General features: G+C 39.0%; 2 protein-coding genes and 2 long non-coding RNA genes across 6 annotated transcripts; 2 read left to right on the forward strand and 2 right to left on the reverse strand.

The window, feature by feature from the left end:
- Positions 1-4,905: 4,905 nt before the first annotated feature.
- LOC135718460 (uncharacterized) lies at positions 4,906-5,787 on the forward strand. The gene is made up of 3 exons (XR_010520819.1): positions 4,906-4,942; positions 5,529-5,588; positions 5,678-5,787. It is a non-coding gene; the product is annotated as an uncharacterized lncRNA (long non-coding RNA).
- Positions 5,788-22,778: 16,991 nt separating this feature from the next.
- On the reverse strand, positions 22,779-26,848 carry LOC135718068 (uncharacterized). The gene is made up of 6 exons (XM_073815951.1): positions 26,805-26,848; positions 26,395-26,575; positions 26,045-26,293; positions 23,690-23,861; positions 23,295-23,443; positions 22,779-23,183 (listed from the first exon to the last, which is right to left on the reverse strand). Exons 2-6 carry the CDS (start codon positions 26,546-26,548, stop codon positions 23,053-23,055), a joined length of 855 nt encoding a protein of 284 aa, XP_073672052.1. The 5' UTR covers positions 26,549-26,575; positions 26,805-26,848; the 3' UTR covers positions 22,779-23,052.
- Positions 26,849-27,005: 157 nt separating this feature from the next.
- LOC141282866 (uncharacterized) lies at positions 27,006-27,750 on the reverse strand. Its single transcript, XR_012337720.1, has 3 exons — positions 27,701-27,750; positions 27,287-27,554; positions 27,006-27,165 (listed from the first exon to the last, which is right to left on the reverse strand). It is a non-coding gene; the product is annotated as an uncharacterized lncRNA (long non-coding RNA).
- A 22,515-nt stretch (positions 27,751-50,265) lies between these two features.
- LOC135718193 (uncharacterized) lies at positions 50,266-58,913 on the forward strand. 3 transcript variants are annotated; one of them, XM_065240472.2, is made up of 2 exons: positions 50,266-50,306; positions 53,549-58,913. In XM_065240472.2, exon 2 carries the CDS (start codon positions 54,585-54,587, stop codon positions 55,566-55,568), a length of 984 nt encoding a protein of 327 aa, XP_065096544.1. In that variant the 5' UTR covers positions 50,266-50,306; positions 53,549-54,584; the 3' UTR covers positions 55,569-58,913. The 3 variants fall into 3 exon arrangements, 2 of the variants coding, with proteins under 2 accessions (XP_065096544.1, XP_065096543.1); XR_010520661.1 differs by lacking the exon at positions 50,266-50,306 and having other exon boundaries at positions 50,314-55,625; positions 55,714-58,913; XM_065240471.1 differs by lacking the exon at positions 50,266-50,306 and adding an exon at positions 50,314-51,529.
- The last annotated feature ends 13,176 nt before the right edge of the window (positions 58,914-72,089 follow it).

Here is a 72,089-nt window from a genome sequence, read left to right on the forward strand (position 1 = left end):
TCGACGTTTAACGTCTCGTGACTCAAGAACGAGCGCCAATGTGAGTGCGCACACCCACGCGAAAAGCGCGAGGCGCAAATGCGTCATTTTCAGAAAAACGCGTGGGACACGTTTTTTTGGTTTGACGCGGCGCGTTAAAAGTTGGCCGACCAATGAGATTGGCGCTTTTGTTCACGTGCCTGGCGCTGCTGAAGTTCCAGTAAAACACGACTTGGTGGCGCTCAAGCACAAAATGGTCTTGCGGAGCGCGTGGAACAGGTTAACACACAAGGAAGCATCGAGGCTGTGGAGGTTTATGAAGATGTCGGAGTTCCTCAGAACATCGACTGAATTTCGAAGGTAACGTGATATATATAAGAACATAACAATACATAGCTGTGTGGGCTATATGATTAGATTAGATTCAACTTTATTGTCATTAGACAAGTACAAGGCAACAAAATGCAGTTTAACGTTAGGTCTAACCAGAAGTGCAAAAGCAGTATAAAAAGTGCAGGATATCAGTATTTGCATAGGTGCAGGATTATGTAAAACGATGGAACAATTTACTGTGGGTGGTATGAACATAATATACAGAAATTTACAAATGGATATGTACATAATAAATTAAACTATACAGAACAGGAGTGAAATTAATATTTAGGTAGTGCATTAATGAATTTGGATTGTAACTTGTCAGTTAAGAGTGCAATGGCATAAGTTATTGTGCAGTGAATAGTTATTCTAATATTCAGTACATAGTACAGGGGTGCAAACGATGCAATTCAAGTAGTCCAGCAGTGCAAATGAACAGGGAGTATGAAATAGACAGTCCAGTAGTGTATTGAACGGACCAGTAGTGCAAATTTACATTATAACTGTGCAAGTAATAAAAATGAATATTGGTGCATTACATTATGATATGTAATGCACTGACATTGAACAGTGATTAACTTCATACCATGCATGTTCCCTGTACACCGTGTGATATCACGTTTTGTTGTTTGCACCATAATACTTTGTGTGTAACTGGAACCTGTTGTACACAAACGTGGACAATTACACTGCTTCATGTTCAAAGAAAAATATTTGGTTATTATATTCATTGCTTCTTCCTAACCCCAAAATAACTGGAAGAAATCTAAAATGCAAGCCAAACCAAAGGTCGGGTTTTAGGAGGTTAATTTGTGTTCTGTGTATAGGTAACCTAGTTTGTTTAGTCAGATGAAATACCATGAATCTAAATTACATTTGTAATCAAATATTGACCTCATGGATATCGTGGCACGGCCCTCAGTGTGAAAGATTGATTCTGATGAAAACTACATTTATCTTTACAGTGTTCACAGCAATATTTCTGCTAAAAATGATGTGAGCAAAAGTGAGGAGGCCCCAGCAAGCACGTATTCAGGATCATCCAGCACCAGCCGTGACAAGGTCCAATCTAAACAAAAGAAAACAGTCCGAGACAAACCTCTGGAGAAGTACCTCTTATTAAAAGATGCTAAAGGGGAAAAATTTAAAGCAGTGCACAGAAGAAAGAGGAGCACAGATGGAGCGCTCTGCCAGTTTTTGGTCACACCTATAGATGTTTATTATATACCATTTTATTTAGTTTTTTTTTTTATGTTTATACATTCAAGAAATACAGTTGAACATGTACATTTCATACATATGTTTATTTGCACTACAGTTCACTTAGACTTCTATCATTGTGACTTTTTTGCTCTACAGCTCTGCCAGTTCTTGTTCACACAAATTAATGTTTATTATATACCATTTTACTTATGTATTTTAAGTGATTATACATTTAAGAAATTCATTTGAAAATGTCTAATTTCTAAATGTTGATTTGCACTACCGTTCGGTTGCACTAAAGTCATTGTGACTTTTCTGGACCAACATTTCTGACTCATGTTTTATTTGATTTTACTGTCATGTCTCTGATTGTTATTGCAAACTGCAGTTCATTCACAAAAATAAATGTTTGATTAAAAAACGAATTGTAAATAACGTGCCATTTTGACACTATGCATATATTTGTACATCAGTATTGTTGACCTCTTATTGTAATAACTACATACCTACTTCTTTAGCCAAATCACAAAATACAATACATTTGGGAGGAAATGTGAGAAAATTGTTAACAAGAGAAAGTGCTTGTAAAAGATTAGTTAAAAATACACACATCGGATCACCCATTACCTTATATTTTGTGAAAGAGCTTTAATTTTGATATAACGTGTTCTATCAAAATAGTTAATTTTATGTGGAGAGTGCTGATAATAGAATCGAATTATTTGATCAAATAGATTTGATTTAACAAATGTATTTAAGTTCACGGAGATATTGTTTGTACAAAGAAAATATATATATATATATATATATATATATATATATTATAAACACACCGTTTTCAAAATGGCAATTATAATGACTATAACAAGAATGCACAGTTTGCTTTTAACTGAGAAGATCATGTTTCACATGATCATACTGTCAAGTAGCTGATGGTGAGTCCTGATGGTGAGTTGAAGTAGTCTTTGTATAGTTGATGCTGTTAGAAATCGAGCTGCTACTAGTAATATCCATGTTTTGTTAAAAGCAAGCATATGACTTGTTATTGACTAGCGTGTGGCTTTCTTCTTCTGTGTGACAAGTGAGTGTCAGAACAGAAGCATAAAGTTTCGCTGCGCCCCCTTGTGTACCGGCATAAATCTGTTTTGTATTAAGCGCCATCTAACGTCCAGGGGTGAATTTGCACCTCACTCGGCTCAGCGCCAGTAAAAATCGTCTGGGTGTGAAAGCAAAAAAATGTCACGTTAAACGCCGACGATAAACGCGCACGAAAAACGTCCCGGTGTGTCAAGACCTTAAGACAGCACGTACAGTATTGTGGTACATAAAAACTGTGTTTTCTAAATACGTTTATTATTAATATAATTTAATTCGTCTATTTAAGAAACTTAGCATAATTCAAAATAACTAAAATTCAATGAACACAATTACCATTTTCATGTGTGAAAATTATGTCTCTGACTCAAGAGAAATGCAACAAATGTTATTTCAGAATATATATTTACAACACTTTGAAAACATGTCTCCAACTGCCCTAGGTCAGAATATTGTGCACGTATCTCTCAATGCTGCATACATCGTTTAAAAGAAGCCGTTCAAATGACATCATGTAACAAATTTAGCTAGCTAGGATGTTGATAAATTGGAAACAAAAATATCAATAGACAGGTCCATAATCTAAAACACAGTCTTTCACATATGAATGCAAAACATGTTGGGTGATACAGACTGACAAACTTGGGTAAACATATCTGCAGATACCTGTCAGCTACTGTACTTCTAATCCAGAGGTGCCCAAAGTTGGCCCACAATAGACCTTTAATTTGGCCCATCATGCCACGTGAGATAAGGAAAAAGAAAACAAAAGTCATTGACGCAGATGTTCGTATTTTTTCATTACAAAATGTAAATTAAAATTAAATGCAAGGGATTAAAGTGAATTTTTTTATGTTTCATGCATTCTTGAAGGTCTATAAAATGCATCACGGAAATTAATGGACTCGGGTACTATAGACTAAACATGAAGAGGTTGGGGCAGTGGCACACAGAGAAAAGGATATTTAAAATGATTGGCAAAACAATTTCTTTTTTCTACAAAAAGCCTTGGAAAATAAAACTGCATAAGTTATGCATAAACAGAGTAATGTTTGCTTATTTATTTTTAAAATTATAAATTAGGGGTTATCAGGGCAACTTTAATTTTAATATAACACAACAACATTTACTTTTGGCCCACAGCCCTCAGTCAGGTTTGGCCCTTGTAAGGAAAATGTTTGGGCACCAATCAATGTTCTAGTCTATCTGAGGAGGTAACTTTTAGCATATGATAATGCATGCTTGTACAAACTCAGTCCACATATTATAATGTTTGTCTTCAATCAATCAATTTAAATAAAAAAGATGGGGACTTTATAATATAATAAGGGTCAATATATCACAGTGAAAAAAGACATACATGCATTTTTACTTTAACATGAACTAATGCTGGGTTAAGGCATATACTAATCATAAACTATTGAAGAGTCATCATTAACTACAACATGACGTGTTTTTCATTGTTAGTTAATGCATTCATTTACAATAAATTAATTAGGCTACATGTCTTAACTCAGTATTAGTTTATATTTACTTATATTTAAGTAAAAATTCATTTAGGTATACGTTAAATGTTTCCAATGATTAGTATGGCAGTTAATCCACTAAACCCAGACATAATTCCTGAGGCATGTTTATACAGAGTTTTGTATTTCATCAAGAAAGTGCTGATTCACAAAGATTTTATATTTAAGAAAATCTGAGCATCATTCAAAATAACTGTTAACATGTTTTTCAACTAAACATGCTTTGTCAACGTAATAAACTTTATAAAAACATTTATTTTTATTTTTTTATTAATTATCAAGTATAAAGAACAATGCATAGTGTAAAAACGCGGATTATAAAAAAAGTATATTAAGTGCGAGCAGAGGATCAAGCAGGAACAACGCCAAAGGACTACATTTCCCAGGATGCACCTCCACCCTTCAGGTGCGACCGCTTTACCTATGGGCTTGATGGGAAGATTCAAAATCGCGAACCGTTACTGCATGGATTATGCTGCGTTCCAGGCAACCTGTAACTCGTAACTCACGACTTCAAAACCACGACTCACGACTCTGAACTGGGAGTACATCGATCTAGTACGAGTTCATGGGTGGGAAGTCACGGGTTTGACTGCCGTTCCAGTGCACTTTCACCGGTAGAAGGTTGTAAAAACACGGGTTACTGGCTGCCTGGAACGCATATGGTCGTGAGTCGTGGTTTTGAAGTCGTAACTCACGAGTTTAAAAACCTGCCTGGAACGCAGCATTACTCTCGGTCTCTTTGTTTGCTCATCGACATTACGGTAAGTTTGATTTAATTCATTTGCCTGCATCACGCTGATCGGTTGCCTATTTGTTCATATTATGTTATTTACTATGATTCGTTTTTGTCTTTATACTAGAACTGTTTGAATTTAAAGCACAAACAGTAAAACTTTAAGGGTATACGTGGTACACAGCGGTAAACATGAGGTTAAAAATACGCGAAGTAACATTCAAACCGGGCTGTTAGAAGAATCAATTCGATGTTTAAATTTTTAAAAACAAAACTTAAAAGAGGCCAAGATGAGACGTTCTTTGCTTAAAACAAACAAAGCAACAGTAACTTGTGTGTTTGAAATGTTAGCAGCTAGCAAGTGTCTCTCTGCTATTTTAAATTATACAGACGATCTTTTGTTGTTAAAAGCTCATTGCTTTAGTTCTGGTAGATGCTACTTATTTTTCAAGACTGTAATAGCTTTATATTGATTTGTAACAAAGCCAGCTTCACTTTAAGAGAACCTAGATGCTAATTGTAAAGAAGCTTGGAGTCATAATATATTTAAACGTTATATGTTTGCTGTTTTTCATCTTTTTAAATATGAAGTCTATTCATGTTTGTGTTTACAGAGGTCATGTACACTGTGGTCAACTTTGTGGACGATGAAGAGGTTTCTGGGTAAAGATGATGTATGTTTATTCATTCAATTTTTAAAATCAAACATGTTAGATAGTAAACAGATGTATGTGATTTTGATTTTTAATTCTGTGCTTGCCAGAGAAATATAACGAAGTAACAGTGGAAGCTAAAACATCAGACTGATCCAGACACTGAAGAAATTGATGTCACTGCAATCTGGCCAAAATGATGTAAGTTTAATAATGAAATTATTAAATTAAAGAGGTTAAATAGTTAATAGATGTGTTATGATGTATGTGATTCTATTTTTTTATTCTGTGTTTAATAGAAAACAATATTGAACTAGCCTACTGTAATGAAGCTGCAGAACAACAAAGAGACTCTGAGGACATCAACACAGAAAATGAAGTAAGAAGATGTATATTATGAAGTTCTTTGATCATATGTTGTTGTATCTTTGTACAGTTTAATGTAAACTTTCTAAAATGTACAACTTTAATTATATGTCATTTGATTTGTCGTGTGTATCTGTATATGTGTACTAGTATTATGCCAAATACTTATATGTACTTTTATATTTCCAAAGGGTTCCAAAGAGATGTCTGTCCAGATGAGGGTGCATCAACTTTACCTTTGCTGACAACAGTTAACTTAACTCAAACCATTTAAGGAAATCGGTTGCCTTAAACCATTAAGTTTTAAAAAACATACATTTGAGTACTGTGAACTTAAGTCTTGTGCAATTATGCACTTATATTTAGGTAGTGTGAACTTAAATATAAGTGCATAACTGCATGTGACTCAATTTTTTTAAGTTCACAGTACTCAAATCTATGTGTTTAAAACTTGAATGGTTTAATGCAACTGGTTTTCTTAAATGTGAGAAATGACAGTGTTACAGTGAGAAATGTTTGATTAATTCCAAGACAGAGCTCTGCTATTGAATCTACACTGCAAAAAATCACTTTCTAACTTAGGATTTTTATCTTGTTTTCAGTAGAAAAACTAAAAATTCTTAAATCAAGATGTATTTTCTTGATGAGCAAAATTACCTTAGAAAATATGTGTAGTTTTTAGACAAAAATATACAATTTAAGTAAATTTGTGCCTAAACAAGCAAAAATATCTTAACAGTGGAGTGAGAAAATTGTGCTTAAAGCTCTACTGTGTACTTTATTGAGTTAATTCTTAACAAAAACCCATGTTTTCTTTCAAAAGTATGTGCTCATTCATGTGTAATTACTTCCCACCCACTAATGAAAGTATTCTCGTAAGTGTAGAATCTGCTATTTAAAATGCATACCGTCGAAGCGCTCTCTGGCTGAATCCATGTTGTGCCTCCATCTTTGAAATACATTCGCCGACGAGGGACATTCCTGAAATTCAAGCTCCGCCTTTCGCGCTTTCACTCTACACTCATGCTGGCCGATAGCTGAAGCCTCCGGAGGTTGCATGTGTAGGCGGTATACGTCATCAAGACAGTCTTATTTCAGAATATTAACAATTATAAAGCTGACAATTATTTTTAGTTAATTGTAAATTGATGTAATATGCGTATGACTTGCGAATGTAATGCTCAGTTGATTTAAATAAACCAGGCTTGATGACGTATCGTATCCAGCCTGTGACCTGCGTAGCTGAATCCTTCGGATTTTACAACAACCGCACACCGTGATGAACCTGCGATCTAATGCTTTGATTTGAAAGCCTGTTGAAGACATATTCTCGAGGACATTAAAACAAATCGCCAAGGAAGCGAAACGGGGATTTTAAACGACAACGCGACAGGAAAAACATCAAGACCAAAGTCACTATTGGAGTTAGTTTTCCAAGAGGGGGCTCAAGGGACACTGAAGTTGCACTTTCTATATTCTCCACAGGTAATTCAGCATATTCGTTTACATCTATACAGTCCATGTTGTAAACTTGAAGTTTTATAGTTCCTTGGCTAACTTTAGCATGATTATGCATAACACTTGTTAGTGTAAACATGCATGTGGTTTAATGTGTCCGAACAGACACACGCCGTCTCTCCGCCCATTTATGTAATCTGAGGTACTGAGATAAATGTTTTTCATCTTTTCTGACCTCTAGCACAAACACACGGTGACAGCGCTATTTTTAGCCTTTCATTGATAAAAGCGTCTGATCTGCGCGTCTTTCGTTTCATTTTACAAGCGTGTGAAAGTTGCGCGATCTTTTTTCACCAATATGAGAGAAAGCTCTTACATATACACGGACATGTAACGTTTACTTAAAACATAAGCATTGTACTCTGACATAATGTCTGACATAATACTCTGATAAAAGCGTCTGATCTGCGCGTCTTTCGTTTCATTTTACAAGCGTGTGAAAGTTGCGTGATCTTTTTTCACCAATATGAGAGAAAGCTCTTACATATACACGGACATGTAACGTTTACTTAAAACATAAGCATTGTACTTTGACATAATATTAATTTGCGTCCATTTAAACCCGTCATGGTTGCTTTTTGTATGTGATTTTAAGCGGACATATCATGACAATCAGACTTTTTTCATGTTAAACATAAATCGGTGTGCTTTGATGGATCACAGGCAAAGGACATTGCAAATTGTTCATTTTTTTCTCATTGCTTTTGCTTTGTAGCTACTGGAAGCCATGTTAACCTTGGCATGACACGGCCGGGCCACCGTACGAGTTAAAACGCGTTCCGAATGGGGGGGGGCTAGAAAGTATTATTCAGTTGCTTGTCATATAGACTTTCACCGCTAGATGGGAGTAGATCTTACACAGTGGAGCTTTAAATAAAGTTTTTATGAAAAAAGAAAACGTACGATTTTTTTCTCACACCATTGGCAGATATTTTTGCTTGTTTTAAGCACAAATTCACTTAAAGTGTGTGTGTGTTTATTTATTTTGTCTAAAACTAGACTTATTTTCTTAGGTCATCAAGAAAAAGCATTTTAATTTAAATAATATTTCTACTAAAAACAAGACAATAATACTATGTAAGAGTCATTTTTTGCAGTGTAGGACTGATTTCTTAAAGCAAGATCAATATAGTTGTTGTTCATTTTATTTAGATATTTACTACATTACAGTGGCAGCTGGTGACTTGATTTTTGTGAGCACTTGATGCGAAGTTTGTCACAACATGTATACAGCCCGTCATTTGTGTGGTTCCCAATTTCAAAATATGTGTTCTGCGTGTCGAGTGCGTGTATGTGCATCACGTGTTTTGACTAAACACGTGATGCACATGGTTTACATGAAGCAACAAACACATTTTAAAAACACAAGCAACACACATGACACTCCGAACACTTATTTTGAATTTGCAACCGCCACTGCTACATTACATTGTACTGCTTTGAATGTAGTTTTCATTGTTGCTTTTATTTTGTTTTATTTTACTCTAATATTGCTTTCTCTGTCTGTATATTTATAAGTTTAAATAGTATTGTTTATGTATGCAACTTCTAATATTTATGTGTAATATTATTTTGTGATTGTGACAATTGTGGATTGTTCAGTTTTTTATTAAATAAACATTTCAAACTCATTACAAGTTTTTTTTTTTTTAAGGGTTTTGGGCATGTATAGTAGGATATAGTGGGGGGGGATTGTAGTCTATCTGCATAGCAGGCAAATAACCAATCAAGTCACTAAACTATGAGGGCTTGGGTTGGGCTAAATACAAAGTGTAACCAATCAAATCATCTCAACTGAAAAGTTTTAAAGTTGTGTCCCAATAGTTGTCAGAGTTTTGGGAGGGGGTTTTAAAAGCAACCAATCAGTGTTGGGATTAAACACCAATGGGGACACTAGAATTGTGCAAAGGTGTGAAATCCCAGTACCTCTGAAGGTGTGAAAATGTCCCCTGACAAAATCTTCAATGGGATTATTTGCCATGGCAACAAATGGCTGCATATACCACAGGAATATCCCCTCAGCAAGATACATCCGAATTGGTATCATTACGGGAGTTTCCTAACTTGGTGGAATTAGAAGTTTACCCTCAGTGGAACTAGTAGATACTTCCGAAAATCAGTGGTGTTTACAGGAGTTTCCTAGTACGGATACACCTCTTTTCATGCAGTGTATGGTGTTGGGCCTATTTATCGCATACCAGGGATCATGGATCAGTTTGCATATGTTAAAATACTTGAAGAGGTCATGTTGCCCTATGCTGAAGAGGAAATGCCCTTGAAATGGTTGTTTCAACAAGACAATGACTCAAAACACACTAGTAAACGGGCAAAGTCTTGGTTCCAAACCAACAAAAATAATGTTATGGAGTGGCCAGCCCAATATCCAGACCTTAATCCAATTGAGAACTTGTGGGGTGATATCAAAAATGCTGTTTCTGAAGCATAACCAAGAAATGTGAATGAATTGTTAAAGAATCATGGAGTGGAATAACAGCTGAGAGGTGCCACAAGTTGGTTGACTCCATGTCACACAGATGTCAAGCAGTTTTAAAAAACTGTGGTCATACAACTAAATATTAGTTTAGTGATTCACAGGATTGCTAAATCCCAGAAAAAAAATGTTTGTACAAAATAGTTTTGAGTTTGTACAGTCAAAGGTAGACACTGCTATTTTTTTGAACACACCCCTTTCAACTAATTGCCCAATTGCACAGCCTTAAGAGCGTGCATATCATGAATGCTGGGTCTTGTTTGTTTTCTGAGAATCTACTGAACCTACTGGTAACTTGTTTGCCACGTAGCAATAAAAAATATACTAAAAACCTTGATTATTCTGGTTAGTCACATTGTACTGCTATTATTTTGAACAAGACTGTATATGTGTAATATATTGCAGTATATTGCAAAATATACAAATTATTGCCGCTTTCAATATATTATACATTAAATATAATATATGTGTTTAAATATTTAAAAATATATGCAATTTTATATTTATAAATATCCACAATATTGTATTTCGATTTATATGCGAAAACGTATTAACAATATATGTACAGATATAGGGTCACATGTATGTTTACTATATGGTAGAATATATTTCAAATATATGTAAAATTATATGTAAAATACATGAAATATATGTAGATATGTGTTCGATATTGTGGAATACATTTAAAATATATGTAAAATTAGATTGGGAAATATGTGAAATATATGTGCATATATGGGAACATGTATTAACAATATATGTACAGATATAGTGACACATGTATGTTTACTATATGGTAAAATATATTTCAAATATATGTATAACTATATGGAAGTATATAAGTAGATATGTGTTCGATATATTGTGGAATAGATTTTAAATATATGTAAAATTAGATGGAAATATATGTACATATTTATTGTAAATGTATGAACAATATGTGTACATATATGAGAACATGCACATACAATGTATGAACATATATGGAGATATATACAGTGTATGTATATGAAACATAAAATATATAAATTCTTAAATATGCAACCTGGAATATACAAACATTTACACAACATATTAACACAGACTGATGGGTAATCTATCAAAAGCCACCTTTATTTTCTTTTAATCAGGCACATATACTAAACCCAATTTGAGGTACAGAGCTACACAGGCCTATTAAAACCACAAAAGGTTTTGCATATGGTCAGTCAAAGGAAATGTTATTGGCTTAACATTGCATTACAGAAATGTGTTGCATTGCATTTACATAAATTACATTTTAAAAGAGTGCCATTAAACAAAAAATATACAAAATATAAATTAAAGCAACTCAAATTACCAATGTCCATTTCAAACTTTCAGCAGTGCCGTTATACAATATAAAGACAATATCTATAAACAAAATGCACAGACAAGAATGAATAAATAAATAATTAACAAACTTTCAAGAAGTTTTGGGAACCGTGAAAAAGCAAAGAAATAAATTGCCAAAAGAACAGTCCGTTATCCTGGTTAGGAGTCTATCTTGGTTCTTCACTGATTTAAACGACTTATAAAACCATGCCTTGGCTCTTCACCTGGTGTCTTAGCTCGCAGATTCTACTGTTGATGGATTTTCTGACATCAGCTTTCTTGACTGTAGGAAACTGTTGTAAGACAGTATCTGTGGAGCAGAACAACAAGGATTACTCTCTTCCTCCTCCTGTTGCCCCTCTTTGTTCACAAAAATCTTTCCTAGCAGAGATGCAATAAAAACTGGAAAGCACCAGCTCTGAAAACTATTTACCTTGTAATGCTTGAAGTTTCCTTGGGTTGGGTAGCCTGCTGACATCAGCCTCCGTCTTCTTCTTCTTGGGATTTACTGGCAGTTGGCAAACAACTTTTAGGTGCATTACAGCCACCTACTGATTAGGAGTGTGGGTCAGGATCATAGGTCAGGACCTATCTATCAGCCTCCTTGTTGCTGGTGTCTGTTATGCATCCTGTCCTCTCTTCGTGCCTGAATCTCAGCTTCCTACTTGAGCATTGCGAGCTACATGCTCTGACGCCTATATATATATAAATAAATACATACATACATACATACATACATACATATATATACTCTTAGAATGAATGTGTTAAAAACCACACATTAGTGTTGATTGTGGGACGACACACTAAATGCGTTGTCCCAGAATTCACTCATCACTGTGTTATTATTGAAACAACACATTTTGTGTTACTTTTAACTGTCACGGTGATCCGTGTCATGTTTTGTGTCTGTTCTATATTGTCATCACCTGGACACTTGTTAACTATCACATCATTCATTCCACCTGTGTGTCATTAGTCTTTGTGTATTTGTACCAGTGTTTGTGTCACACTCATTGCCGGATTATTGTCATTACTACCCTGTCTGTTCCCTGTATTGGATGTTCCTGTGTTACTCCTCGTGTTTTGTTCCAGTTTTATTATTAAATGTTATTTATTTGTCCGAACTCTGCGTTTGTGTCCTCCCTCCACTCCCGCGTCGTGACATTAACACAAAATCAACACAAAATGACACATTGTGTGTTAAAATTACACATAATGTGTTAAAAGCTTAATGCACAAAGATGTGTAAAAAATTTACACATCCTTTCTAAGAGTGTATATACATATAAAGACAAACTATTACATGTAAAAAATATAGTGTAAAAAATATAGTGCCCTTTTTGGTATTGATGGCAATATATTTTGTAATATACATGTATGGTGTATGCATATATTGCAATATATTAAAGCATATAAAGACAAACCATTACATGCAAAAATATAGTGTCCATTTTGGTCTTGATTGCAATATATTTTGTAGCATAATATACATGTATGGTCTATGCATATATTTCAATATATTGGAAAATATAAATATTAAATCCCATATATGGGAATATGTTGCCTAATATATTGCATGATATTTTCCAATATACTGCAATATATTTTTGTTTCGTAAGGGAAGCGGCGCATGATGACGTCACACTTAACTATTTATATTTATTTATACACTGTTTTTATATACAAGAGACTGACTGACATATGATGGTGTGATTTTATATTAAGTTACATGTAGATATTAACCATATTTAGGCCATTAGACATAAACTGTGTAATCATATGGAACCTAAATGAAATATCTGATGTACAATTCAAAACATGTCCTACATAGCATTTTATGAAGACAAACACAATGTAACTTTTGTGTTTTGTGTTTAAGGGTCATTTAAAAGAAAGAGACAATATTGTGGTTCACAAAAGAATTTATTAACACCATGACTTGGATATTTCTTAACAGCATGACTCCTGTATATGACTCTCATATGGTTTGCCACTTCTTTGAATGTTTTTTTATCCTGCTGTCAAAGTGCTTCCGCTCACTGATAAAAAATAAATAAAGCAAAGGTTGAATAGTGTTAGAAACAATGGTTACTTATAATTAATGGCAGTATATCGCATCAATCGTTTAAAAATAATAAATGTATCATTATAATACAATCAACAACAATAACTTTAGCAGATTATTTAACAAACCTCAATTCGTATCGCTTCAAGGTGGTCTGCTGCTCTGATATGACTAAGCTCATATACTAATATACAGCCTCCCCCTACTGGACGCACGAGGAACAACAGGGGCGTAAAACTCTCAGGGGCGTAAAACTGCGTAGATTTACCGGCTCCAGGTCTGCAGCCTCCCCCTACTCGACTTGAGAGGAGATTCGCGATTGCAATGGACACATTTTAGGAGCGTGCACACACTTTGTGCAAGAGCAGATGTTATTCATATGGTGAGTAGCGTGTTGAGATCGTGATTTCGAGTTTTGTGAGAAAGCAAATGAATTCCGCGCACTCGCGTATTATATTACTAGTACTAACGTTAAAATGAATACAGATTCACTGGTGGTCGAATTCATTGTTTCTTGGTGAGAAAACAGCGTAACCTAACTGTTAATAATCTTTCCAGATGCACAATTACGTGTGACGGCGCAGCTCGCGCGGAAGTCAATGAGACAAGGCTTTAACGTTACATACTAGATTATTCATACTAATTTGTATTTAAATAACATTATATATTTAAATAACAATCATGACTTTGGCTCATAAGTTCGCAATCCTAGCCTATTTCTATTTCCATTAAGCCAGGTGACGTAACGTCCGTTAATGTTATCTAACGGCGCTAACGGTAAAGTAAAATCTAAAAGCCTTTGTGTGTGTGTGTACGTTTTCTGAAAAAGAGTTAATTTTATGACTTATCTTTAGGGTCTAATCGATTTAATTTGTGAAAGTGTCTGTTGTTGACTGTTAAAAGAAAACTTTACCTCAGGAAACGATATAGTAGGGTTTGGCCACCGAGAATTAGCCGGCTGCCCTCAGGTTTCGCGGGTTGGAGCGCGAGTATGTAACTCTTGTGACAGGCTTTTATCTGTTCGCGTTTATATACATCGTGTCACCGTGTCATAAACTTGCTAAAAATGTTTAAAATTATGATAATTCTGCATTCTTTGAAGGTAGCTTTACTTTGAAGCTGGAAGTAACAAACGGCTCACCTGGTCACTTAGTAATATAACTGTTTTGTATTTACTTTTTAAAACGTAATGCTTGTATTTCATTTACATTTGTAATCCGTTTATAAGATAAGGACTTAATTGACTGGTTAAGTAAAATTTTACCTCAGGAAACCTGTGAGTACGGTTCGTCCACCAAGAATGGAAGCCGGTTGTGACCGTGATGGACACATACCTCAGCTTATATATGACCGCAGTCAGGTTTCGTGGGGTTTGCCCTATGGGTTGGCCGCGAGCAAGATTTTTTTTTTTTTTTTTAAGAAATCACTGTTCATTTATTTAATGATAAAATGTGTTACCCAGGCAAAAATGTAAAAAAGCGATTAAGAAAATAATGTTCATTATTGAATATTGATCTTTAAAGAAATGCATAATTATACCTTACCATGACATTACAGGACAAAAAATTATTCAGATATTGTTGTGTAGTTTTTAGGGATACCTGTAAAAAGACTGGGAAACACTGTTGACTTTTTTCAATTTATGCCAATATAAAGCAGTTTATTAAATAATTTTTTAACCGCTAAATTTCTGAAGTTAATGGTTAGTATAGGTTAACATAAACACACTGGTTCTTAATGTATGCATATAATAACTTCCCTAGTTAATCAAGTCACCTTATGTGCTTACTGTTTGGTATTGTACTGCATTCAAAGCAATGGTAATGCCATACAATAAAGCTATAGCCAGCTGGTTATGCAGCTTGATTGTTATTTCAACAGTTTAATTTATTATAATGTAAAATTAATTATCTCAGTCATTTGTATTTAAGTGTATGTGTCTTTACAGATTTTATTCTTTTCCCCCTTTCAGAAAAGTGGATGCAAATCTCTCTTTACCAGTAGAGAATTCAACAAGTAGATGGCATTATTCACATCACCTATAAGCTGTTGCAAGATGAAAAGAGGAGCAGGACACAGATCTGTTCAGTGTGGATGACAGCACATGTTTACAGCATCTAGTATTTTGAGAGGTAGGAATTATATTAGCAAAAAGTGAACTCCCCTAACCTCATGTCTTTTACAGCGTTTTGAAACCAGTAGATCAAATATTGAAAAGCAATGCTCTGATCTTACTTGAATATTGAACGTATAGTTCATGTTATGCCATGAAAATGCCCAAAAAGTTATGCTTGTAAAAAACACTTGTGTCCTAAAATAACTAAGGCCTAGTCCTGGATTAATCTAACTGTCCCTAAATATTGTAAAAAACCTCTCTCACATTTGTTTATTATTTTAATATATGAGATTGTAAACATCTTACATGTATCCTCTTCTCTAGTTGAATAAGTTGTCCAGCTCAGGCTTCTCTTTTCCTTCCTCAAAAATCAATGCATTGTTCAGCTTTTTGGTATGTACTTTATGGCCACCACTGATAGAATTTGTAGTCAACCACTTTGCCAATTGAACAAGCTAAACAAGCAAGCGTTGCAACAAAATTCTTAAATGGGAATGCACTGCAGACATTAAGACAAAATTAATAGCTTCTGCTGGTACAAATAAGATGGATATTGTGCAGCATGAAGTGATCTCCATAAAGATTTTGTTTGGTCTGTTTACCTAGCAGACATGCAAACCTTTCCTTCTCCACAACCTACAACTGGTTGGTCAGTATTAATTTAATCACAGTGCTAGCAGTTTACAAAAAAAACTAGCCCAGGTTAATACCCTTTCACCTGTCAGTAACATCTCAAATGTATATCTTTTAGCAGAATATGAACGCGTCACACTGCTGGTGCAGGACGAGAAGCTGTGGTTTAAAAGTGCATTTTTTATCGTTTTGCTAGATAAGACCATTATGCATCGTTTGGGATCGTTTAGAGCCCTTTGAATCTGCGTTGAAACTGCAATTTTTATCTGTATTTAAACTGTAAAGTTATTTAAATTAAGAAAATCCTGGAATGTTTAAAAAAAAAAAAAAAAAACGTAATTTCTTCTCGACTGAACCAAGAAAGACATCAACATTTTGTGGGGTGAGTAAATTATCAGGATTTTTATTTCAAGAAAATTTAAATCCTTTAAATCAGACTGAGGCAGACATAAGTTAGGTGGAAAGATAAAAAAATTAAACCACTGAAAATTTGTCTAGGAGAAAGAGACAGACAATTTTAAAGTACTTGAAGTAGACTTCGGCTGTTAGATATGCCTATGGCCAGGGCCGGATTATCTATAGACTAGATCGGGCAGATCCCTAGGGCACCAGCTAATAGACATTTTGTGACAGTTTTCCAGACAAAACAACCTTTTTTTTTTTTTTTAAAGTACTCACCAAATTTCTTCTAGTTGTTATTTCATGTTAAAAGAGTAGATCGTGCACCCACCACCAATGTGAAGTTGCGGATTTAGGCATGTGTAACGGGTGTTATCAGGTGCCCAGATTAAAAAGGGGAGAAGAGAAATGTGTAAAGGATAAACGTAACGACATGCCGTTGGTGTGCATTATTGAATCCAAACTTTAGCTTTAGCTTTTATGTACTTTAGACAAGTGGCTCTGTTTGCACCTGGTAATTAAGATGCATTTTGGTTGATCGGTTCAGAAGTAGGCAATGCTAACTACATAAGCTGAGTCTAAACCATTTTGAGCTTGTACACTTCAAACCACATTCAGAGCTGGTCTGTCATGACTGCTGGGTGATCGATGGCTATGTGATCTGTGTGTGTGTGTTGTTTACCTGTGGTGCCGGTTCCTCGTGTGTTCACTAACTCCGCCCCCTTGTTTCGGTAATTGTTCACCGGTGGTGTCTCGTTTACCTTTTCCTTTATATTGCACGTAGTCCTGTCCTTCGTTGCGCGCTCATTGTTTTATCACAGTCCTGCTGCCCTGCCTTGTCTTGTCAGTCGCTCTCTGTCTTTTCCTCTTGTTACCCCAGGTTTGGTTTCGGGCGTTCGGGGACTCGTCTTCGCCCGGACCGCTCGCTTGTGGATTACTGGAACTCATTGACTCTGTTTGTCTCTCGGTACAGCTGGTTCGCTTCGTTTCTAGGCGGTACACCAGCTGTCTCTGTTTCTCTCCGGTTTGCATCATCACCCGTGAGTGGAGTACACCTTTTTACCATTGTGGATTACATTTACTCTGACGACTGTTGTTTCTCGGAACCGCTGGTTCGCTTCGTTTTTAGGCTGTGACCAGTGGTTTCCGGGTGGCTCTTCTACATCAGGATTTCACAGTGGATTACCCGTCTGAGAACTTTGATTTACCATCTTCCATCTCCGCCTGTCATCCACCTTCAGGGCGCCGTGTTTCATCCCTCTGTTGCGTGTGGTGACTGTGCTGGTGTTCTCGACGGAGTGCGTGGGTGGCTCTCTCTCTCCCTTCGGATCTGTACTGGATTATCGTGTAGCGCCAACTCACTCTCTCCTACTGTGGGAGTGCTTCATTCCCACAGTAGTGTTATCATCCAGAGTGAGTCAACGGGTGTGTGCCGTGTGTGGATCTACCAGTGACTTTGCTCTCCAGATCTCTCATTCTATTTTTCTAAATAAATATTGTTAACTTGCACTTGACTCCGAAGTTTTTTCCTGACAGCATTGATGTCGAGCCCTGCGACGTGTTTTTAGACTGCTTCAGTATAAGCTAGGTCCAATCTTTAAGACTCCTCCATTGTGTTGCGTATGTCAGTTCTTCCTCGTTTTTTGCCCATTTTCATAATTAATGATATTATGAATTGCAGTGAGGTTGATCTCATTTGTGCCCCCTGAAAAAATGAAATGCCCATCCGTGAATTTGTGTCTGGCGTCGGGTCTGCTCATTAGGTAATACATACAGATGCGCGCGTGCACGTTTCACCAGGCTCACTCCACTATGACGGCTTTCGGCCCCGCCCTGCTTGCTACTAAGGGCGGGGTAGAGTGTGGGTCGCATAATTTTTTTTTTTTAAATTAGGGTCGCTCCTAAAAAAGTTTGTAAACCACTGTTGTGGAGAAAGCGCATTATTTGAAAACCACGCCCACCGGAAGAAAACAATCCAATCTTCTCCATTGACTTTATATTGCATTTCTGGCTTATAACAAAAACACATAACAAGGCCTAAAAGCTAATAGTCTACAGCTAACAAGCTGAAAAACCCAGAAATAAGTTTTTACCACCAAGCCATAAAACTCAGCCTTTAAAGGTCACGTATTATTAGCCCTTTTAGGGTTATATTTTAGGTTATTATGTCCTTAAGAATAAATATTTGCAGTAAAAGTACCCAAAAACAAGGTCTCTATATTTTTTCCAGCTCCTCTTTCATGAGCTCTGTTCAGAACACCTGGTTTTCATGAAGTAATATTCATGAGCCTCTCTGCTGATTGGCCTGTTGTTTTCTGAGTGACGCTCAGCCGTGCCAACCACAGTTAACTAGTATCATGTATGCCGTAGTCACGCTGTGCCTTGGTAATACACACAATATTAATAGAAAAACCGATAAGTAAATGATGGAGACTACTCGGGGAAATATTTTTCGTCCTTACATGTTTGAGCCAGAGTCAGACCCGGAATCGGCGCAGACAGTAGAGAACAGACCACCTCCTCAAACGCGTTTACAACAGGACGTGTCAGAATGGTAATTATTTTTTATATCAACGAATACAGAGACATTTTTTGTACTGATACAATAAGTTGTAAATCTAAATTTGGCTTACATTTTGTTCCAAAAGGTGTACTTGTGGTAACTGTGCACGGATGTCCACAGAACGCGAGAACACATGCTGTAAGGAGCAGGGGCGGATCTACTGGGGTGGCAGTTGCCACCCTAAATAAAAGCATTGCCACCCCATATGCCACCCCAGCGCTTGTATCCTAATACAGGGGTTTTCAAACTTTTTGTGTGTGTGGACCACTATTTGTAATCAAGAATTTTCGCGGACCACCTCATAATACTTATTATAAAATACACAAAGTCCTGAATTAATCTGCACATCAAAATAGGCTTACTAAGCACTAAAACTATAACTGGTCATCACATCAGTACAACAGGTTTCTTAACCTTATATCATAATTAACCTTATATCATAATTATTTATATAAATATTCTTAGTGTTGGGATTGGGAAAGTTCACTTTCTACATGAACTAGTTTAGTTCACAGTTCACAAATTTTAAAATGAACTAGTTCAGTTCATAGTATATATTTGAAAATGTTAAACTAGGTCACAGTTCCAAAAATGAACTAATTTATAGTTATTTTTTCCCATATTATTTTTTTTAAATGATTGCCATTATAGCCCATATAGAACCACCACAGACAGCAATTATTTGATCAGTTTTAACACTGAAGCTAAATGCGTCAGATTTCATCTTCATGTCCAACTTTAAAGCCTTATCCAACCAGGGTTTACATTAGCATTGACTGTCTTTTAATTTTTGTATTTGCTTACACATACCTTGAAAGGCTAGCTGGGTGGGGGTCCCACCCCGGGCGAGAAGCGCTGCGAGGCATTGCGTGTATGAGAACTAGTAGGTATTGCACACCACACGTGCACGTTAAATAGCGTGAGCTTAGTCAAAGTCTATTTCAAGATCCGGAATATGCGTTAGCAGCCTATGTTAATCGTTAACGATTTAGGACAAATATGATGTTATTTAATGTTAAACTATTTGAGTTGCGCGGCAGGAATTCCACCAGCGTCTGTGTTGTTGTGATGACGCATGCAGCGTGACTGGTGAACACCGAGTGGTGGCTGTGTTGCCAGATTGGGTGTTTTTTCCGCTACACATTAATGCCTGTTTACAGTGTGTTTTAGTCGGGTTTTCGCCTGGAAGAATATACAAATCTGGCATCCTATTGAACGACGTTAAACTGAGAGAGCGTGCCGTTAACAGGCACCAGAATGAATGAGTTCACAGTAACGTTTATTAGGCAGCAGTACACGTTCGCCCAAAATATGAACGAGTTTGTATATTAAAATATACATATTCTTATTTTGCCTTTTCACGGACCACCTGCAGTACCCCCACGGACCACTAGTGGTCCGCGGACCACAGTTTGGGAATGGCCGTCCTAATATATCTAATATATACCCGAGAAGGCTCTTTTAACCAGAAAGGCAATGTGGTTTTTCTCTGCGTGTGTTTAGGGGTGGGAGACACATATCTGACGATGATTGGTGTGTGTCTTAGAGGGGGTGGGACAATGATGATGATTGGCTTAATTTCCATCGTTAGCCAACCAGAGGTAGCAGAGTTCATACACAAGCAGCACGAACAGTCAGTTCGAGCAGAAAGTCTTTTACAGTGTAAAAAAAGTCCGCGCAGTCTTGCCAACTTGCCAAACTTTTTAGACCCCTTTAGCGACTTTATTAAAAAAGCGACTAGGACAAATCTAGCGATCTTTTCTGGCGTTGTTGTAGACTTTTGGAAACTACCGTGAAAGGATGCATCGCCCCATCCAAGGCAGTCACACGCAGCCCGGTTCTCGCGCTGCAGTCCATCCCTTCCGAGTCGCACAAACCCGCAACAACAGATTGATGGGAAGTACAACAATCTCAAAACAAAGGTAGCGCACGCAACCACAAAGTATAAAAAGCACAAACGTTACTTTTCCATCATTAAGGTGAAAGGCAAGAATGATTATGGACGTGCAACTTATGTCCATGAAGAAAGAGTTCTTCACGTGACGTCTTTAGAAAGTAATTCTGATCTAATAAAGCATCTCAGATCATCACATGCTGCCAAAACATTAGTAGTTTCTCTTTAGTGTCTAAGTGATTAAGTTGAGCTTCACATCAGCAAATCAGAGTACTGAATACGGTCATATTTTACAGATAAATGTTGCATCAGGATAAAAATACAAAAATTAAACTGTTGATTGCCTGAGGTAGTTGCTTGGTAGTTAAAACAACTGAACTGCAGGTTTGTGTAAGCAGTAAATATCTTTTAAGCAGTTCTTTCTAGAGTTAGCCCGTCATGTCTTATTAGCTACTAGCAATCTTATTAGCAATCAAAATATTCCATACGTGCATATGAAATCGCTTGTTATGATATTGCCTAATGTTTTTGTTTGTCTTCATTAAGGAGACAAAACTATTCAGTGTTGTGTATGTTTAGAAAGCTTGAAAGACAAAACTCAAAGCTGCATTTTCCAGGATACTATGAAAAGAAAGGCTGATATCAATTTTTCTAACCTAAAAGAATAGAAAAATCAAATACTATGGGAGTGGAAGGGACAAATAAAACAGAAAAATATGTTGTGGAAGGGAAAGGAATAGATGAAGTCATGAAAGAAAGAAACATATGGATGGCAAAGAGCTAAAAAGAAGTAAAAAGACATAAATCCATCATCAAGTGAGTGAAAGGATTAAAGAAGAGGGTTATGAAATGTGTGCCTTTCATATATGTTTAACATTAATATAAACTAGGCAAACCTATTTTATTTATATGACAGTCTTTATACCATTTTGTTCAACTTTGCCCATCATGGTTACAGTCAGTGTTTTTAGATATTGGTAAGCGGTATGTATTAACTTAGTATTAAGACAAAGGGTGCTACAGTAGAGATGCTAAAGGTAGCTGCTTGGGTACTTATAGGAACATTTGTTGTTGCGTTTTTTATGTTATAAAAATTTGAGGTCCAGTGTATACACCGAATATAGTATATACAGTATATAATTTCTTGTATCCACGACAACCATGCAAGGACGCTTACTTCATTGCCACCCCTCGTAGTTCTCATGCCACCCCCTTGCCACCCCATAAAAAATTTTCTAGATCCGCCCCTGGTAAGGAGACACCCAAGGTAAAATCGTAAAACTATAAAACAATGCTTTATTCTTGCAAAATGCTTTACTTTCTGCCAACAAATGCTAAAAATGCTCATGTTCATTAGGTTTTAAGAAGAATGAACCAAGTGTTATCACCTCCAAACTGCATGATTGACCATCCTGGTCTTCAGCCTGTATGCTTGGATGTTTATTCATTACAAAATGCATACAATATTTACCGGGCTGATTACGGGCGTTTGCGACTAAGTACACAACGGTAAGTAAATAATAAATGTATACATTTTATGAAGAGTTCGTTATTTAGTGGTGTGTGTGTATATATATATATATATACAGTTGAAACCAGATATTAACATACACTTCAGAAAAGAACACAAAAACTTGTATTTCATTACTGTCATACATTAAATCAGAGTAAACTTTTTCTGTTTTAGATCAATAAATATTAACATATTTTTTGCATTTGTTAAATGTCAGAATTGAGCAAGGGATAATTTTTATGTATTTTTCTTATCACAAGGTTTATATGTACAAGGTTTCCTTATCTAGAAATATATACATTGATAATAGGGTTTTTTTTTGTCTGTAATGCACACTAAATGTTCATTCCCCCTCCACCAACAGGTGTTACAGGTATCTGGCATACAGGAGCTTTGTCAGCTGGTGCTGGGGCTTTTTGGGCCGGAGAGTTAGGGTTGTCATTCCCTCATGTGTTGTCCTGCGAATTCGGCGTGAGTTCCCTGAAACTACAGGCAGCTACGTAGGGTTTAGACCACCTCTCGACTGAAGCGTGACATGTAGCCAGCGATGACTTCATCCTTGGGAGGTCTTTCATACTGAGAGGAAAGTGGTATTTTGTCTATTTAAGTCTGGTATTTTGATCTTCTCTACCTCCATGATGTATGGTCTAGAGTCGTAATAGACATTCTCAAAAAGGACTTCCATCAGCTCCTGTACATAGTCTAAAAAACATTGTTTACCCTTATTAGCAATTGTTTATTGCTTATTGTTTACCCTTATGTTCACTTTGCACTTTTAAGTTTTATATAATAAATAAAGATTGTTATACTTACTGTATGTTTGCCCTGTTTTTACTGGCTTTGCAGTGCATACCCCCTTCTTAGATTTTGGGAACTTGATTTTGTAAAAAGGCTTTCCAGAAGCTAAGACTGCTTGTGTGCGGTGAGCATTCTCATTGAAGTGCATGGCCGCCAAGTATAACCTGAAAACAAAAACCATCAAATATGTTTTATGTTTGAAGTCTACAGCATTGTAGACACAACATGTAACATGTAGTTAGCATTAGTAGTCATGTTAAAAAATTTTTTTTGATGACCTTACAAAATATGCTTTATCTCTTTCACTGCATGAATATTATAGTATTATAGTATTATAAGAATATTATAAGTCTTTTCACATGTATAATATAAAAGTATAATCATTACATGAATATTATAAGATATATTACCTGCACAGCATTCCAAGGTAAGGAAAGACAACGTTCTTTGGGGCAAAACGTAAGATTACACTGTGAAATGCCTCCAAGGAAGAAGTCTGATGATGGGGACTCAACTTCTCGACATCCTTCAGGACCCTTTTGTTCATTAATGTTTTATCCAATTTGTAAAGTGGTTTAGAAGCTAAAATACAAACAATATTACAGAAGTGTTGTAATTACTTTTAGCAAAAGATAGTACAAATATATGTAGTACAGAAATTGATAAGCATTAAAATTTTTATTTTTGCCACAGGTACACATTAACCCTCTGGGGTCTAAGGGGTTTTTAGGGCCCTGGGGAAGTTTTGACATGCACTGACATTTGTGCTTTTTTCAGTTGCTTGAAAACATATTAATGGCAAAAGTCTCATAACACTGTGTTCATCACAAACTGGACTTCAATATCATATAATCAACATGTATGTACATGTTTGTATTTTTGAGAGAAAAATGTTTATGCGTGGTTTTTGAAAAAGCAAAATTTTTAAGTCACTGATATAACACCACAAAACTCATTCTAAACATGTTTTCCCAAGACTTTTCAAAACAGCATCTAGTAGTCTAGAGTTTTTTCTTCAAAATGATGTGAAAATCATATGGCCTACTTATTCACATAAAGCAAGATATTGATTTACAATTTCTAAGACACTTTTGCTTGGGAAAGGCTGTATGCGTAGAGGTGGGAAAGCTCCTGAATAATCAGTGATTGACAGCTGAGAGACAAAAGAGTTGAATAATGAGCCACATAATGAGCATTGTGGGAATGTTCAACAGGAATGTAACCCTCAGTAAAACCATGATAAGGTTTACTTTTCAATACAATGTAAACACACACACGCACACATTATATATATATATTAATATCACAAGTATAAGTTACCCTTTAAAAACCACAGTAGCCTAATCATGGTAAAGGTACTGTTTGGCCATCGTAAAGTGAACACAGGGTTTGTGTTTGGTTGGCCAGCGAGAGGTTTACTTTTGTGCAGTAAAAAGCTCAAAAGAACAACTGCCTATCGTTGTCTGGACTCCTATTTGTGTTTTTGTAATCATTATAGTAAAAACACAACCAGGGACACGCGTGATAAACTTATCAATGTTTGTTTACAGCCGCCGCCATTACCTCACGTGTTGATCATGAATGCAAACGTGTGCACATGCGAGTGATCCTGTGTTTAATAAACTTGCTGTGCGGAGATATGCGCTTAAACGCAACTAAATAAGGATTGTACTGTTTGCAATCGCGTATTTTATAAGAATACCAAAAAGCGCGTCGAGTTTCCTGACTCGCGTGTTTGTATATGTGTGTTCCCGTCGCGTAAACTGTTTGACGGAAGACAAAGAAAACACTCGCGTCTGGAGATACTGACACACATCCGCAAGTAAATAAGGATTTAGATGTCGGACATCGATCCCGTCACACTGACGAAGCACACACACTCGCGTCTGTCTGGAGATTTAGGCGCGAGTAAACAAGTATGTGATGTGTGCAATCGCCTCTTTTATAATGATACCACAAAGCGCTTCAAATATGAGGCATTATGTGTTTGTGTGTGCGTTTGGACGTCGATCGAGTCACACTCGCGTCTGGAGATAACTTTAGTTACAGTCACGAGTAAACAAGTAGATGTCATGTTTCCAGCACTCGGATTAAAACTCAGCACAGCAGTGAATGGCTGCAGAGACGGAATGTGCATTGACTGTGGGGTTGACTTATGAATATGGATGATCTCTGCTCTTCTCTTCAATGGAGCGGGGCGTGGCTCATTATAGATAATGAAGCAACAGAAGAAAGACGGTACATCTCTCTCTTCTAATACAGTTAACAACGAATTACAATATTTGTTTTCGATTTCACTTACATCTTCCAAAAGCAGACATTCCAAGCATTATGTAGACATTTATCTTTTGTTTCTATGACAAATATACGTTAAGTTAGAGTTAATTTTTCTGACGTGTTTCTGAAAGGACTTCACTGAGGGAGAGTGAACAAAACGCGCATCATGTTTATTTTCTTAATTTTGCAAAAAGCACAACATGCTGTTTTTATTGGGAGTGGACAGAAAAAAACTAGACAATTTAACGTTTTAAATGATGTATAAATCATATCTGTATGTCCAAAATCAGCAGAGTTATCTAAGTCTCTTTGGGGAGTGATTGAAAAATAAAGAGTTTGCGGCGTCCGCGCCGCAGCCGACCCCAGAGTGTTAACAATAAAAACAAGCATAGTAGCGTCTAAGTATTCCATGTTTACATTGTAATAAAAATGTATCAACCAAAAATAGATCATAGAAAGATGTAGGATTGTGCATATTATATACACACCTGGCTGCAACCACTTGCTCGGGTCTGTGCTGCTTTTTTCTGGATGTTCACATTTTGGAAAGAGGGGGTCTTCGTGAGTGTGGATGTCTTGCAGGTGGTTGACGAGTGACTTCCACTTTGCCACTTTCTCTTGTCCAGAGGTGGATGATGTTGCAGTCCAGTATACTTGGTTCTTGATACTACACTGCCATTTTCTCACCTCTTGACAGTCTTTCTCTTTTGCAATCTTGTCCAGTTTCTTTGACAAGCCTGTATACCAATGAAAATTTTTTGACAAAGGGCAAATTAGACAATGTTAATTCAAACAGAGTACACAATCACACAATCATTTTTTAGCAAAAAATCCTCACCTTTTTCCAGATGCCAGATATCATAAAACTGTTTGATATTGTTGTCTTTGAGATATTTTTGTATTTGTGGGTGACGGTCGGTGACAATGTAGTCCAACTCGATACCACGTGCTGCCAGCATCGCAAGGCTCCTTTTCAGGCCCTCCAGTTCCATATGGTAGCTACCACCAACTTCGTTACTCTGGTGGTATAGAAAAGACATAGGTGTTTTAAAATATATTTCTATGTTATTCTAGCAATGGTTGCTTGATGTCTATAAACTATAACATGGAACTTAATCATAATCAAGTTTTTCAACATTAAAAAAGTCTATACTGACTATATTTCTGTCAAAATCACTTTGGAACATATCCACGTCATCAAGTAATAGCCACTAGCAATATTTTCATTCTCGTGCACTTCACACTGACCTGCACCAATTGAATATCAATTATCGTTTTTTCCCGAAGGTTCATCACACTGTTGCTTCCGTACTTTGCAGAGTGTCCTGAGGGAAAACACGAAAGAGCAAAAATGAATAAAAAAACAAATGCTATTTTTGAAAAGATATAGCATTAATAACATTTTGAAGATGACAAACAAGAATTTTATACATGGTGAGTCCGCCCTCATATCACCTCCAATTATGGCCTTGTCATGTTGGCTCAGACGCTGCAGAAGTGTCTCCTGGTCCTTCACCCATTTATGGATAATGGTTGGTTCCAGGTACATCCGAGCATGTCTTCTAAAAGTGTTGTATTTAAACAACGCTATATGCATCGCATTGAAAATCTAATGAAAGAAAATGCACAAGTTATTACATACACAGATCCGGAAAAAAGAAAACACACACACACACATATACATGAAAATAGAACTTTTGGAAAATAGAATAAATATATATTGAAAATACCTTTTCAAGCTGAATGAAAGATGCACCACTAAAATATATGGCAGCTGACAACTGCAAGTTCCCTGCAGGGTTGCTTCCAAAGACAGGCTGGCTCTTCCATTTTCTGGAGTACTGGCAGTGCGGGCACAGTTGGTCTATGGCCAAGAAAGTTCCACGTCTTAGTGGGGTGACATCACAAACTCGTTGGCACACAGGACAGGTCTCAAAAAGCTCAAAGAGGCAGCTTCCATAAACAATGTACTTGGTGTCGCTGTATCCATTTGTGGGTCTGTTAGTCGAAAACAAAGCGATGGAAAATTCTATTTTATGTACTTTAGGAAATGTAACAACATTATTTCTAGTTACATTTTATAATAGTAATTTGAGGACTTGTATGTAATGTTAATAAGTTGTTTTTAAAAAAATTACACTTACAACACCTGTGATGATTCTGTGACTATAGTCACAGAATCTTCTGGATTGTATGTGGAGTCATGAGGCTCAGGAATATCAATTGATGTGTCCTCCTCTTCATCCTCCTCAAGGCGTGGTCTCGTTGCTGGTCTTGAACCCAGGACACCACTCACGTTCCCCTTCAATGGTGTTGAGAATAGTGGCATTTCACCTAAAAAGGTGTCTGTCTGTGTGGCTAGTAACACAAATATAAAAATGGACATTGTAATTTAGTAAATTCATGATCATGTGAAATGAAAAGACTTTTGACTGTGTATCAACTGCCAGATGCAATCATGTTATCAGTCCTTTTTGTCTGTACACTTTACAACACAAATAGCTCAGTTACATTGAGATTTTTTTATTTATTTTATAAGACAAGCAATATTTATTAACTTTGCTTCTCACATGTTCTGCTAGTGTTCCAAGTGAAAGCTGTGTGCCAACTGTTTTCCTTAGTGGGGGGTCAGTTTGGGTGCTTGCATGTTTGTGGGTGATGGTCGTGGTGATGGTTGTTTGAGAATCTTGTGAGGTACCCTAAAAATAAAAATAAATCACTTTGATTTTTGAAAACAAAACAAATAAACTATATAAATAAATACATTCATATGTCACAAGGTGACAATCTTTTTAGGGCGGAACCAAAAGTTGAGAAAGTTTGGTTCCGCCCGGATGTTTCCGCCCAGACCGGAAAACGGAAACACCGGACATCCGGCAGCTCCGCGAAGGCTGTAATCAGCCAATTAAGCACAGCTGTGTATAGTTAAAGAGATCGCTGGGTGATTGGACAACTGGAGTACATGGAGGAGTATATAAAGCGCAGTTAAATCACAGTTGAGGGTCGTAGTGTGTGCTGAGGAACGGAGCTGTGCTCATTGATAGACGTGGTGGCTGTCTATATTCTCTCTCTCTCTCGTTGTAGTCTGCGGTGAACCTGCTGGAGTGGAAGGAAAATCCTATGGGTAGAAGGAACCTTGGTCTAAACAGCACCTTTGAAGGAGTAAAGCAGGAAGAAAATCGACCTTGTTGTACAACGTAAACAAAGGCTATCCGCTGTGAGTATAAATTCTGGTGTGGAGCAACTAGCAGAAATTTACCTGTGTAATCGTTGGAAACCTCCAGGAGAAGGAGGGCGGCCCTACCCCTAGAACAGCGTGGTGGGCGAGCCGTTAGAAGCATCAATCCAAGCAGCCACAGCAACGAAACACTATTCAGGTCGTATTTTCCATCGCCCTTATTTCAGCCCAAGTGAAGTGGAGGACGCTGAGCGTTTTCCTTGTTGTGTAGACGTATAGTGTGGTGAGTGAGACTTTGTAATTAATAAACTTTTCACGTTGGAGTGGTGCCGTGTATTTGCTGTGGGTTGCTGTGTGTCTTGTCAGACGAAGCCCCGCATCATCCATTCTTCTACTGGGCAGAAGACGGAGAGGCTAACGACCTCAGAATTTACAGCTATTATACGCAGTGTGCTATTTGGAGTTGTAGTGACGCGGATCAAGAGCTGTCAGCAGAGGTGTGAGTACGATTTGGGGTCATAACCATTGATACTTTCAAGTGCATGAATATTGTTATTGCAGAGAGAGAGGTGAAGGAATTCCATCGTCCTGTGGCCTCTACAAAGGGGCGCCCCTGTCCAGAGTTCGAACGCCTGACGGCAGCGAAGAGAGGGAAGCGCTCGGCCCGGTGAGACGTTGAGATATCCCACCCCTCTGCCACCACCGAGTAGTCCAGAGGGTTCGCCCCCGACGCCAAGTAGGAACTACTTACCCCATCAGACGCCTCGTAAAGTGCTGTAAGTCCGCCACTGCTGCCAGTTGATACCTGTGGAGAGAAAGGAGAACGAGAGTGAACATACGGAGAACAGACTGTGTAAAGTGATACCTACCCAGAGAGCTGTAAACCGCAGAGCCGGTGAGAAATACTCGAAGTCCAAGTAACAGTGTTTTTGTGTCCTAGCGGCCACCTGTGGAGAGAAAGGAGAGCGAGAGTGAACATACGGAGAACAGACTGGTTAAAGTGATACCTACCCAGAGAGCTGTAAACAGCAGAGCCGGTGAGAAATACTCGAAGTCAAAGTAACAGTGTTTTTGTGTCCTAGCGGCCACCTGTGGAGAGAAAGGAGAACGAGAGTGAACATACGGAGAACAGACTCTGTAAAGTGATACCTACCCAGAGAGCTGTAAACAGCAGAGCCGGTGAGAAATACTCGAAGTCCAAGTAACAGTGGTTTTGTGTCCTAGCGGCCACCTGTGGAGAGAAAGGAGAACGAGAGTGAACATACGGAGAACAGACTGTGTAAAGTGATACCTACCCAGAGAGCTGTAAACAGCAGAGCCGGTGAGAAATACTCGAAGTCCAAGTAACAGTGCTTTTGTGTCCTAGCGGCCACCTGTGGAGAGAAAGGAGAACGAGAGTGAACATACGGAGAACAGACTGGTTAAAGTGATACCTACCCAGAGAGCTGTAAACAGCAGAGCCGGTGAGGAGTACTCTAAGTCTAAGTAACAGTGCTTTTGTGTCCTAGCGGCCACCTGTGAAGAGAAAGGGGGACGAGAGTGAAAATTAGGAGAACAGACTGTGTAAAGTGATACCTACCCAGAGAGCTGTAAGCAGCAGAGCCGGTGAGAAATACTCAAAGTCCAAGTAACAGTGCTTTTGTGTCCTAGCGGCCACCTGTGGAGAGAAAGGAGAACGAGAGTGAACATTAGGAGAACAGACTGTGTAAAGTGATACCTACCCAGAGAGCGGTAAACAGCAGAGCCGGTGAGAAATACTCAAAGTCCAAGTAACAGTGCTTTTGTGTCCTAGCGACCACCTGTGGAGAGAAAGGAGGACGAGAGTGAACATTAGGAGAACAGACTGTGTAAAGTGATACCTACCCAGAGAGCTGTAAACAGCAGAGCCGGTGAGAGGTACCCAAAGTTCAAGTTAACAGTGCTTTTGTGTCCCAGCGACCACCTGTGGAGAGAAAGGAGAACGAGAGTGCACGTACGACGGAGAACGTGAAGGCACGCGGGGCGAGGACCCCCTGTCGAACAGAGGAAGGTACGCAGACAGCGGAAAATCTCCTTACCAGTCACACTGATTTTGTTCTGCCTCCAGGAAGGAAGAAGGAGGGCGCCACGGATAGCAGGGACCAGGCCGGAGCCTGACGTTTCCCGTTCTCCCCGGCTTACGGTGGTTTGCACCCCTGTGGCCCTTGCCCCTGTCTGCCCGTGGCTGCAGTCTCCCTGGAGGGAGGACTCAGAGGCCCATTAGTTTTAATTTCCCTTTTCCCATTTCCCCAGTTCTTTTAAGTATTTAAATTCAATAAAGCTTGTTTTATATTTTACTTACCTGCTCTCGTGTTTGTCTGGTCATTGGGTTGGCTTTGGGGACCTCCTCGAGGTGGAAGTCGAGAAGGGGCGTGGCTTTAGTCAAACATAGCCAGCCCCTGGTGGTGACACATACACACACACATAAAACCCTCCCCTACATCTCCCTCCTACAACAAAGTTGATTTACATGATGTACTAAGGCTGTATCTGTCCAACAGTTGAAATACAGTTACCCATGGAAGTACTAAATGTTAGTCAAACACAAACACGGAGACTGAGATGACTGAACCTCACGTGTTTAACTCAAAAACGAAAGACACCAACAGCGACGGTGTTTGTAACTTTCACCATATTATATAAAAAGTTGTTGCTACCATAGACTGTAAAGTTACGAAGCATCACGTTAGCGTTGCATAATCTTTTCTTATATAGAATTTCGTTTTTCTCTGCTACATTATATAATTTAAAATGTGTATAAAGTTTACTTACGGGTTGTGGATTTGAAGTCGGACCCAACAAAGTAGGGACTGCATCAGCTTTGATCAGGAGAGTCTTGCAGAAACCCGCATTGAACTGGGCCAGATTGACGAAGCAGTCACTTGAGAAATGTTTGGAACAGACGGAAATTGTTGAACTGAAGTTTTGCGGAATTTCCGAAAAAATGAACATTAGGCACTGTTCTCGTATATTCACGTTTTTCGGAAGCTTGTGCAATGATTTGTTTTCAAAACATCCCTCGATTGAACAGCGTTTTCTTGACATGGTGCGATATTCCTCCTCGCCTTACTCTACGGTTCGTTCTTCTCTCTGGTGTTTCTTTGACAGAAAGGGGGTGGGGGACTGTGGACAGTGCTCGAGGTGGAGACTGAAGGCGGCGACTGTTACTCGGTGACGTAGCAAATATACGGAAGTACAAACGAGACGTTTTAACTCACAGCTAGTTCAAGCAGGCCATGCACATTTGAACCTTAAATTACTATTTTGAAACTTATATGGTACTTACATAGCCCCTAGACCTCAGTTATCATGAAAAAAGCCACAAAATTTCAGTTTTGACCATATGGGACCTTTAAGGAGACATAAGTGGATCGCTGATTACGTTTCCCTCCAGTGGGCAACTGGGCATAGTTCTAATTAGAGTAGTACTATGACAAGTTGCCTGTATCCAGTTTTGTGTCTTTGAAATGCTCGTTTTTTGGGGTCAACAGCTTATAAAATCTTATTTCTGGGTATTTGGCTTGTTAGCTCTAACCTGGTCCAACCAGACTCTCGTACATTCATTTCATTTGTACAGAGAGTCTGGCCACGCTCCATTGCAAAGCATTACTTCTGTTAAGGAGGGTCCCCTGCTGGCGTTTAAAACTATTGGATCTGCCCAGAGTCACTCAGGATCTACCATAGGCAATCGCTAACGTGTGGTTGTGACGTATATCATGCGCCAAAACAGGCCGGAAACAACAAGTCCGAATGATCAGACCAACAAAACTTAGCAAACATTGTTCTTGCTCCGGCTTTAACTTCTGTATATTCGGCAGTTTTGCAACAACGGACCGAATGGCTTTTCTCACGTCTTTCTTGGCTGCCATTACTGAACTACAACTCTACAACCTCAACGTCATCATTCTTAGCCCCCTCCCCACCTGTTCGCTGATTGGACCTGCAGATCTTTGCAGGAGAAAATCCTGCAAAACATTGTTCTGGTATTTCTTATAAGCCAGAAATTACATGGAGGCAGCCTCACGCAATACAAAGTCAATGGAGATGGTTGGATTGTTTTTCCCCCCGGTAAGCGTCGTTTTCAGATTATGACCTTGCGCTCTGTCTCTTTGATAGTGTCGGTCAGAAAAGTGTAAACTGGTTGTTTTTATTTGTAAGTCACGTTGGTTTTAATGCATCTGATAAATGTATATGCATTTGGATATTTATTCTGTTTACTGACTAATAAATTGCAGTTGCTGATGTAAATTGTTTATTATTCTGTTTAAATACATTTGGTTAGCATGATTAAACGATTATAAACCACGGACCGACCATGGGCAGCTAGCAAACATTACCGGTATAAACCAGCGGACCTCTGCGGCTGCCGCTGGTGGTCCGCTGGAAAACCGATGGGTAAAACTCCGGTGAGCCGCTGGCGTCATCCGCCGGTGGACCGCCGCTGGTCCGCTGGCCTTGTGTTAGCTGGGGCAGCGGTCCGACCGCGGACCTCTGCGGCTGCCGCTGGTGGTCCGCTGGAAAAACGATGGGCAAAACTCCGACGGGCCGCTGGCGGGATTCGCCGGTGGACCGCCAACTTTGCCACCGGTGGTCCGCCGTTGGCCCGCTGGCCTTATGTTTGCTGGGATACCATGCTCATAATCAATTTTTTTAATAAAATAGTGTTAAACAGAACAGTAAAACATTTTAGAATTAATTGCAGAAAGTGTACTTATGAAGAATATATATTTATGGAATAAGAATAAAAAAACAAATAAAATTTTAGTAACATAAAATAGATTGCCTGTTTTCTTTCTGTTGTTAGGTAAGGGTAACAATAAGAACATTTAACAGCATATAGAAATATTCTATGCCCTGAACACACACTGGACTAATTTGGAATAGTATCCTACTCCCAAATTTACACTCCGTAAAATCCAGAATCAGAGTTGATAGCCTGCAGAAAAGGTAATTTTTCTGGCACAGGCACTTACAACTGGATAGCAGATTTGGTGTGCATGCATCCTCTGCTGACGATCATGATCAAAAATCCAAAGCAATGAATTCTTGACGTTCTGAAATGAGAAGTGGCTTGTGGCCCTGGCCAGTAAGCCATTGCATTACACGGGGGACAGTTAAGGGAAGGGTGTCTCCATCAGGGTTATCAACTGCAAGCAAAAGAGCATGTTAACTTAATGAATCAAAAGTGATTGTACAATATAACTGACCAACATTTTCCGTTAAATCACCAAAAACAAAGCAACAGTGTTAAAAGCTTGTATGACAATTATTACTATCTAGCAGAGCGGTGTTTCACGAATTTCAAAAATACTAATGTTCCGACTACACCACCCGGGAAACCCGGGGAATCTTAACTAAGACACACAGGTCCAATAGTCGTGGGTGGGGTGAGAAAGATACAACCAATGAATTATGAAAAATATAATTTCTTTATTATAATAACAATAAGTAGAAAACATATATGACAGTACACAAAACAAAAAAATACAAAATCACATCAATAAGGGGAGCTCGCCTTCAGGAAGTCAAGAGGTCACCCCACACTATATAATAAAAACACCACAAAAATTCTCACAGCAAATAGTGTACATACGTTCCGGTGCAATCCCCCACTTTATAGAAGTGAATAAATACAACACTAAATTAAATGACTAAAAACAACAACAAAAAATAAATAAAACTGGTCGATACGTCACACTGACAACCACTTTTGCATTCCAATAAACGTTATGGGCAAGGCTGAATTCAGATTATACGCCTCCCAGCCCGAACTCCTGAATGGATGCAGTCCAATAAAGGATGAGGTTGTGCCACTAGACGAATCCACACACACACAAACGAAAGAAACGAACTCCAGGCAAAGCAGCACTGAAGTCTCATCCGAAAGGGACTTACATTTATCGAGGGGTTAATGAAACCGTCATGTCAGGTCAATCATCCGAGGTGTATTACCAGATTGCTTGTGCAGCACACTGTAGTTGCTGCGAATACTGCAACACACAGCCATCTGGGAACCAGCTAAAAGCCGATCCGCTCGTTCACAACACGCAAAACCAAGGGTGATAATGAATGACGCGCAGCCGCCCTCCGCTCATTCACAAAGAGCGCTTCCATACAGGGCATGACGTCAATGATGACGTTTCCAGGTGCTACACAACTAGGATTCTTATATCCTACAAAACCGGCTCCCATTGGTTTGTAGATTTGTGTAGCACCAACCAATGAGCAATCACGAAATCATAACATGCTCCGATTGGTCCACAGATTTAACTGAAACAAACCAATAGCTGAGGCTACATGCCACCACACCACATATTGTTCATTGTGATGTCATATGAATTTTAAAACATTTGTCTTTTCTTAAAAGTATCTACACTACATTAGAAACTTGAAATCGCGTTATAAATACCAGCAATTTCAATTTCCTGGAGAAAATCTTGCAAGAAGTTGATGATGGCTGTTTCACGGGTCTCCTGTGTTGTTCCCTTCTCGGATAGTTTAGGCAGAATGATAAAATCTGCATCAGCCTGTGAGATGACAACCAATATGTGACCAGTCACGGAAAGAAGAGACAAAAGTCGGATCTGGGGCATTTTGAGTTATTCACAGATTCTGAAAGTGCAGTTTCTAAGCTTTCCAATGATGTGTAACATGGAAATCTGATTAGATTTGGAGAAGTTGTGGCTATTTGAATATAACACATTCAAGAAAGAGAATGCTGAGAAATTTGAGAAAGAAAAAAGTTAACACTTTCCCTTTTCCCTGGCTGGAGAGACAATAGGGCTAATTTACATCTCCTTTAGGTAAGCCACCCCCTGTAAAGCCGTTTTGAGATACAAATGTTCTAGCATCAAAAATGCAAAAATAAACAGGACTTTTACCTTTGTGGGGATCACAAGTCGAATCCAGTCTGTTTCAGATGTGTGAATCATCCAATGATTTTTCTAAATTAAACTACTCCGTAAGACTTCTTGAAGAGCTCTTGCGGTACTTTGACGTCATCCGACTGCGGCGCCCCATAAAGTCAGTGACGCGGCTGACGTACGATGTTATTTGTTCTGCCCCAGCTTCTTTTATTTTTCTTTTGTTTTGTGCGCCCGAGCTTCATTTACAGTCTGGGGAGACGCACGCTATAAGTTAAAAAAAAACTAAGCAAACATGTCTGAGGAACAGGGCAGCCGCGTCACTACAGTCACGTGACTTCATGCTCGAGCCGGAAGAGAAGACAATGCTGAATAAAGTTATAATTCTTGCTATTTTTGGACCAAACTGTATTTTCGATGCTCCAACACAATCTTACTGACCCACTGATGTTACATGGACTACTTTGATGATGTTTTTATTACCTTTCTGGACATGGAAACCGTACATAGATTTTCAATGGAGTAGACAGAAAGCACTCGGACTAAATCTAAAGTTAGAAAATCTTAAACTGTGTTCCGAAGATGAACGGAGGTCTTCCGAGTTTAGAACGACATAAGGGTAAGTCATTAATGACATTATTTTCAGTTTTGGGCGAACTATCCTTATTCAGTAGTCACGCTGTTCCATTTGGGGGCGGAGGCGAAAACACAAGCTTATCCAGTATGTAAATATACACACAGACAATGACGCCCTCCGCTGCACGCTAGAATTTCCGGAAAAACAAGCCTATTTCAACCGCAAAATGTACGCTTTTAAATATACATAAACTGCTATCTCAAACATGGAAAGGCTCCTTCGTGATCTCAACTAACAGATTCTGCAATAAAACGAAAATCACAAATTTTGGAAAAAAACCTTTGATTCTCTTTTTCTCAAAAACTTGTGCTGCCGACTTGTGTCCCTGGTTTCCTTGACTGGTCACATATGCATTTTCAGGTACTGAGAGCACAATTGTTAAAAATGCATATCTCGTATATTATACATTAAGTAGACAAAAAAGTTTGTTGAGACAAAATTTTGTGGGATTTTCGCCCATTCAAATAAATTGCCATTGTCTACAAAGTGGGTCCGTTGGACCGCTCCCCTTTCGTGGTCACCCGATTGCCCATTAACTTGATGGCTAAGTGTCATTTTACCCTTACCGGCCAGTAAGGACCCCAAGACCCCCACTATTGGGGAAATGGACACCACCAGGGGCACCCTTGAGCCGTGGGCTACTTGGCCGCAGACCACCAAGCCTTTTTTTTGTCCACGGGGGCTTTTTTTGCATTGGGGGTCTTCTCTCCCTGCCCACCAAAGCATTATTTTACCCACTTACCTCTTGTTGTTGTTCATTGAGGCCGTAAAAGCGCTATTATGCCCAGATGCCAATTAAACCTTCTTCATAGTCTTCCTCATCACCCACAGAGCCGCTATAATGCCCACTGACCCATTATTGGTCTTCATCATTCCCACAGACAGACCACCAAGCCCTTTTTTGTCCAGGAGGGCTTTATTTGCATTGAGGGTCTTCCCTCCCTGCCCACCAAAGCATTATTTTACCCACTTACCTCTTATTGCTGTTCATCGGGGCCGTAAAAGCGCTTTTATGCCCAAATGCCAATTAAACCTTCTTCATAGTCTTCCTCATCACCCACAGAGCCACTATAATGCCCACTGACCCTTTAGTAGTCTTCATCATTCCCGCAGAGCAAGCGTTCCACCCTGTTGCCATTTAACCTAACTCGGCGGCCTTTGGAACGGCACGGTGCGTCCGTTACGGCGACGACCACGGGGCCTGTATAAAAATAACATTGATTTAATGGGAAACTGTTCGATCTCCCGTACGCCCTGGGAACGTGCCCCGTGTTCAGGACTTTGTTTTTCATGACGTGCGGAGAATCGTCTCTCATTGCCCCAGGGCACGGGCCTCTGGGTCTTTCCGGGGCCAAGTTTGGCAGGACGCGGCCCTGGATCCGAACGCCTCCGGACGGTCGTTCGATGGCCCGGACGTTACCTTTGCGTTCGTTTTCGGTGCCCGGGAAGCCTCCCGGAGCATCTTGACAAATGAAAATGTGTGAAAATGGCAAACAAGTGTAAATGGCGATCGGGCACAATAGCGCCTTAACGAACACGGCAAGGAAAAGTCCGACGGTCTCGATCTTTCGGTATGTCACGCGGGGAGCGAGGAAGTGTCGGCACGCAACGTTCCGCGGAGGAACGCGATGGTGGCCTGCAAACGCAAGAAAATCCTGCAGGACCTGGCCAAACTGAGGGCCTCCAACCCAGAGGTCCAAATGGCCTCCTCGCTCGATCTGGATGAGCCTGATTCTGAAGGGGAGAAGGAGGTTCCAGCTGAGGAGGAGGTCTGCGAGAACCAGGTCTGCAGGACCAAGGCATTTCGACTGGCCGAGGAGAATGCAGATTTGAGGAATCAGCTGGAAACTCTGGCTAGCACACTGAGGGAGGTGTCTCGGCGCTACAGATGCCTGAAGCGGCAAAGGGGAAAGAAGCCCTCTGACCAGGTAAAGAGGGTGACAAAGCAGCTCCTGCAATCGTTCCAGAGGGAGTTCACGGACAAGGATGCTGTGCCTCCCACTCCACCGACGGAGGACACCTCATCACAGCCGACCTTATCGGCTGTGCTCAGCCCCCAGCTGCACACCTCCCGGCCCATGGTGATCCTCACACCGCTCAAGTTCCGTCCCCGGGCCATTCTGACCTCCCCGGTCAACAGCACCGGCAGCAGCCGCTGTTCGCCCCACACCAAATCGTCCAGCGCAAAGGGTCCTTCTTACAGGCGTCACATAAGAAAAATGTACACACCGCTGGGCATCGCCAAAGCCACGAAGGCTAAGGCAAGGGTCCAAAAGGCCCTAAAGACTCGAGCTAAAAAAAATGCCAAGTAACGGTTGTTCACCGGCAAACGATCAGTGGTTGTACGTTTTTATTGTTGTGTTTTGAAATGTGTTCAGACATGTAAATAGTTAATTGTTCCTGATTTTGCCTAAATGTTTGATGTTTTCATGTTGTGTTTTTAAATTGTTCAGATGTTCAATTGTTCTATGACATTTCGCCTAAATCTTTGATGTTTTCGTGTTGTGTTTTTAAATTGTTCAGATGTTCAATTGTTCTATGACATTTCGCCTAAATCTTTGATGTTTTCGTGTTGTGTTTTTAAATTGTTCAGATGTTCAATTGTTCTATGATGTTTCAGGTTCTGTTTTTTTTATTTGATTCCCTTGTAAAAAGTTTAATTTGACTCCACTTCATGTTCAAATTGCTGTTTGGTTACTTTTTGTTTTAATAAATGATGGCCCGTTCATTTGAACATTCCTCTCATGTGTGATTCCTATCTTTAGATAATTGACTTGGGTTAAAAACTTTAACTCATCTTTAATGACTTAATAATTATTTTAACTTTAACTTAATAATTAACTTTCAATGCTGATTCATATTTATTAACATGGTAAATTGTAGAACAATAAACACTATTCCAAAGATAAAGCATTATTAACACTGTGACCTTTAACCTCTATGATCTAAAGTGATGAAAGCATTATTAATCGGTGTCATATTTGCAGACAGGGCCTGTGAGCACACTGTGACCTTTAAACTCTATGATCTAAATAGATAAAAGCATTACTAATGCATGTCATATGTGCACAATGTGCAGACAGGGCCTGTGAGCACACTGTGACCTTTAATAATGCTTTAATCCCTTTAGATCATAGAGGTTAAAGTGTGTCATATGTGCTTAATGTGCATGCAGGGCCTGTGTTCACACTGTGTGTCATATGTGCTTAATGTGCATGCAGGGCCTGTGAGCACACTGTGACCTTTAATAATGCTTTAATCCCTTTAGGTCATAGAGGTTAAAGTGTGTTGTTGGGAACTTTTTTAGCGAAGACCAGGAGACTTGGATTTCCTCGAGCAGTAGTCTTTATTGCAGAAAGCGTTATTGGAATCAGAGCATAGAGCTCGGGGAGCTGCAGTAACCAAGTCTGACTTTGGGTATACATGCATTACAGTTAAAGCCATTCGAAGGGGGCAGTCCCTTAGATGGAAACAATGTCTTTAGATTACAATTTAAACATGAAAGAGAGGTTACAGTCAGGCAAGAAAGGACAGCTTTAAACACATTCCTGATCATTCCCCTTTGATCAGATAACCATTACGGCAGGATGGGGTCTGTGTAAACGCATCCCAGATCATCCCCCTTTGAGTAGATAACAAATGGTCAATATGGCCTATAAAAACAAAGGCATGCATTCCAGCTAATAGCTTCCATTACCTTGCTGTTTCTTTCATATTTAGGTGAACTTATACATATGATAATAATTAACAAAACAAAAACAATGACTTCAAATTATATTTCAACAGTGTCATATGTGCTTAATGTGCAGACAGGGCCTGTGAGCACACTTTGACCTTTAATAATGCTTTAATCCCTTTAGGTCATAGAGGTTAAAATGTGTCATATGTGCATGCAGGGCCTGTGAGCACACTGTGACCTATAATAATACTTTAATCCCTTTAGGTCATAGAGGTTAACTCTTTCCCCGCCATTGACGAGATATCTCGTCAATTAAGAGAAAACGCTTCCCCGCCAATGACGAGATTTTCTGTCTTTCCGCAATACCGCTATTATCCACCAGGTGGCGCCCTTCCGCAACTTTTTAAACCCGGAAGTATTGCCCTATGGCAAGCGGCTGCATGTCCGTGTCTGTTTTAAAGATCGCTCTGAATGGGATCTCTATGAAAAGTCAGTCACAAAAATGGAATTATCTCTGCTTTTTGCTCAAAATGTGGTGTTTTTGCAGAAACCTACCCACATTCAAAAGCTGATTGCAAAAAAAACACTGAAGGCAGGATGAAACGTTTTTTTTTTTGTTTGAAAGCAGAGGTCTGTTCTTTCATTTGATATATTGTATGTTTATATATTTAAAGAAGAACATTTTCTGGAAGGCATTAAACTTTGGTGAAAATCATGAAAAACGCTGGCGCTGGCTGGCAACTTTTGTAAAAACGCTGGCGGTGAAAGAGTTAAAGTGTGTCATATGTGCTTAATGTGCATGCAGGGCCTGTGACCACACTGTGACCTTTAATAATGCTTTAATCCCTTTAGGTCATAGAGGTTAAAGTGTGTTATATGTGCTTAATGTGCAGACAAGGCCTGAGTGCGCACTGTGACCTTTAACCTCCATGAGCTAAAGTGATAAAAGCATTATTAATGTGTGTCATATGTGCATAATGTGCATACAAAGCCTGTGTACACAGTCTTTGTCATATGTGCATTATGATACTTTATGATTTTACATAAGACATTAGAAAAGTACATTACATATATAAACCCATGTAAAATGCATGGTTTTCTAATGCACTAGAGTCCGGAAAGAGTTAAAAGTTTCTCTGAGCAAGATGTTTGTAAATATACTGCCTCTGGCAGATGTAACAGATTTGTGTTAAAGCACATGTCATTTGAATGCTGCAGTCATGCCACATGTAAGTCTCTTTTAAATCTCTTTCAAATGTAATGTTCTTAGATGATTAATAGTTTGATTTTGCACTAATTATAGTCTTTTTACATCATGTAATGTGCATGTACATGTGCCATCCACAATTAACTATGTGCTTGTGTCTTTTACATGTGCCATTCACATTTAACATTCTCAGATGTTAATGCATGTGTGTTTGCAGTCTTACTTTTGTATTTTACAGCATCGTTGGCAGGCCTGCATCCATGTGAGCTGACTTTTACCTTTGACCTTTGCATTGTACCTATGTGCTTGTGTGTTTTGCAGGTTTTATTCACATTTAACACTCTCAGATGTTAAAGGTGACATAGAATGATTGAACGGGGTATTTATCCTTGTTCTGTGATGTGACATGTAGACAAAAATGTTTTTGTTTGGGTCTGTAATGCCTTAGAAGCTTCCTAAAAACCTCTCTCAGATAGCTCTATTAGGGTGGGGGGATTTTAACAAGTGGTTTTGCACCTATTTGGCTCCCCCTACTGGCTTAACTTGCAATCTCATTACTGATTGGCTGACTTTGCTGCCACTCTAAAAATGTAGCCAATTATTTTAAAGTGAAGGGGCAGGGAGATGCCTGTGATGTCATAAGCATCAGTTTTTCAGATTGGGCTGTTTTCTGGCTGACATTTCTAAAAGAGGAATTTCTATGAGACTGAGATGTTTAGAATGTCTAGAACTTTTTGTATGTTTGTGAATGCCGGTAGACTACCATTATTCAACAAAGACAAGGTAAAAATGGTTTTTCATTCTCTGTCCCCTTTAAAGCATGTGGGTTTGCAGTCTCACACTTGTCTTTTACATCATCTGTTGTCAGTGGTGTCAAAAGTATTCATATTCATTACTCAAGTAGAAGTATAGATACTAGGGTTAAAAAAGACTTTTGTAGAAGTTGAAGTATCAACTCAAGCTTTTTACTCAAGTAAAAGTGAAAAAGTACTGGTTTCAAAACTACTTAAAGTATAAAAGTAATGTAAGGAAAAAATTTCATTACGGAAAAAAGCCTTTTGTGCACTACCCTATCTCCTCTAAAACATGTTTCTAAAGGCCATAATAACTATAGTGTTATATTAAAAATGTTAATGTTAAACAATTTGGGATGCACTAGGGCCAGGGGTAGGCAACATCAGTCCTGGAGTGCCGATGTCCTGCAGATTTTAGCTCCAACCCTTATAAAACCTTGGCTACCTGTAGTTTCATGTGACTTTATAGACCTTTATTAGTTTGTTCAGGTCTGCTTGATTAGACCTGGAGCTAAACACTGCATGACATCGGCACTCCATGTTGCCTACCCCTGCACTAGACTATCTGTTTCAACCACATACGGTACATGCACATTAAAAATGAACGCATTTCAATACAATGCGAACAAATACATTAAAGCAGTGGTTCTCAAACTGGGGGCCGCGAGATTGTGCCAGGGGCCCCAGTTTTATAATATTTTATGAAATACATTACTTTATTATAAATTCTGTGTAATTAAACCTCAGAAAAATAAGGCTACTAAACAAAAGCAATACATTGTATAATTTAATATGTTTTGTTTAATTCAAATTGTAAGTTTTAGAATGTTTATGTCATACATTTTTCTTTGGGGGGTCGTGAAGGAATCCACTGTACACAAGGGAGGCGCGAAAAAAAAAGGTTTGATAACCACTTCATTAAAGAACCACATATGTGTACTACTGAGCATTAACATGTGTTCAATAGAGAGGAAGATATGATGACTAGTTGCCTATAAATATTGTAATGGTGCAAAAAGTCAAACTTCAGAGCAGGGCCGCTGCTGGCAAAACTTCTACAGTGGTGCCCTCTTTAGTTAAAATACAACAAAATCACACACAACTATAATATGTGTGAGAATAGAAATATGCTATTATTGTTTTCATTTAAAATTTTATTTTGACAGCAACACAAACTACAATTATACAAATATGCAATTATATATTATAGCCTATATTCCTGTATCTGTACTTGTGTAGCTAATGGACTTTAGTATACTTTACTTTAGTCAGTATAAATCCAAGCAATTAAGGAGAATTACTAAATGTCTTTCTTGTAAGTAAATTCAAAAAGTCAGGTTTAAGGAAACAGCTGATGTCTATTAACAAAAGCAAAAGTTGGTATGTATGGTTATGTGTTTGATTGATTTAACACTCAAGCATTCAGCTAAGTAGGTTTTGTTAATGCAAATAAAATTTAGGGTAGTTATAAGCATATACAAAACAACAGATGTCTTTAGCATAGATATCTTTGCCATGCTTCAAAACGCAACGCAGCACAATGTCATTTAAGTTGAACAACTGAAGTTATATGATATAAATTGGTATTGTTACACTATTTAAATCACACAGATGAGTTGGTGTCAGCAGACAGCTATATATTTACACAGGCTTGTGAATGTGAACTGACCTGAAAGTGATGCGCGAGTTTTATTTCGTACTTTTCCATTTGAAGACAGAATGCCGCGTTCTGTTACTGTACAAACGGATGGCGGATGATATCAAAGCATCGCGAGAGCAAACTGCTCCGCATGCTTTCTAACCGCTCTCGCGGTTCTTTTATGTTTCTCTGTGCAGCAGCATCGAACAAACTTTTGATCATCTGCAGTCAGCTGGGGGGCGGGGATTGCGTACAAACCAATAGGGTGTCGGAATGGTGTATGTTTATACTTCTCATCCAACCACAATCGCATTTATCTGGATGATGCAATTTATCAAGATAGGTTTTTTTAACGATGACAAGCCGGAATGAAAAAAAGCAAACAAGCCGAAATAATAGAAGTAACGAGGCGATTTTTAAAATGTAAGGAGTAGAAAGTACAGATAATTGCGTGAAAATGTAAGGAGTAGAAGTAAAAAGTCGTCTGAAAAATAATTACTCTAGTAAAGTACAGATACCCAAAATAGCTACTTAAGTAAGGTAACGAAGTATTTGTACTTCGTTACTTGACACCTCTGTCTGTTGTAGGCCTTGCATTCATGTGAGCTGACTTTGACCTCTGGCCTTTGCATTGTACCTATGTGCTTGTGTCTTTTGCATGTGCCATCCACATTTAACACTCTCAGATGTTAAAGCATGCGGGTTTGCAGTCTCACATTTGTCTTTTACGCCATCTGTGGTAGGCCTTGCATCTAGGTGAGCTGAATTTAACCTCTGACCTTTGCATTGTAAGTATATAATTGTGTCTTTTGCATGTGCCATTCACATTTAACACTCTCAGATGTTAAAGCCTGTGGGTTTGTAGTCTCACACTTGTCTTTTACATCGTCTGTGGTAGGCCTTGCTTCCAGGTGAGCTGACTTTGACCTTTGCATTGTACCTATGTGCTTGTGTGTTTTGCAGGTTTTATTCACATTTAACACTCTCAGATGTTAAAGCATGTGGGTTTGCAGTCTCACTTTTGTCTTTTACACCATCTGTTGTAGGCCTTGCATCCATGTGAGCTGACTTTGACCTCTGGCCTTTGCATTGTAACTTTGTGCTTGTGTCTTTTACATGTGCCATCCACAATTAACACTCTCAGATGTTAAAGCATGTGGGTTTGCAGTCTCACATTTGTCTTTTACGCCATCTGTGGTAGGCCTTGCATCCATGTGAGCTGACTTTGACCTCTGGCCTTTGCATTGTACCTATGGGCTTGTGTCTTTTGCATGTGCCATTCACATTTAACACTCTCAGATGTTAAAGCATGTGGGTTTGCAGTCTCACAGTTGTCTTTTACACCATCTGTGGAAGGCCTCGCATCCAGGTGAGCTGACTTTGACCTCTGACCTTTGCATTGTAAGTATATAATTGTGTCTTTTGCATGTGCCATTCACATTTAACACTCTCAGATGTTAAAGCCTGTGGGTTTGTAGTCTCACACTTGTCTTTTACATCGTCTGTGGTAGGCCTGCATCCACGTGAGCTGACTTTGACCTCTGGCCTTTGCATTGTACCTATGTGCTTGTGTCTTTTACACATGCCAGTGTTTCCCACAGGATTTTGAGAGACTTGTGGCGGTGATGACGTCACACTCTAATTAGCATATATGTGACGTCATCACGTGTTTGCGTTTGATCCGGTTTTTTTACCGAGTGTTGGCACCTGAAATATGTTTCACTTCTACTCTTTGATCTGTCACGTTATATTGCATTTTAACACAACTGATTGCTATTATTTACATATTATCAGTTCTGTTGTCAGACATAAAATGAGCAGACTATAGCCCTATTCGGATGGGATTAGTTTTACGATTGTAGATGGCGTAATGTAATTTTACCACAGGACGTCTGTAATATTGATGGTCAATTCGGACGGAATTAGAAATCTCAGTTAAACATTCAGAAGTGGGAGGGGTAACTCGATTGCGCAGCAGGTCACTTCTCTCATCGTCATGTGCACGTTGCTTCTTGATATCAACATGACACAGACGAGAAAAACTCGAAACACTGTGTTTAATTTCAGTTTGGGGAGAACGTCAGTTTCAGGAACAGTTCTGTGCCTCTGAGAAGTGAATTTGACTTTTTAAAGTTTGTGTCGTGTTATTCAGGAACTGACTTGCCAAAGACTTGTTTTTTTCGCCTAGAATACAAGTAAATGCTTAAGCGCTTTTATATTTGAAAGAAACCCGCAAAATAACAGGAAATTACGAAACGTACGTGTATGTTTACAGCTGCATAAATCACCATACATTTACATTGAAGTCTTACTGCTGTTGCTCTTCTCATCAATGTCTTTATGAGCCTCTTTTTATTTAAATGCGAGTTTTATTGTCGCGTATAGCGCAGACAATTGGGTGCAAATTCAGAAATATGAGAGAATACACAGTAACTGTTACACAAAGTTACTACAAAACACGTGCGCAGGCATATCGCATTATAGAGAGGGAGAGAACAGGTGTGTGTGTGTGGGAAACACTAATGCTAACCTTTCGTCAAGTCATCGCCGTCTTCTCTGTCAGTAAAATCTGTGACTGTTGACGTTTACGCGAAAAAGAAAGTATATGGAGGAACGGACATTGAAACACCGCCACCTTTTCACGCTCATGTGAGAGAGAGAGAGAGAGAGAGAGAGAGAGAGAGAGAGAGAGAGAGGGCGCGCGCTGCATGCAACATAGAAAGGGAGGGCGCGCTGGGTGCTTGCAACAATGAATTAAGACGTTTTTAAACAGTAAAATATAAATGTAAATGGGGATCATGACAAATCTATTTGTGGCAGCCAGCGCTGATTCTGTGGCGGTGCGCCACAAATAAATCAACGTATGGGAAACACTGCATGCCATCCACATTTAACACTCTCAGATGTTAATGCATGTGTTTTTGCAGTCTAACTTTTGTATTTTACAGCTTCAGTGGCAGGCCTGCATCCATATGAGCTGACTTTGACCTCTGGCCTTTGCATTGTACCTATGTGCTTGTGAGCTGAATTTGACCTTTTAACTGTGCATTTTTAAGGCAGACGCATCTACACTGTCCTTGTACTGCTTTTACATGCTTAATTGACAATGTCAAGTGATTACCTTTCTCTTTTGTTTTCTTCACCAGACACCTAAATCTGAGTGCCCTTTGTGCAACAAGCACATCGTCAATTTCAAACAGCACCTGCGGGTCACACATAAAATTGAAAATCTTGAGGAGCACCAGTTGTGGCAAAAGTTGGTAAGGGGCAGGGTTGTCCTTGGTGGACAAACCTGCCCCTTGTGCAACCACTTTTACAACCCCAAAACAGAAAAAGTTGGGACACTGTAGAAATTGTCAGTAAAAAAGGAATGGAATAATTTACAAATCTCATAAACTTATATTTTATTCACAGTAGAATATAGATAACATATCAAATGTTGAAAGTAAGATATTTTGAAATGTCATGTCAAATATTGGCTCATTTTGGATTTCATGAGAGCTACACATTCCAAAAAAAGTTGGGACAGGTAGCAAAAAGAGGCCAGAAAATTTAAATGTACATATAAGGAACAGTTGAAAGACCAATTTGCAACTTATTAGGTCATTTGGCAACATGATTGGGTATAAAAAGAGCCTCTCAGAGTGGCAGTGTCTCTCAGAGCTCAAGATGGGCAGAGAATCAACAATTCTCCCAATGCTGCGGCGAAAAATAGTTTTCTGAGTTTCTCAGAGAAAAATTGCAATGAGATTGAAGTTATCATCATCTACAGTGCATAATACCATTCAAAGATTCAGAGAATCTGGAACAATCTCTGTGCGTAAGGGTCAAGGCTGAAAAACCATACTGGATGCCCGTGATCTTCGGGCCCTAAGACAGCACTGCATCACATACAGGAATGCTACTGTAATGGAAATCATAACATGGGCTCAGGAATACTTCCAGAACACATTGTCAGTCAACACAATCCACCGTGTCATTCGCTGTTGCCAGCTAAAACTCTATAGGTCAAAAAATAAGCCATATCTAAACATGATCCAGAAGCACAGGTGTTTTCCCTGGGCAAGGCTCATTTAAAATGGGCTTTTGCAAAGTGGAAAACTGTTCTGTGGTCCAACAAATCAAAATTTGAAGTTCTTTTTGAAAAACTGGGATGCCATTTCATCCGGACTAAAGAGGACAATGACAACTCAAGTTATTATTAGTGCTCAGTTCAGAAGCCTGCATCTCTGATGGTTTGGGGTTACATGAGTGCATGTGGCATGGGCAGCTTACACATCTGGAAAGGCATCATCAATGCTGAAAGGTTTATCCAAGTTCTTGATACATATGATCCCATTCAGACGTCGGCTCTTTCAGGGAAGACCTTGCATTTTCCAACATGACAATGCCAGACCACATACTGCATCAATTACAACATCAAGACTGCGTAGAAGAAGGATCCGGGTACTGAAATGGCCAGCCTGCAGTCCAGATCTTTCACCCATAGAAAACATTTGGTGCATCATAAAGAGGAAGATGCGACAAAGAAGACCTAAGACAGTTGAGCAACTAGAAGTCTATATTAGACACGAATGGGACAACATTCCTATTCCTAATCATTGGTCCTCCTCCAGCTGTTCCTTATATGTACATTTAAATTGTCTGGCCTCTTATTGCTACCTGTCCCAACTTTTTTTGAAATGTGTAGCTCTCATGAAATCCAAAATGAGCCAATATTTGGCATGACATTTCAAAATGTATCACTTTCAACATTTGATATTTACCTATATTCTACTGAGAATAAAATATAAGTTTATGAGATTTGTAAATGATTCCATTCCTTTTTTACTCACAATTTCTACTGTGTCCCAACTTTTTCTGTTTTGGGGTTGTATAAATGTTTTGAAAAACATTAAATAAAACGCCACGAAGATGTGTCTGTAAGTAATTTGTGTTAGACATTTAATTAATTCTTTGTGCTCAATGAAACTGTTACTCAACAAGGTTATTTTTTTTCTTTTTCAGTGCGATGAGAAGAATCAAATTATTTAAAAAAAGAAGAGGGAGGTCACCATGAGGGCCTTGGCGGAGCTGCCGTCCAGCAAACCTGCCATCCCCATGGTGACATTAGTGGAGCTGCAGGAAAGTGCAAGTAGGTCCTAGATTTTTACTGATGTCTTAATGCTGCTCCACAACTCTTCTATCACATGCAATTAAACTGATCTGTATCTCTCTTGCTTTTCCAGTTAAGCAAAATGATGACTTCGCTGCCTCCACCACTCCAGCTCCCCCTCCATGTCCCATCCCTGCCACACCTAATGTCAGCCCCACAGTCACCTCCACACCTGCCACCTTTTCCCTCAGCCCCACAAAAAAAGACCTGCCCAAACTGCAGGGAAAAAATATACTGCGGACTTAAAATGTGTTCATTTTGTAAACATCCACAGCCCCAACATGTCAGACTCCAAAAAAAGCTGGAAAAATTTCAAAGTCAGCAGAAGCAGTGGTTGGAATCCATGAAAAAAAAATTAAGTCTCACGTTCTTGATGATGCTGCCATTCTGGTATGTAGTTTTCCAATCATCTCATTCATCAAAAGTGTTTTATTATTTTGACATACGCAAATAAATTACTTGATATAATAACTGGTACAATATATTGCCTCACACATCCACACTATTAATAAGAATATAATTCAAGTTTACTGTTTTTTCTAAACTATTATGTCTAGGGGGTTAAAACTTTTCACATTTATCTAACAAAAAATTATGTAAAAACAATAGTTTGATTGTTTGTAGATGTTTTCTAGCTTTGATGTAACTTCAGATCAATCTTGCGGACAAATTCTGATGTAAACTCCATTTTGGTGGATATATCCAATTGATCTCTCAACCTCTCTGTTCCAGCTTGAGAAGTTGTATGCCCTTGACATGAAGCCCCTGCTGCTGATTGCACTTCCTCCTAAAATGGTGACTGAAGGAAAATTAGAACATTCCCACATCCGCATATCCTTGAAATATGAATATTAACCGTGCTTTGAATAATCATGATTTTATTATTGCATTATTAATGATTGCATTGCCTTTAATCTTAAAGATTTTAAGAATAGCTTTGAGTATTAACCTTTAGCATATAGTACTAAAGTTAGAATAGTCTAGCAGGCTTAGAGATATGATTCCATTGTATATGGGTTTTGATAGTTGACTTTTAAATGTCATGTGCAAATTTAGCAGGCTTGGAGTTTTTTCGGTATGTATGTATGTATGTGTGTTTTTTAACTTTTGCTTTGCAGAGACACCTGGGGAGAAAAACAGGATGTCGGGGCAGGGTGAAATAACGGTCATAGCTATTTATAACAGGATGAACTTCTAAAACAGAAGTACAACTTTCCATCGAACGGGTCTGGTGAACCTTTAAGAAAGAAGTAAAACTTTCCATCGAACAGGCCCCCACCAAACTGCACATATATATATTTTGGGTCAGAGGGAGAGGGAGAAGAGATCAACCGCTTCTCGGGGGATTTGTTTCTGCATTGGTGTTGTGTAAAGACAGGGACAGTTTTTGACCCAGAGCTCTGTAATATTTCATTTGAGATACTTATTAAAAATAATTTGATTTGAGTTACGTGTCTGATCTCCTCATTAAGAACATGCAGGACGATTAAAGTCCAACAATTGGTGACCCCGACGTGATGAGGAGGACTGGACATCATTGATTTTTCTTCTCGACATTCCACTTGCGCAAAATAGGAAAGGTAAGCAGATACCTGTTATATCAAAATTCTGCTTTATTTAAATGTCGTGAAGAATAATTAATGATACAATGATTATTGTCATTTTTATCTAAATTGTATATCTCAAATGAACTATTAAATGTGTCAATTAAATAAAAAGGGAAGTAACAATAATACGATTAAAATAAAATAAAAGAAAAATAGTAAAATAAAAGAAAAATAAGAATAAAAAAAAAAAACAATACAAGGAATTAATAACTGGTCCGGGACCAGGCGCGTTTGGAACGCGGAGAACGCAGAGTTGGAAACCCGGCACTGACGAGTGTCCTTAACCTCCGGGTTTAAATTCCCTGGAAAATGGTTCATTCCAGAAACTGAGGATCCGGGATCCGGACGTGGTCACGTACCACGTTTTTTAGCGTAGTAAAATTGGACGCGTGTTCCGGGAACACGTAGCGGTTTTTATTGTTTCCGCAGGATAAAATTACATTAGATTAGGATAGTGTTCTGGGAACACGTTGCGGTTGGACCGCGGGAATAAAATACAGTAGAATAGGACTTAGTGTTCTGGGAACACGTTGCGGTTGGACCGCGGGAATAAAATACAGTAGAATAGGACTTAGTGTTCTGGGAACACGTTGCGGTTGGACCGCGGGAATAAAATACAGTAGAATAGGACTTAGTGTTCTGGGAACACGTTGCGGTTGGACCGCGGGAATAAAATACAGTAGAATAGGACTTAGTGTTCTGGGAACACGTTGCGGTTGGACCGCGGGAATAGAATACAGTAGAATAAGACTTAGTGTTCTGGGAACACGTTGCGGTTGGACCGCGGGAATAGAATACAGTAGAATAGGACTTAGTGTTCTGGGAACACGTTGCGGTTGGACCGCGGGAATAGAATACAGTAGAATAGGATTTAGTGTTCTGGGAACACAGAGCGGTTGGACCGCGATACATAGAGATTGAAGTGGGTTTCATACCCGAGAAAGTGGTCAGGGACCACGGGCAACGCAGCGGTTGGACCGCATAAAGAGAAAGTGAAAGTGGTAAGAAAGCCACGAAATAGTCGAAAATACGAAGAGAATATTGGTATTTGAAAAAGTTTTATTGTAAGCAATATTGTTAAGTTGTGCTAAAGAATAGGAATTTGAAACTTACTGAAGATTGTACGAAATGGCTGCTTATTTTTAAATGTGCTGTTTATTTGCGCTGTTTGCTACCGGTATATTATCAGCTTTACTGTGAGTATATTTTAATTCAACTTCTTCTTTGGATAAATATTTTTATTGATTTTTGCTGCCAGTGAATTGCAATTCAGTGTTATCTTTTTACGAAATATTTTTGCTATTATTCAATTCCACGATTAGTACATTTTTATTCAATTTTCTATTTTTCCTATTAACAAGTTTTTACTTAATCTTATATCTTAGGTTTTAATTAAATTTTCTATTTTTCTTATTCAATTTTATTATCATTGATTTGTACTTAATTGTATATCTTAAATTTTGATTTAATTTTCTATTTTTACGAAGACATTTTATTTTGAGTCAGATTTATGATCAGTAAATTTTAATTTAGCATCCTAAAATCTGAGTATTGTCTAGATTTATTATAAGTAAAATCGTAATTCAGTTTTTATGTGTTCAATTACTAATCGTTTTACTGTAAGTGAAGTTGGAATAAAATTTCTAGTTTTAAAAGCCGTCGGATTCCGTCTTTAAAAAATTTATTGTGGTTGCAATTTACTGTCAGCAAATTTTAACTCAATTTGTAGAAAAGCATATTTTATATCCTGTGTATATTGTATTTTACTATTGTGTGTATTTGGGGGATTTTGTTTAGTATTATTTCATTTACACGGTACAAGCGTAGACGGATCCAGTTTTTATTTTGTTTTATTGATGTGAATGTGTGATTCTCCGGAGTTGTCTAGTGTTATTTCATGTTTAAAGGAGTAGACGTTTCTGCAGTATATTTTATGTTTATTGTATTTTAGTGTGGATGTCCATTTTCTTATTTCATTCCGGGGTGTGACTCGGGAAGAAAGAGTAGTTTCTTTATACTTGATTTCAAAATAAATTGAAATGGATATTTGTTCTCGGTGAATTGATTACAAGAAGAGATTGTTTCATTTCTAACAAGATTTAAGAGTAAGGAAGAGAAAACTGTGAACTTCTCAGCTCGGAGCGTAATTTAGTTTCACTTTAGAAGCTGTGCTCTCATTCTGCTTCCTTTCCGTGACGGGCTGGTAGTTTTACTTTCATTTTGAAGAAAAATACAACTGAAAGAAGTTATATGTTATAGATTGTCAAAGCCGAAAAGGGCGTACGGAAGAGAAATACACCCAGTCCGAGAGAGATAATAGACGAAAAGTGTAGAAGTAGAGAGATTCAAACGATTACTGATATTTAATAATTTCGATTGCAGTAGTGGAACAGGGTTTAATAGAACTCAGCCGACTTTGTCTGAAACTAAGCCGTGGTTATCATAAAAGCATATGGTGCCTGTGAATTGATTGAGACGCGTATTGGATGCATTGTTTCGAGCCGTAATAAGAATATTGTAACTTTCAGGAAAACTTTAGAAAATTAGTGAGATCAGCAAGAGATTTGAGAAGTGCTGGTTGTTTTATGGAAATTGACATTTGAACGTGTGATAAGAAATAGATGTTATTGATGTGAACTTTAATTTCAATTTTGACAAGTATTGAAGGCCCTTACATTTTTTATTTTGGCAAAGCTTATTTGTAGTTTCTAATTTTAACAAGTATTACACAATATTGAATTTTTATTTTTGATAAATTTTGTTTTTTACTTTAACCAGCATTGCATATTCTTACATTTTAATTTTGATAAATTTTATTTTTTAACTTTAACCAGTATGACATATTGTTACATTTTTTAACTTTGATAGATGTTGTTTTTTAATACGTCCTAAATATCATTTCATTTTTGAGATTTTAAATTTCTAATTTGACAAGTTTTATAGAATGAATGTAGTTTGAATTCTGACAGGAGTTACATATTGCCAGATTGAATTTGATTTAAGTTTTGACAACATCTTGAATCCTTTTTAACCGTCATCAAGCAAGAGTTGAATACCATTACATTTTCATTTCAAGAAGAAGTAACAATACTGAATTTTATTGTCTGGCAATAGTATTAAAGTGAACTTTAATTTTAATAAGAAGAGGTGATTGTTGTTCGTTTGACTAAGAAAACACAGAAAATAATTTTGTGAGAATTTTTGTGTATTTACAGAAGGACTGACAGCAAATAACATTGAGAGGAAGAATAAACGAGATATTCAGGGTAAGACATATTTTAGTGGAAGATAACATGAAGACTCTTAAAGAGCAATGGGAGGCAGCCGTAGAACAGCTTTTGAGTGGGTTAGAAGAAAGAGAAAGGCTCAAAAAGACTCAGAAATTGCAAGAAATGTATGAAGAATGGAAACAACTTAAGGGTTACGAAGATAGGACGAAGACAAATTTGAAAGAGCAAGTAATTGTTCAAGAAAGTGAAGCGCACAGGAAGTTTCAGAGAGAGGACAAAAAGGAAGTGGGGTTTCTAGCTAGAAAGAAGCATGACAAGGAAGTGAAGAGACTACGTGAAGAGTTTCATTTGTGGCATAGTATGGCAGTTAGTTGTGTGGCTTTGGTACAGTTGGATAGAGAGAGACAAGAGACAGAAAAGAAAGTAGAAATAAAAAAGAGTGACCTTAAAGAGAAGGAAGCAAACAAAATTCAAGAGGGGAGGGAAATAGCATCCATATATCCAGCACTGCCACCCACTGCTCCACCTCCATATGCCCCGCCCCATACACAGTTGCCAGTATTTGAAGTACAAAAGGGTGTGTTGGACATGGAGCAGCGGGAGGGAAATCGCTGGAAAATAAAATCAGGGAAATTAAATTTAATAACAGAAAACGAGACAGAGGAGAGAGAAATAGCACGAGAAACAGCTGAATTGATGAGAACACATAGAGAGCAAGCGGCACAGGCAGAACAGAAGATGGCAGCTCTGGAGAAAGAACTGAGGGAACAATGGAATAGCGTAGTACAGGAAAGGACATTTCAACCCGGAGCACAAAGCACCCCAGGAGAAACATTGAGTAGCAGATTCATAACAGTGGACGAGACTGGGAGTCAGATAGAGGTTGAAGAACAGGGAACATATCCAGTTGAAATATGAACAGGAATGTAGGGAACTACATCTCATTCGTAGGGTACCTAATATCTGCCCCCTAGTGGAGACAATTGGAAAGGTAGAATACAAACCATGGTCATTCACAGACATGGGAGCTATCCTTGCAAAGCTACCTCATATCACGAGTGGTGGGGGTAAATGGATAGGGAAGGTAATAACTTTGACACAAGGGCATACGTTGGCGATCGGAGACCTTAGAGCATTATTGGGACAGGTACTGACTGTAGGACAGATTACGGAAATTGAGCGAGAGGCAGGAACGGTAGGATTATATGATGACTATCCATACTGTCGAGTTGCATCAGATTGGGGAAAGGCACTGCGAAAGCTGTACCCAGCGCCAGCAGGCACCCTTTACAATATAAAATTTTCTCCAAAAGGGGAAGAAACAGCAGCAGCATATCTGAGTCGATGCAAAGGAGAGTGGGAAGAGCAAACAGGGGCTCATCCACATTCAGATAGAATACAGGAACAGATGTTCAGAGCTGCTGTATTGGAAGGGACTCCTAAATCTGTACAGGATGAAATAAAAGCCAACCCCGACTTACCAGGTGCTTTATGTGAGGTTTGGGAACGACATTTCCTTCATCACATGTCTAGGGCGAACGAAAAAGAAAAGGTAGGGGAAGTAGAGGAATTGAAAAAACAGTTGCTAAAATTACAGTTGCAGGAAGCAAGATCTAAATTAAATGAAGAAAAAGGGAAAAAGAAGGATATACAAATGGTAGTTCAGGAGATGAAAGCCCCTCCAAGATATAACAAAGAACAGGAAGCTGACCCATCAAATGTTATATGGGAGAGAACCACCCAAAGACCAATGTATTACTCCAATAGAGGTAGGGGTGGGGATTACAATAGGGGGAGGGGAAGAGTGCAGTATCGGGAAGGGTGTTTCCGTTGTGGTCGTCCGGGACACTTCGTCCGTGATTGTCGGCAACCTGAACTCGGAGCCCAACAGAGACCGTCTCGGGGCAGAGGCCATAACCCACACATGGCCCCTAACGTGGAAAAAGCACCACGACCACACTCGCAGTACCCTTTGTCCACTGGAGGGGAAAGGGAGTGGTACTGAGACAGCCCACGGAACGACCTCAGCAGGGTCAGGGCGGAACCCTTGCTGACTTTGGAGGTAAACACACGTCCTGTTGAATTCCTGGTGGATACTGGGGCAACATACTCCACACTGAACTTTGAACTTCCAAAAAATCTTATTTCAGACGAAACCACTGAAGTAAGGGGGTTTTCCGGGGCTATAACTAGACTGCCATTCTCCAAAGAACTCACAGTGCAGTGCATGAAAAAACAATCACTGACTCACTCTTTTCTGCTGTCATATTCCTCACCGACAAATTTGTTGGGAAGAGACTTGCTAGTGAAACTTGGAGCTGAAATCCTATGCAGCCCGGAGGGGATTATAGTAACTGTGAAAAATGGTATCACCATGAACTGTTCCATCATGTCCACAATGAGAACACATGGACAATGGTTACTTTCTGCAAACACCTCTCCACAGGGAGCTGACATTTACTGGGGGAGGGTGCTTCTGGGGGACACAGGTAACACCCTGAAAGATCTGTACTCTCAATGGGAACCTTGGATATTGTCATTAGCGCCATACACCCAGCTAATAGATCCACTGCATGTCACTCTGTTTTATGATAGAACACAAGAGTACTGGTACCAAGAACAATTTGATAACATTGCAGGAGAACAGTGGGAAATTTTTGGGGCAGGAATACTGATAGGCAAAGAGGGAGTGGCAGGTATTGTAGAACTTACCCCCGAACAGGAACAATGGTATAAAATGAGGGAAGAGGCATCACCCCATATATCATTGTTAGTACACCCCCAACACCAAGCTAAAGATCTAGGACCAATGGTAAAGAAGGGAATACACTTAACAGATTGGAGGGAAACCCAACTTCCTGGTGTAAAATATTCATCTAGCTCAGGGTATTATTTGATCACACAGGAAACAAAAGACACTGTAGTGTTGGAACACGAATGGCTCACAAGATGGCATGGTAGGGAGAAAAGTGATCATGAAGATGCTGAAACAATGTTGAAAAGTTTGCCCGACCAGTTATGGACTCAGAGTCCCACAGATGTAGGGTTTTGTAAAAATTACCCAGAAATTTCGTTCGAGCTGACATGTGATGATCCAATTTGGAGGCCTCAGTATAAGCACAAACCAAAGGCAGAGGAAGGTATCAAAGATACCATTGAAGGTTTGTTAACCGCAGGGGTTTTAGAGTATGCTGATTCCAATTGAAACACACCCATTCTGCCTGTGGAAAGACAAAACACAGGAAAATTCAGAATGGCACATGATTTGAGAACAATCAATCAAATCATGAAAACTCCAACTTTACCTGTTCCAAACCCATACACTTCTCTGAATGAAATCACTCAAAATCAATCATGGTATACTTGCATCTATCTCGCTAATGCTTTCTTCTGTTTACCCCTTGCAGAGCATGTGAGAAACATTGTTTGACCATACTCACCGGACAATCTGTGGTAGCTTTTGTGAATTCGTCATCATTTACATTTTCCACTCTGAGACAAAGAAAGTTGGAAAACTGTCTCGCACAACCAAATTTGGTTTTCACGCATGAGGGCATAAACATGGCCTCATATTGGACAGAAGGAGAACCCCATGACTGTTGTATGACCGTGGAAAGGGAAGAGAAAATTAGACCAGATTTGTTGACAAAAATCATTCCAGAGGGAGTTATGGTGTTTTCAGATGGATGCTGTTTCAGAGATTCGAATGCAACACTGAGGTCAGGAATAGGTATTGCAGCACTGGAAGAGGAAGACATTGAAATATTGATAGCAGAACCTTTACAGGGACATCAGTCAGCTCAGAGAGCAGAAATTGTGGCAATGACAAAGGCGCTAGAGTGGGGAGAAGGAAAAATAATTAACCTTTTTAGTGACTCTACCTATGCAGTGGGTGCAGTTGTAACAGAATTGCCTAAGTGGAAAAGATGTGGTTTTATGGCAGCTAACAACAAACCTATTAAACATCAGGAAGACATCATAGCATTAGCAACAGCTATTATGAAACCCAAGCAGGTGGCGATCATAAAATGTAAAGGTCATGATACCAGTAACTGAGATGCGGCACAAGGTAACCAGATAGGACATGGCGGCAAAGCAAGGTGCAGGGTACATTACACAAATGGTGTTACAAGATGCGGAACAGGAAGGTACCAATAACATTTTACCTGACCCAGACATAGCAGTAGAACAACACAAAGCCTCACCTGAGGAAAAATCTATGTGGCTTCACAAAGGGGCGGTACATTTAGACAATGGCTGGGTGGGACCTGACGTAAACTAGTTATTCCACCTAGTATGATAGAACCCCTTATCACTCAAGCACACACCCCCTAACATGTTGGAATCAAACAAACCATTTCCAATCTTAACCAGTGGTGGCACCAATACCTGGCTGCTACAGTTAAAGAATTTATCGCTAACTGCAGGGTGTGCTCCATACACAATGTACGTGCTGGAGTGAAATGTGCCGCAGGAGTCTTCCCGCCACGGGGACCTGGTGAGGAAGTGGTTATCGATTACACAGACCTGGGGGAGAGAGTGGAAGGTAAACGTTATCTTTTAGTTTTCATGAATGTGTTTTCAGGTTGGCCAAAGGAGTGGCCCACGGGGAAGGAAGATTCGATTTCGGTGATTAAGTGTTTGATTAACCAATAAATTCCGCGTTACGGTTTTCTGCTAATAAATCGCTCAGACAACGGTACACATTTTAAGAATGCGGATTTACAAAAGGTTGAGAGTGCACTGGGATTGCGTTTCCGTTTCGGGACCGTATACCATCCTAAATGACAGGGAAAAGTTAAACGTATGAATCTTAACCGCATGACCTCATTTAAACCATTTGAACTTCTGACGGGTCGTTCATTTCCTGGTCCGTTCAACCCAGTGCACCCTGAACAAATAAAAATCTTGATCACAGAACATAATTAACCAAACTGAATGATATTGTTTCAAGTTTTTCCAAACAGAAAACCATCTCTCATGCACATCTCTCCAGATGCAGAAATCAATAATTGGCGGATTGGGTGCTCCTAAGGGATATGGTAAGATTGGACCTGCAGGAACTGCAGGACCAAAAGGGGGAATCCAACACAGGGGAACAACAGCAGGTTGACATTTCTCAAAAGAACACAAAAGTAACACACAAAGAACTAAAGGGGGACTTATTAAACAGTCCAGAACATGAACTCAAAAAACACTGTGAAGAACAAAGGGTAAAAAAGTTGGCTATACCTAGGATTGGGTGTGGTTTGGACAGACTAGAGTGGGAAAAAGTAAGGGATTTAATCAAAGAAGAGGTCCAAAACACAGAAATAATCATTACTGTGTATGTAAGGGAATAATAAGTGAAAAAAGGTAAAAGTATTTTACTATTTTTTAAATATTTTACATTTTTATTTTGATATTTTTCAGATATTTTCCATTTTGAGAGTTTTTAAATATTTTACGTTTTTCTATTTCATGATTTTCAAATATTTGACACTTTTCTATTTTCAGATTTTAAGATTTCACATTTCAATATTTTACAACTTCCAAGTATTTTACAATTTACTATTTTTGGTGGTTTTTAAAGGTGTTACATTTGATCATTTTCATGAGTTTCAAGTATTTTACACGTGACTGTTTTTGAGCATTTCAAAAATTTTACATTTTTCTACATATTGTGATTTTTCAAGGGTTTTGCATTTTACAATATTTTATGATTTTCAAAGGACTTACATTTTAATATATCCTTTTGTGAGCATTGTTGAAAATATTTTGATGACATATATTCTTTCAGGGGTATTTTCGGAGACATCATAACATCGTTTTGCATTTTTTATAGATTATTTTACAAGGACATTTTGAAGATATTTTACAATTATTTTGAATTAACATAGATTCTTTTGCTATAGTGTTGTGTTTGACAGTTTTACTTTTAACGTGTGTGTTTTGAAATTATTTCACATCCAGTTTGACTATATTTTACAGCCTTCATCTATATCTTTACAAATGTTTCATAATTCTTTTATTTCTGGGATATTTTACATTTTTATTAATTGACAGTTTTAGAGGAGTATTTACTATATTTTGGTTATATTTGAGTGTGTGGAGGATAAACTTTTGCTATATTTTACAGGACGTTTATAATACATGTTCACCAAATATTTCACAGTTCTTTTATGATAATCTATAAGGTTTAATAATAAGAGGTGCACGAAGATAATGTATATTGTATAAGGTTTGTGCCTATCTTCTTAAAATATTTTCAAGCAGAGATAAGATTTACAAGAATTCATATATTTGCGGTAGTGCCTGTTTAAAATAAATAAACAAATAACTAATCTGACAAAAATTCAGGAATCGATAACCCATTCAATAGCTGGATGACAAAATGGTTTGGGCAATACAGTGCGCTGATCACTTCATTATTAATGTCCATCGCAGTGGCCGCGGCGATACTTGTAACCTGCGGGTGTTGTTGTATTCCATGTATCAGATCTTTGTGTAACAGGTGGATCGTGAAGACGGTGGAGGGGAAGGATCCTCCACCGTATCAGATGCCACTGCTGGGAGCAGTAGGGCTAAACGAAGAAGAACCAAAGGAGGAGGAGTCAGAGGTTGATCTCCTGTAAAGGAGATCAAAAGGGGGAATGAAGGAAAATTAGAACATTCCCACATCCGCATATCCTTGAAATATGAATATTAACCGTGCTTTGAATAATCATGATTTTATTATTGCATTATTAATGATTGCATTGCCTTTAATCTTAAAGATTTTAAGAATAGCTTTGAGTATTAACCTTTAGCATATAGTACTAAAGTTAGAATAGTCTAGCAGGCTTAGAGATATGATTCCATTGTATATGGGTTTTGATAGTTGACTTTTAAATGTCATGTGCAAATTTAGCAGGCTTGGAGTTTTTTCGGTATGTATGTATGTATGTGTGTTTTTTAACTTTTGCTTTGCAGAGACACCTGGGGAGAAAAACAGGATGTCGGGGCAGGGTGAAATAACGGTCATAGCTATTTATAACAGGATGAACTTCTAAAACAGAAGTACAACTTTCCATCGAACGGGTCTGGTGAACCTTTAAGAAAGAAGTAAAACGTTCCATCGAACAGGCCCCCACCAAACTGCACATATATATATTTTGGGTCAGAGGGAGAGGGAGAAGAGATCAACCGCTTCTCGGGGGATTTGTTTCTGCATTGGTGTTGTGTAAAGACAGGGACAGTTTTTGACCCAGAGCTCTGTAATATTTCATTTGAGATACTTATTAAAAATAATTTGATTTGAGTTACGTGTCTGATCTCCTCATTAAGAACATGCAGGACGATTAAAGTCCAACATGACAGGGATGAACACGTACAAGACTAAGGGTGTTTTCACATATACACTGTTTAGGTCGGCCCAAATGACGTGTCGCTCCGAGTACGGTGCGTTTGGGTCAGTGTGAACAGGTGGTCTCGGAGCGGTCTTGCCGAACTCTGGGGCGACCCACCTGTGGTGTGAACACTGCTGGATTCGGGCCGAATTAAATACAGGAAGTTCTCCACATGTTCGAGCCACTGGGCTTTCGTTGTGACGTGAGCCGGGTGTCATATTGTGGGTTAACAACAAACAAGCCAATCGTGGTCCGTTGCATAGAGATTCGCTGTCTCCTTTACATTTGAGCTGATGATTTTATAAATGCATAGCTGTCCTCCACACACAAATAGTGACATTACGGGCTTTTTAGCAAACGGCTCCGTGAGAAAGGCTTTAATAGAACAGCTACGCAATTTCGCGTTAAAGCAAAGAAACTTTGCAAAGACGTGCATCGTTTATCTCCACATCTTGATAGCTGCGCTCTCCCTGTCAGGCTGGTTGTCGTGGAAACGTGGGGGTGGTCATGAGACGGTAAGAGCTGTCAGAGACCAATGACAGCGCTGACCGTTGTCACATGGTGTACGGTGCGTCATTTCGAGTAAAGTAAAAAATATATATATATGTGAACACTGACCGCACTAACTGAAAAATGATACAATGTATTTTGGTGCGCTCCGAGGCCGCACCACGGTGCGCACCAGAGTATGTGAGCGGAGTGGAGTGGAAAGAATTTGCGCTCCTCGCTCAAAGCATTTCATAATTACTCCGCTCAAGCTCCGCTCCGCGTATACAATTTTCCGCTCCTCGCTCGCTCCCCGCGCCGTCCTTACTTATGTATCGCTCCGTTTTCGCTCTACGGCAAATTTTTATTCTTTAAAAAAAAAAAGAATATGCAGTACTAATAGAAGAACATCATATATTTATTGGAATTTGAAACACTAGCTAATATTAGCCCAAATTATCATTAGCTCAATTTTAAACAAAGCACAACGAAAAATGTGTTGAAATTAAATAAATTAAATGAAAAACCTCAAATAAAATAAATTATCAAAAGAAAAACATTACATTAAATAAAAGAAATTAATCACAAACTAAAATATTGATTTAAACAAATAGCCAAACGTAAAAATATAGGGCTACTGCCTTAAGCCAACTTCTATAGGCTATTAATTATAGAACTATTCTGAACAAATGAAAAAATTAAAAACCTCATATAAAATAAATTATCAAACGAAAAACATTACATTAAATAAAATAAATAAATCACAAACTAAAATATTAATTTAGACAAATAGCCAAACGAAAAAATATAGGCAGTCTACTGCCTTCACTTTTAGCCAACTTATATTAATACTATTCTGAACAAATTAATAAATTAAAAACTACTAGAACTATTCTGAACAGAACAAATGCTATAGCTGGTTAAACATATATTTTTTAAAACTATATCTCCAATGCTGCATTCACTTTAAGAAAAACAAGCTTTTGCAGAGTGGCAGGTGCCAAGCACATGCGATTATTGCTGGACATCAAACCAGCAATAGAAAACACCCTTTCCACGCTTGCTGAGCCACTGGGAACGCTGAATATGCGTCTTGCAATTTGTGAAAGTTGTGGCAGTACAGTAGAGTTTTCCTTCCAGAAGCAAAGGACGTCCACTTCGGTGTTCAATCTTGGCATTTCAAGGTATTGCTCGACTTCTCCTTTTACATCTAGTGTTGTTGTAGAAGAGGAATGTCTCACAGTTGCGTATGAATGGAACATTGACTTGACTTTTTTGCGCTCGATGGCACAGGGTTTGGGACCTCTGGGTCAGACTCCAGGACCGTCACAGGGTCTGTGACAAGGGAAGGGGATGTTAGTTTTTTATTCACACTGCAGATAAGTTCTGTTTGACGAACTAACAACTCCCGGATTTCAATCTGTTTGCCTTGAACCTACAGGAACAATAAAATTAGCTATGATTATTTGCCATTTTGAATAATAATAATAATAATAATTAATATAATAATAATTATTATTATAGAGTTATATAGAGTACATACAGGATATGAAAACTCTATATAACTCTATAATTACTATACTATGTACTGTATTATTTTTGTTGATTAGTATATACTGTTTTCTTTTAATAAAACCATGATTTTATTTCTGAATGCTTTGTGTAATGAATTACTTTTTCATCTCTTGCAATCCACTCGTTCTTGAAGCGTGGATCTAATAATGCAGCCAATATAACGTGGGTGTCATCATAAAACCTTTCATAACGAGTCGAAAAGTTTTCAGCTAGTTTCTGCGAATGCGGCTATTTCCAGTGACGTGTCACTGGAAACACCAGACATCATTCTGTGTATTTCCGCAACTGCCGGTAAGATCATGCCCAGGTTTCCCAGTTCTTTTTGTAAACTATCGGTCAGTTCAGCAAATGGTGTGAGTACTCCCACTAAGCCTTAAAGAATGAGGACATCATTGCATGTGATTTTCCCATCATCTGTGATCGATGTCAGCCTGTTTTGCCACAGCGTGTCCTTCTCCAACATTTTCAGCACCGACTCGATCATCCGTAACTGACTGTTCCATCTGGTTGCGCATGCAGTTGTGGGACGAACACCTAATTTGTCGATTTCCTCTGTGTTCAGTGTGCTTTTTCTGACTGTTTTGACTACTTTACCAACCTTGTTGATTATTGAATTAATGGGACCGTGCTTCCCGATTGCGTCTTTAATTGCCAGTTGGAGTAAGTGGATCGGACATCTCAGGTGAAGATTTGATTTTGTGACGTAGTGCTCTACCATCATGTTCAATTGGATGGCCAGCTGGTCTGCATGAAGCTGGAGGAGTGCAACATCTGGAGCATCACTCTCTGTCTCCGCGTCCCCGACATCTTGGTCCAGCTGATCGCCGAATTCGCTGAAACCAGGCAGAGTGAAGGCTTTTACCATATTGCTGGCGCTATCAGTTACTACTCTGATCACACCACGTTGGACATTCCAGTGTCTCAGGACCTCCTCATATTTTTCATAAATGTGCTTTGCTGTGTGGTGTCCCTGAATGTGCTCACAACTAAGCAGAACAGTGTGACCTTTAAAGTTTTCATCTATGAAACTGCCCACGATTCCCAGAAAACTGTGACCCCGTCGGCTCGTCCAAATATCAAGGGCTACTGAGAGTCCATTGCAGTTCTGTAGTAGATTCTGCAATTTATTCTCCAACTCGAGTAAAGCGTGTGGCATGAGTGTGTCACGGACTGTGCTGTAGCAAGGTGGGGTGTAGCCAGGCTGTGCAATGTTCGCAAAATAGCGCATCCCTTCTCTTTCTCCTTTGGTGAGTGCCTCATAGTCCATGTAGACCATTTTAAAGAAAGCCTGATCTAGTTCACTTTTCCTCTCCTGTGAAATATTTTTTTTTGCTGTTCTCTGTTGAAAGAAGCCTTTAAATGTACTGCTCTGATTTTCTTTACACGTTTGCTGTAATCTTTCCTCTGCAAATAAATGTAAATTGCACATATTATGGCGCTAAAATTAAATATTAAGTATAATTAAATGCCGCAAAATATTTACAAATTTATTAATTTTGCGTTGGTGGTTTAGGTTGTTCAAATTGTATTGATACTGACCTTCAGTTTTTTTTCTCAAGTGTGAGCGAAAAACTTGATCGTGTTTCCTCGACACGTGCCTTTTAAGATTCCATAAGGAATCTTTGGATGTTGTAATTACCTCCCCGCACTCACGATCTCCTTTGTTATCAGGACCTTTAACAATACATTTGTATTTTTTTCCCCCTTCTTCGTGGTAGTATTTTAGAAACTCCATCTTTCTGTCTGTGCTTATTAACAACTAATAAACTGGTCCAATATAGGCCTAATGGAGTTGCACATGCGGAAATCGCGAGGGGGTCAGTAAAATATAATTAAAAACATGGGTATAATAAATAACATTATATATATATACTTATATAAATATTTGTGAAAGTACTAGTTAGACGACAATACAAATGCAAACGAATGCAAAATATATTAAGAAACATTTTATGTCCCCCTCCGTTTTCTCACAGTGGTTTGGTCTGACGACTCGTGACTCGTAATTGAGCGATAGTGGAGCGTTTTCGGAGCGAGAGAAAATCACGACGCTCCGACATTCAAAAAATCCGCTCCTGGCAAAATCACGCCACTCCACTCCTCGCTCCGCTCCCACTCCGCACCACTCACATACTCTGGTGCGCACCAACATATGTGAAAACAACCTAAAATAATGCTGCCAATGCATGCTCAACTTAGCACATCCGCTAAAACATGCTTAGAAAATCTGGATGCCATCTACAAATTGATGGTTGAAGGTGAGATTGCATTTTTAACCTTATTTATTTAATTTATTCTCTATCAATTGTTGGTGTTGTCCTGAACATTTCTAGCCTGGGAAAACCCACACAACTTCCGGCAAATTTAGATTTGCTCTGCAAGTAAGTCTGGCAAAGAGCCCATTCAACCCCATTTCTAATCCGTTGAAATCGCGACACCAATAGAAAACGTTGGGTGCGGGCTTTAAACGATGACGACAGCGCAGCCACATTGAAGCAGTTTTTGTACATTACAAAGATGGATGCCCCCGTGGAACATCACTCTTTCGAATCGCGTCTGTTTTAAGTGATTTAACTTTTCCTTTTCGTTAAAACTCGAGCAAAGAAGAACACTCAAAGTCTTCATATCTAATACATCATCTCCTGTATTGTTCTGAATGGTTTTAGGTTTTAGGTCTATCCAATTGCGCCCAGAGGAATTTGAGCGACGTCCGTTGGTGACGCCTCTATTAGAAATGATTTGTCTATGAAGTTTTGCCAGACAAGCCTGGCTAACACCAGACCAGTCTCATAGAGAATGAGACGTGGTCTGGGAACCATATGCACATTTTCTTGTATTTGAGGCGTGGTTATCGAATGCCCAGAGCCGTTTATTGGTTACTACGAATGTCTATCAAATGCCTCTGTACGTAGCTCATAGCCAATTGTTTCAATTATACCAGATGACGTATGTAGAGCAACATAAATTCAAACGTAAACTACTGTTATCGGTACGAGTGCACACAGCTGAAAGCTATGCAACTAAACCGGTAGCTGTATATTGATATTGAAAAGCAACACAACTTAGTGGCACTGTGACAACCATAGGACAGGCATAATGACAATATGATATTAATAAATACCACTTACCAATGCCTAGCAGGTCGGTCCTATTAAACTCTGTGGCTATCATGTCTTGCGATATCCAAACATCCTTCTTGGGTATGAAATTGTTTAACGTCAAAAGTTGCTCTTTTTTAAGATAAACTTGCGTTTAAAACTACTAAGAACACTATCTAAGGCTGCATTGAAAAGTAACTTCACGTCTGCTGCCTTCACCAAACTGCTTCGGTGTGTCGCTTAGACGTTGTCATCATCTTGCTGCCCCTCCCCATTCTGTGATTGGTTCCCTATTTCCATGCTAGACTTTCAGTGTGAATAAATTTACGATCAAGGCAGCATGGGGAAACCCAGGCTATTGCCAGACCATAACTTAGTTACCACTGAGAATGGTCTGGTTTTAACCAGGCTAGTTCATTTTCAAACAGCAAAGACTATAAATGATCTGGCTGTAGCCAAGCTGCAACCTAGGCTGAACTTTTTTTAATGAGTCACACTCACTGTCAAATCAAATATCTGTAAGCTGTAGCACAAGACCACCAGCAGGCTTATGATGAAGCCTTTATTGTCATTATACTTTACAATACAACGAAATTACAATCCATCAACCTGTCCATACATACAATACATAAAAACAAGGGGGAAGACAGAACAGGTTGACAGGGCATTGAGAAGAAGTAAAGCATTAATGAGGGAGGGGAGGAGGAAAAAACCACAGACTATGCTCCAAAGGAAGTACAGTTTTGGAACAGGGAAAAAACAAGTGTTTACAAACAGCAAGAGACAATCCTACTAATTTTGCTCTTTAAGACTGACTTGTGTTTATGTTAATGTATTTTTTAAAACAATGGTACCTACTACTACTTGTGCCACTGCGAATGGAGATTGGATGTGCAAAAAAGTACCTAACTGAGACCACAACCAGTGTTGGGCAAGTTACTCAGGAATTAGAATATTGTTAGAGGTTGTAGACCTTTTGCTGGTCGCACAAAGTTTACAATGGATGACAATGTTCTTTGCATCTTAGACTGTGACACAATAATGGCAATACTTAACAGCTGTTGAAAGAACACATATTTTCATTTCATTTATTCATTTATAAAGCACTACTAAAACAACAGAGCGTTGACCTAAGTACTGTACAGTAATCAAATCCAAAAAGTAAACATATCCAACCCATTCTCCATTCTTCCTTGACTCCTCAGTCCCATGCCTTATAGAATCCTGTGGGTATATTTACATTCACTACGTCCATCTTTTTTTTTACTGTCTAGGTTGATTTGGGGTGGCATTTATTTTCTCTTTGGTATCATTTCATATATGTTATATTTGTGTGTGTTCCATGTCCCATGGACAAGACTCAACCCGGACCAACTGCCTCAAGAAGACAGGGAGAACATAATTCTAAATTTGGTGCCGTGTGGTTCACCCATCTATCCAAGAACCAGCACACCATCCAGCACACCAGGCACCCATCCAGGAACCAGCACACCAGGCACCCATCCAGGAACCAGCAAACCAGGCACCCATCCAAGAACCAGCACACCAGGCACCCATCCAAGAACCAGCACACCAGGCACCCATCCAAGAACCAGCACACCAGGCACCCATCCAGGAACCAGCACACCAGGCACCCATCCAAGAACCAGCACACCAGGCACCCATCCAAGAACCAGCACATCAGGCACCCATCCAAGAACCAGCACACCAGGCACCCATCCAAGAACCAGCACACCAGGCACCCATCCAAGAACCAGCACACCAGGCACCCATCCAAGAACCAGCACACCAGGCATCCATCCAAGAACCAGCACACCAGGCACCCATCCAAGAACCAGCACACCAGGCACCCATCCAGGAACCAGCACACCAGGCACCCATCCAATAACCAGCACACCAGGCACCCATCCAAGAACCAGCACACCAGGCACCCATCCAAGAACCAGCACACCAGGCACCCATCCAAGAACCAGCACACCAGGAACCCATCCAAGAACCAGCACACCAGGAACCCATCCAAGAACCAGCACACCAGGCACCCATCCAGGAACCAGCACACCAGGCACCCATCCAGGAACCAGCACACCAGGCACCCATCCAGGAACCAGCAAACCAGGCACCCATCCAAGAACCAGCACACCAGGCACCCATTCAAGAACCAGCACACCAGGCACCCATCCAAGAACCAGCACACCAGGCACCCATCCAGGAACCAGCACACCAGGCACCCATCCAAGAACCAGCACACCAGGCACCCATCCAAGAACCAGCACATCAGGCACCCATCCAAGAACCAGCACACCAGGCACCCATCCAAGAACCAGCACACCAGGCACCCATCCAAGAACCAGCACACCAGGCACCCATCCAAGAACCAGCACACCAGGCATCCATCTAAGAACCAGCACACCAGGCACCCATCCAAGAACCAGCACACCAGGCACCCATCCAGGAACCAGCACACCAGGCACCCATCCAATAACCAGCACACCAGGCACCCATCCAAGAACCAGCACACCAGGCACCCATCCAAGAACCAGCACACCAGGCACCCATCCAAGAACCAGCACACCAGGAACCCATCCAAGAACCAGCACACCAGGAACCCATCCAAGAACCAGCACACCAGGCACCCATCCAATAACCAGCACACCAGGCACCCATCCAAGAACCAGCACACCAGGCACCCATCCAAGAACCAGCACACCAGGAACCCATCCAAGAACCAGCACACCAGGAACCCATCCAAGAACCAGCACACCAGGCACCCATCCAGGAACCAGCACACCAGGCACCCATCCAAGAACCAGCACACCAGGCACCCATCCAAGAACCAGCACACCAGGCACCCATCCAAGAACCAGCACACCAGGCACCCATCCAAGAACCAGCACACCAGGCACCCATCCAGGAACCAGCACACCAGGCACCCATCCAGGAACCAGCACACCAGGCACCCATCCAATAACCAGCACACCAGGCACCCATCCAAGAACCAGCACACCAGGCACCCATCCAAGAACCAGCACACCAGGCACCCATCCAAGAACAAGCACACCAGGCACCCATCCAATAACCAGCACACCAGGAACCCATCCAAGAACCAGCACACCAGGCACCCATCCAAGAACCAGCACACCAGGGGCCTCATTTATAAAATGCTGCGTAAAAAACATCCTACATTTGATCTTACGATCATTTATCAAAAATGCGTAGGTGTGATTCATAAACCGAACGTATGCGCAGAAAACGCGCGTATCCCTTTCAAATCTATAAATCGCAAATGAACTTGAACTTGTGCGCGCAGCCGAGCAGTTTCAGATCTCCGCCTTTAAACGATGCCTAATTAATGTCACAGACATATAAAAGAGCACTTGTCAATGTTTAAACACAATTTCGAGCAGCAAGAATGGCTAATTTTTTCAAAAACCTGCAGCAATCAGACAAGCAAAAGTGCTTACGTCTGCTCAGACCCTGACGTGGCGCTAAGCACTTTTCCACGTCAAAGACAGTTTTTATAAATATGGACTTTGCCGTGGATTTTGCGTACGCACACTTTACGATCAAATCTGTGCGTACGCACGCTTTATAAATGAGGCCCCAGGTGTCAGCCAGGCTACAAAAAATGAAAGGTGTGTTTTAGACATTTTATCCCTGCATAAGTGTCATGATGTTAATGTTTTGCAATTATACTGCCTACATGCTATATTATTTTATAGTTTTTTCTATAAATAATAATTGAATTGATTGTTTTCTACACATCCCTGCTTCATGTAATTAGAGAGCTGCAAAGTTCAAGTCCCCGTGTAAAGAATACCAGTGTAAAAGATGTAAAATGTAAAAAATGTAAAGTCTATTAGGATACACAACATAAAGAGGGGATGGCAAAGAAAAAAGCAGCCTTTGATACTCCTGTGGTTCTCAAATCTCACCAGGGCAAGCTAAATGTGCTAATGACAAACAGTGGAAAAAATGCATACATGTGTGGATTGTGAATTGATTCCTGCACAAAAAGTACTAAACATATTGTGGACATTGGTGCAAATAATATATTTCTTACAATTACAGATTGCCCTCACAATCAGCTTGAAATGTTTCCAGTCCGTGAAATAATAGAGACAAGGAAAAGAAAGGTAGCTATTGGAATTTTCATTTCAAAACCTTAATGAAGTTTAATTTCACTTTCAATGCAGCAACAAATGTGATTAAAAACAATGCTTTTATCACTTTTATTATTTATCCAAAAAAACAAACAATACCCCCCTCCACTTTAAATAAATACAAAAGAAACACTGGATGACATTCTATATCTGTTGGATAACTTATTTTGCAATTTCTTAATGTTACCTTAACAAAATGCTGTTCTCTAACTGTCACAACATTGAACTGTATAGGTTGGCATCCTGTAAATACCTTTAGCTTGAAGTGTCAGTTGTGGATCTTATAAAATTACTATGATTTAAAATATGCAGTATATAAACTGTCAACAATGAATATATTTTCACTGCTTGTTAAAGTACAACATTTAAATAGCATACAGTAATACAATGTCTTTGTCTTCTGCCACAGGGAAAGGACAGAACATCTTTATGACTGGCAGCCCTGCACAATGTGGTATGTTAAATAGCTTTTGATTATGTATGATTACATACATTTTATTATTGGGCTCACGGATCTCTGTGTGCCTGGATCTCTCTGTACTGGCAAAAAGCATTTACACCATTGTGTCCCTGAGCAAGACACTTAACCCCTAGCTGCTCCAGATGCATGCGACCTTTGATATAAACAGCAATTGTAAGTCGCTTTGGATAAAAGCGTCAGCTAAATGAATAAATTTAATGTAATGTACTGTTTTCATTTGTGGCGATTGTTGACAAGCCATTGTCTTAGAGATTGTGAGTATACTGACATGTTGTACTGTGAATCCCCAGCCATATTATGAAACCAAAAGTGAAATTCACTATTTCATTGTAACTGTGGAAATGCCACAAGGAATGTGTAATTGCATTATTACAATTTTTCCAATAATTCCGCATATAGCTAGTCTTCATTCCAAGCATTTTTCAGGCCAACGTACACGGGCTGTTGTCTTTTGGCTTAGGTCAGGCTACACAAAATTACCCATCTGAATTTTCCCAAGGGGATTTATAAAGTACTTTTAATGACTTAACTTAGATTATAATGTGCATGCTTGAGTATTTATTATTCACATTTTAGTTTCTGCTGTAAGTCTCTAGAAGAGGAATGTAGTGATTGGAGATGTTTATTGTATAGTCAGAGGAAGCATAAGGGTTTCAGGGTTTGATACATTTATTTGTCAGTTAGAGGATTTATTTTATTTTTCAACTTCATTTTTTAAATTTGAAGACCCTTTTTGGTCCACCTGCCAGCTGTATAGTGCCTATCTACATTTTTTTACAAGATTATCTAGTTTTTTTTATTTTTCCATGAGCAAAAATTACTGTGAGTAAAACTGACATACCATAATGACTGTGATGTTTTATATCTTGTTTAAATGTATTCTTGCACACGTGCAAACCAGATACACCAGAATGAAAATGACCTTATCACTACAGGCCTTCCTCCAACTCTGACACGGCTCTAGTGTGGAGATAGGTCTGGCTATGCAAGACTGCTAACAGTTATATAATTTTATTGCCTTGTCCCAACTCGGGAACAACAGATTTTTTATGCTTTGCATAATTCTGTAAAGTATTGTAAAAGAGTAAATAATATAATCATGACAATCAATTTATTGTGTATTATACTTACTAATTCTTCTTCAACTTCCCTCTCTTTATTTATTTGTTTTTCTCAGTGGAAAGACCTGGCCTCCATCCTGGCAGCCAGCCTGATTCCCATCCCATGCAGCCTACATTCTTCAGTGTACAATATTCTTCATGTTTTTTTCTTCAAGCCTGTTGCAACCTCTTTTATCTGTATGGATTCAATAAAGTGCACTTTCTGTTCAGTCCACTGATAACACACACAGTTGCAGTG

This window comes from Paramisgurnus dabryanus, chromosome 10, assembly GCF_030506205.2.
Source record: "Paramisgurnus dabryanus chromosome 10, PD_genome_1.1, whole genome shotgun sequence".
NCBI lineage: Eukaryota > Metazoa > Chordata > Actinopteri > Cypriniformes > Cobitidae > Paramisgurnus > Paramisgurnus dabryanus.

Excerpts from the sequence above, each read along its gene's own strand:
- LOC135718193 (XM_065240472.2), top strand. The coding sequence starts at position 54,585 with ATGGGAGCTATCCTTGCAAAGCTACCTCATATCACGAGTGGTGGGGGT.
- LOC135718068 (XM_073815951.1), bottom strand. The coding sequence starts at position 26,548 with ATGGAACTGGAGGGCCTGAAAAGGAGCCTTGCGATGCTGGCAGCACGT. Across the intron at positions 26,294-26,394 it reads TATCTGGCATCTGGAAAAAG|GCTTGTCAAAGAAACTGGAC; the intron begins GTGAGGATTTTT and ends ATTGGTATACAG. Across the intron at positions 23,184-23,294 it reads AAAAACAGGGCAAACATACA|ACTATGTACAGGAGCTGATG; the intron begins GTAAGTATAACA and ends AATGTTTTTTAG.